Source organism: Ascaphus truei, chromosome 1, assembly GCF_040206685.1.
Source record: "Ascaphus truei isolate aAscTru1 chromosome 1, aAscTru1.hap1, whole genome shotgun sequence".
NCBI classification, from domain to species: Eukaryota; Metazoa; Chordata; class Amphibia; order Anura; family Ascaphidae; genus Ascaphus; species Ascaphus truei.
Genome location: NC_134483.1, coordinates 133,316,668 through 133,388,756, shown reverse-complemented (window position 1 = coordinate 133,388,756; position 72,089 = coordinate 133,316,668). Strand labels below are relative to the sequence as shown.

The following is a 72,089-nucleotide window of genomic DNA, read 5'->3' as shown; positions in this document are numbered from 1 at the left end:
GTTTGGCTGGCCAACCTAACTCTTGAACTTCAACTCTAAGAAGACACTGAGTTGTCAGTATGAACTTAACTGTCATGTCTCCGTAGTATCAAATACTACATTTATTGTGTAATAACCAACGCTACAAACTTTCATGAGCTAAATAGGCAAAGTATTGGCCAACTATGGCTAGCTTGGCTTGCTAGAATGCAGTCTGGTATACAGATAAATACAAAAAAGACACAGCGCACAACGCTCATAGTGCATTAAAGATATTTTTACATAAACAATACATAGGTGAGTAATGTGCGTACATCAATTGCAGTAATAACAAGCAGTTTCGGGATATGTTACCCAACGCCTCCGGAGACCGGATTAGGTGTCCTCACAGGGGTGGAAACGCTGGTCCCACTGGTGCAGGGTCCTATTGGGGTAGGTGCACAACCTCTGCTGGTTCTTGCTCCCTCGAGCACGAGTAGAACGGGAACTGCTGATCCTTGCAGTGCTTCAGCAAAGCGAATCTGGGCATCAGCTGGGCGCTGGCACTATCCTCCGTGTGGAGCACTTCCTGGTTGACGTCACCACGGGGATTCGGCGCCGTTCAGACTCGAACAACTCGCGCAGTAGGGTGCTAATAGAAGGATAGAGCACTTGTCCAGAATGTCCTACGCGTTTCGAAACCGAAGTTCATCAGTCCCTGATGAAGAAACTTCGGTTTCGAAACACGTAGGACATTCTGGACAAGTGCTCTATCCTTCTATTAGCACCCTACTGCGCGAGTTGTTCGAGTCTGAACGGCGCCGAATCCCCGTGGTGACGTCATCAACCAGGAAGTGCTCCACACGGAGGATAGTGCCAGCACCCAGCTGATGCCCAGATTCGCTTTGCTGAAGCACTGCAAGGATCAGCAGTTCCCGTTCTACTCGTGCTCGAGGGAGCAAGAACCAGCAGAGGTTGTGCACCTACCCCAATAGGACCCTGCACCAGTGGGACCAGCGTTTCCACCCCTGTGAGGACACCTAATCCGGTCTCCGGAGGCGTTGGGTAACATATCCCGAAACTGCTTGTTATTACTGCAATTGATGTACGCACATTACTCACCTATGTATTGTTTATGTAAAAATATCTTTAATGCACTATGAGCGTTGTGCGCTGTCTTTTTTGTATTTATCTGTTAGCTTTAGGGGGTCCCTGAGCCCCCCCCTCCATCGCAGCTGCAGACGCTCCATTTAAGTTAAGTTATTCAATTCACTTTTTTGTCACTATCAACCACGTCACGTTATAGTAGCTGCGCACTTTATTTCTTTTCTCACTAGTCTGGTATACAACCTTACCAATAACAGGAAATTAAATTTGTAATACAAACATCTTGGTGTACATGATGACCACAGTCCTAATTAGTGCATTATTTATTGTATTTTTTCCACAGCACATTGAATCTCGAACACTAGCAATTGCCCGGAACATGTCTCTGCAGCTTCAGACCACATGTCTCTCCCTGGTATCCAGCATGCACGGCTTGCCACAGAACATCCAAGACAAAGCTCATAGTATTAGTGCAATGGCTGGAGATATTTACCAAAACTTCCACTCTGCCTCCTCCTTCAGAGAAGTGTCTGGCAGCCTCCTGACCACCAGCAGAGGGCAGCTCCAAAAAATGAAGGCTTCTCTGGATGATGTAATGGATTATCTAGTCAACAACACACCACTAAACTGGCTGGTAGGTCCTTTTTACCCCCAGTTGGCTGGGTCTCCGCATGGTGAGCACAAATGTGAAGGGGCAGAGACAACCAGCCAGGAAGACTGAATTGAACCCTACACACAATCAAATTGTGTTGCATGTAATTTTCTTTTGTCAAGTCACTGTTCAACTTAAACATGAGTCACTGTTTACAACTCTCTTAAAACAGATTAGGTTTTTTTTTTGTAATACTAAATGCCCCTTGCATATGAATTGTAATGTGTGCCTGAAATGTTTCAAAGTACTGTTGCCCTGAAAGGCTCATGTTGGTTTCCATGTGACATTCCTTGAATCCTTATTGCCAATGCTCTGACAGAGCTTTGAGTACTTCATCTAAGCTCTGCTCTATGCTTTGTCGTTTAGAGCAGACCTTTACTGCAGCAATTCCATAAATATTGACGAGCATTCTGACCCTGATGTGATAAGTCACTAAGATTACAAGAATATGATAGTCGTGTCCTTCACCACTTCATTAAATGGTGTCATTAAAGAGCAGTTTAGAGTGTTGGTAGCAGTACAGTATGTTCAAGGCTACCTTGGTTTCCCAAGTCCTTTGAGCAGTTTCATTTTTCACTTGATCAAAGTACTCCAGTGGATACATTTACAGCCCAAGCCCTTTGCTTTGCTCTGACCTAAATGTGAGCACCTCAAAGTACTGCTAAAATATAGCATTAGTTTCCTATTATAATGGAAATATTTCTCATCAGGACTTTCAATGACTGATTTGGGCATTTGTGTATGTATAATATGGGCACATTATGGCTCTTAATGCCCACTGATCCATCTGTAATCAAGCTTTTGTCATTTCTTGTCTGCAATAAATATTTCAGCATTAATTGTCCAACTTGTTTTCATGTGGTTAGACAAAGTGTTGTCTCCGAAGCCTGGCTTGTCCTTGTACTGTATAAAGTACATGCAGAGATCCTACTTTTATTGCCTGGGTTAAGAGCATGTTTCTTCCTTCAAGATCATGCAGTGTTTCATAACAGATGCTTGTATTTGAAATGGTAGGCATGCATACACTTCTCTGCCCCCCGCCCCCCCATGTTGACCATGCATGTCTAATACTGAGGATAGGGTATTGCCAATGGGTACATTTAAATCCCAATTCATGTAATATTTATGGTTATTTAGGATCCAGAAATGGTGGGGTGTGGGTTTTTATCTTAGGGGTTTTTTTTTTTTTTTTTCTCCCCTTCCCTTGGCAAGTGCTTTAGTCATTGTTGCTAGACATTGTCTTGATATATTGCTATGGTATGGGTCCCTATTAGTGCCAAAAGGCTAACTATGTGGGGTTGCAGATTTTCGGTTGGGATTGCCAGAATTGTATACTGAACTAATACTAAAACCTGCATTTGAGGATTAACCCCTTTTATGCCAATGCAGAGATTACACAGAACATGGCAACCATAATATGCAATATTATCAAATGCTGGCTGAATTAGTTGGCCGTTCTCATTCTACAGTATGCATACTGGTTTAACATCTTCCTCTGGTCAAAGTTTCTCAAAATAGATTTTTTTTTTTCTTTAGAATATTGTGCTCAGTTTAAGGCGTCAACAAATTGGAATACATAAAATGTATGCACCGGTGCTATAAAAAAAAATTACAATACCATCCTGCGAGCCAACTTTTATTTTTTATATATATCTATCTCTCCACAATCCCATGTTGGCTGCTTTTTTTTAAAAGTTAATGCTGGTTTATGGTACAATAACATGTTGGGGGTTGGTGAATCTCTTGATCGATTACAAAATGTATCCTAAGATCATGTTAATGACCTTGAGGTTGGCATTGAGAGCAAAGTCTCCATCTTTGCTGATGCTAAATTGTGTAAGGTAGTAGAATCAGAGCAGAGTGTAATTTCTCTCCAGAAGGACTTGGAGAGACTGGAAACTTGGGCAGGTATATGGCAGATGAGGTTTAATACAGATAAATGTAAGGTTATGCATTTTGGGAAGGAAGAATAAACAGGTGACTTACAAATTAAATGGGGATAGATTGGGGGAATCCTTGATGGAGAAAGATTTTACGAGTGCTTGTAGACAGCAGACTTGGCAGTAGTGCCTAAAGTCATGCAGTATCTTGCATTAAACAGGCGATGGAAGGGAAGTAGACAATTATGCCCCTCTTATATAGCATTAGTAAGACCACACCTTGAATATGGAGAACAATTTGTCACCACCCCTTAAATAAATTATGGAACTAGAGTGCAGAGAAGAGCCACCAAATTTTAATAAAGGGAAGGACAATAACTTATGAGGAGAGGCTAGCTAAATTAGATGTATTTACATCAGAAAAGAGGTGTCTAGAGAACTATACAAATATATTCGGGACAATAGAAGGAGCTTCACAAGGATAGTACAAAAAACTTGGGGCATCCCTTTAGATTGGCGGAAAGGGGATTTCACAAGCAACAATGGAAAGGGTCATTTACAGTAAGGACAGTTAAAATGTGGAATTCATTACCCATGGCGACTGATGGCAGATACAATAGATTTGTTAAAGATGGACATTCTTTTAGAAAGGCATATACCAAATAAGTAAACATGGGAAGAATGTTCCAAGGAGTAATCAGATTGCCAATTCTTGGAGTCAGGAAGGAACTTGTTTCCCCTTGATCATTGGATGATGACACTGGGGTTTGTGTTTTTTTTTTTTTTTTTTTTCTCTCTCCCTCTTCTCTCCTTCTCTCCCCTTCCTTTGGATCAAAGTATCTGTCTAATTTTAGCATAGGTTGGACTGTTTATTTATTTATTTTGCCCCCCAACTTCCATCTACTGTAATTGTTTTAAAAAAAAAAAAAAAACCACAAACTCCCCTTCTCGTTCCCTCCCATTTGAGGAATTTTCACATCCATAGCTTGACAAGAACTTTCTTTTACCAGGTGCCTGATTTCACCATCACAGACCTGTCCTCAGATTCTGATGACATCCCAGATATTTTGGCAGTGGAGGATGAGGAAATGCAAGACTTCTCGCACCCAAATGGTCGTGTAATAAACCGGCAAACAGATTAATATGTTCCTTGGAAACGTGGTGTACAGTACATTCTTTCCATTTCTGTATTAAGTTACTTGATTTATTACTTGGAGACATGATCAGCGGTTAAATTAGCCATACATTAAGCAGTGAATGTTCAAATCATGAATGTGCCTTTTACTGTGTTTCAGCTCCATGTGAGAACTTATTCTGTATCTTACTTTTGTTTTTTTTTGTATTGATCTGACACTTGCATGATTAAATACCGGTATGTTAAGTACACAACTGCTGGTATACTTTAAATGCAGTGGACCTACATATCAAAATGCCATTCTATAATTGTGTTTTTGTTTTTAAATATGGGATTTTGACAATGTGTTGGTATAATAAAGTTTGAGTTTGGAAACATGTTTGCTTTCTCTTTCTGCCCCTTACCTATGAATGGATAATATTAATTACAACTTCTGCTCAAAAACAATCCAATTTCCAGATATGATGGTACCTGCAATGCTGAATGTACATTGTTAGCAAGCAACTCTTATCAGTTTCAAGTTAATTCAGTGGAAGGTATCGACACTTTGGAGAAATGTTGCTTAAGGCTTTTGATGGCCTAGTCTACAAAATATACTTTTAGAAGTGCTCTACTGTAGCCAAAGCTGCAATCAACAAATAGTGTACCATTCACTTTATGGACACCATTTTAAGATCACTTGTGAACACTGGGCTACAATTGCCAGGGTTGACTTAAGGCTGTTCTCATTGTGTAGGTTATTTATAAAGATGCAATCAGACAAGTGTCATGCTTTTGCCCAAATTGCAAAAAAATACATAAATAATAATTCCATATTATAAGTTTTCCTGGTGTATGTAGGTTACGTAATTTGCCTTGTGTAAACAATACATGCACATACAGATTCAGTATAATGTTCTGTCATACATGGCATCTTTGGAATTGTGAAGTTCTGGGTCTCTAGTGTACATTCCTACCCATCTGGTATCTTATTGAATCATACATTGTTCTGTAAAACATTCTTTAGAACCCTGGGATGAATGATACTTGTAATTCATACAAATACACTTTTTTTTTTTAAAGAATGTTCAAGGGCTTGTTACTTGCTGATACATGCGCACACATACAGTGGTGGCAGTTCATGTAATTCTACAATCTTAGGCAAAATGTTTGCCGTTGATTACATAGTGACATGTCTGCCTTGGCTACGGTTGAGAACATAATCAGAGGGGATAGTCAGGCGGTGCACAGCTGCCGTCAGAATATGAATCAGGAAATCCACACGCTTTACATCTAAAAGGCTATATTTAATGAGTGCATACACAAAACAGCATACTGCTACAAAAAAACTTCTTGACGCGTTTCGTCCCGCTGAGGACTTTGTCAAAAGAGTAACTGGCATTGACCCCAGTGACGCTTATATAGGGAGACTAGAATGTCTATTGGGTGGATGTAATTGAATAAGATGTGAAACACACCAGATGTATAATGAAGTAATAAGGGTCTAGGTAAAATAACCTCTAATTAACCCCCTCACAGATACTCACTAACCAGACGTCACTCAGGGCCAATCTCATGCAGTAAACATACATAAGTAACAAAAAAACAACCAAAAAAATGTTTAAAAACAATTCTTAACACTGCCGTCTAGATACAAAGATCTATCTTGCACTAAACAATAACCAGTAGTAATGTAGCAGAAACAGCAACATATATCATATAACATATATAGTAATAAGTGGACAAAATCACAATTCATATAAAGCTATTATGTTACACTATGGACTCTATATAGAATATGTAGAGTTATATCTGAAAATAATGTCACCTCTAATCTAATCACACAATAGAATACATTTATATTTAATAATAATAAATCACTCAATTATATAATAGTCTTTATAACACTAAAGATAAAAATCACATAATGATATAAATATACACCACTATAGATCTAATAAAAATTCTAAATATTTTCATATTAGCAACAACACTAACTAAAGATTAATCTATGATCATATATATAAAATTATACAAAAACCTTCAATGTATATCAAACAAAAAAGTGCTTGAGATCCCACTCTACATTAATCCCTGTGGGGTGCAATGTATTCATAGCATGTATCCAATACATCTCCCTTGTATTAAGTTTGTTAATTCTATCCCCCCCTCTAGGGTGGATACCAACGTGTTCAAGAGCTGAGAATGAAAATTTGGAAATATCTCCTAGACTACACATTGAAAAATGTCGAGACACTGGATGTAACAGATCCTTCTTTAGAATATGTCTAATGTGTTCTTGAACCCTTACTCTCACTGGTCTAATGGTGCGGCCAATATATGACATTTTACACCCACACTGTAAATGATAGATCACGTAACTAGAGTGACAATTCATAAATTTACCAATACGGTGGTTACCCTCACATGTGGGAATACTTTTTATAGCTCGAGCATATTTACAAACTGAGCACCGCCCACATGGGAAAAAACCTCTTGGTATGTTACTAAATTGTGATCTTTGTGGATTGGCATTAAATAAGCTTGGTGAGAGGTGAGAACCTAAAGTTTTAGTTTTTTTGTAGATAAACCTTGGTCCTCCCTGTACCAGGGATGCTATGTCCTTGTCTAGAGTAAGTATTTTCCAATGATTGTGAAATATATCTCTGATCGCTTTAGATTGTCTACTGTAGACTGAAATAAAGGATGGACACATGGAATCATTTTCATAATTGTATTGCCTCTTATTCTTATTAAAATTTTTAGATTTAATAATTTCTTCTCTATCAAGAGAGTCTGCATAGTCAAACGCTTTAATGATATCAATATCTTTGTATCCTCTTTCTTTAAAATTATTCGCCATTTCAAGGGAACGAGTCAAAAACATTTCATTATTCGAGCAGTCTTTTTAAACGAATAAACTGAGCCTTTGGTATACTCCTAATCAGAGCTCGAGGGTGACTAGTCGCACATAAAAGAGCGTTTTTGGACATGGGTTTTCGAAAGATATCTGTCTGTATCTTTTTATCACTATCTATAAAAAGTGTTATGTCTAGATAATCTATGTGGTGAATATTTTCTGTGTGTAAATTTTAAATTGTAATCATTAGTGTTAAGTGTATTAATAAACGTAAAGAGTGAGTCAGAATCCCCATTCCACACCAAAATAAGATCATCAATAAAGCGCTTGTAAAAGATGATGTGACTACGAAATAAATTAGAATCGTGATAAATGTGACGTGACTCCCAAAGACCCATAAAAAGATTCGCATAAGATGGCGCAAAAGAAGAACCCATAGCCGTGCCTAATTTTTGTAAATAATAACGTGAATCAAACATAAAATAGTTGTGCATTAGTAAAAAAGTGACTGATTCCAATAAAAAAGTGCTCAAAGTGACTGATAGATCTGATAAACCCAGAAAATGTTGAAGTGCATATATGCCCTGTTCGTGTGAAATGATGGAATACAGGGAAGCCACATCAAGTGTGACCCACCTGTATCCCCGCTTCCATTCCAAGTCCCTTATGGACATAATTAAATCTGAGGTATCTTTAATGTAAGATGGTAATTGATATACCAATGGTTGAAGAAACCTATCCACATACCGCGACAGCCCATCTCCCAAAGATTCAATACTCGCCACAATGGGTGGCATTGACCCCAGTGACGCTTATATAGGGAGACTAGAATGTCTATTGGGTGGATGTAATTGAATAAAATGTGAAACACACCAGATGTATAATGAAGTAATAAGGGTCTAGGTAAAATAACCTCTAATTAACCCCCTCACAGATACTCACTAACAAGACGTCACTCAGGGCCAATCTCTTGCAGTAAACATACATAAGTAACAAACAAACAACCAAAAAAATGTTTAAAAACAATTCTTAACACTGCCGTCTAGATACAAAGATCTATCTTGCACTAAACAATTACCAGTAGTAATGTAGCAGAAACAGCAACATCTATCATATAACATATATAGTAATAAGTGGACAAAATCACAATTCATATAAAGCTATTATGTTACACTATGGACTCTATATAGAATATGTAGAGTTATATCTGAAAATAATGTCACCTCTAATCTAATCACACAATAGAATACATTTATATTTAATAATAATAAATCACTCAATTATATAATAGTCTTTATAACACTAAAGATAAAAATCGCATAATGATATAAATATACACCACTATAGATCTAATAAAAATTCTAAGTTCATGTAATTCTACAATTCTTAGGCAAAATGTTTGCCGTTGATTACATAGTGACATGTCTGCCTTGGCTACGGTTGAGAACATAAGACAGTTTCTGGCAGTCAAGCTAAAATAAACAGTAGCACCTGAAACCATGTTGAGGTATTGGGAAACCACAAATCAAACTCAGTAACCTATTTTTATGATTGGGTGTATTATCTTAAACTACAGAACATCCTGTTTCTTAAAGCACAATCCCCCTTTAAAGTGACAATCCTATTGAGTTTAAAAAAAAAAAAAAAGGGGGGGGGGGTATTTTAGACTTCAGGGCCATGTTATCACTTACACTCAGTATGTAGTGATCCCATAATCCTGACTTGCCTCCTGATGTGAACAAGATAAAGTGTGTGGGCTAAGCATGCGCATTTTAAGTGAAACTTTTGTCTTTTGTCACAGAAATTGTATTTGGAATGGTGATGTATTTTAATTAAAAATCAAAACGCAATTTCAGTTGAAGTTTGACTTAGAACACGTGTTTTAGCTATTGGCACTTCTATATTTATAATAACTGAATTCCGTGTGTGTTAATCTGTGTCTTGCCCCCCTACCCCCCTCTCCTAAATCTCTTCACCCCACGGCTGTGTGTGCAGGTGCCTTCTGCCAGAGGCAGCCTCCCACGGCTGGGGGTGGGTCTGTCTGAGTGCCCTGAAGCACCCCCCACTCTGTCCCCCAGCAGAGCTATGTCCTGCTCGGTGGAGGTACGGGGACACGGGGGTGTTCGGCAGCTCCCGGGGGGAGGGCTGCGGGGACGCGGCACGCTCAACCCCTCGTTTCCCGTTACTGGACCGGAGCAGCACCCCTCCCTCTCTCATCCCCCCCGGCAGAGCAACAGTGCTCCTGGTGGAAGCTGGCAACAATGACGGCCTCTTCTGCTAGGAGTGATGTCACTTCTGTCACCACTGACTTCCGCCTCAATCAACTGCATTCACGCCGCTAAAGAAGTTACACTTCAAAAATACTTCTGTTTCATTTTGAGATTTCAGAGACTTTGAAATAATCCCTAGGCAAAAAGTAATCGTCTGATACTCTATTTCTTACTCTGTTGCATTTAAGTCAAAGTGAGAAATCTGCTTAGGAGAGCCCAAGCGAAAAACAGAGCTTCTAAACTGCATAGAGGACAGCAATTCTATAAAGTGTAGTCGGACACGAGTAAGGCCTCGTTCAGGGTGCTGGCTTCGGAGGGAGGGCGTGCTGCCGTGCGTGCTGCCGTGAGAAACAAAGTATTCAATTTGAATACTGGTTTTCAGGGTAGCAACCGCCCTGTCTCCGAAGCCCGGAGTTGAAGCTGACTACAGTTTCAATAAACGAAAATTTCGTTTTTTGGAGCTGCAGCAGCGTCACAGGGACCAAGGCAGCCAATGAAATCATTCTTCAGAATGATTTCATGACTGCAACTTGGATACTTACCCTGCCGTGTGTAACCCTGCCCCCTCCCCACCCCCTCCCCAACGCTGAAAAGTCTGCTGGGGGATAAACACAGATCGCCCAGCAAACTCCCGCACTGCCTGCCTCCCTCCCTCCCTCCCTCCGAGTCCTGCAGCTGACACCCTGAACGAGGCCTAAAGCAGTCAGTTCATTTGGAGAGATAGATACTGTACATGATTCTCAGTGAGTGGTATTCTTGTAACATCTGATGTGTGCTTCAGTAGAGAGATATAGATACATTGTGACTGTTGGGAAATACAAATCTGATTGAACAATTGCAAGACCTGGTTTGTGTGTATAAAACCTTTTCGTCACAATATCCCCAAGGAAAACAGTCTCTAATATGTCAGCAGTGCGCAAAGTGGGGGTCGCGGCACTGCAGGGGCCCCGCGCTCTTCCCCCCCAAGGCATTTTAATTAAAAGCCGGGGGATTGCGTGAGGCCCCTGCAACTCTAAACTTACCTTCACTCTGACGGTGTCAGGACTCGTGTCCATGGCAACTCTGCGTCGAATGATGCAGCGTGGTCATGTGACATGACGCGTCAAATGACGTTGCGGGTCACGTGATATCACATGACCCCCGCGAGGTGGGGGGGGGGAAGGCGCACCACCGGAGCAGAACAGGCAGAGGGGGAGCAGCAAAAAAAGTTTGCACGCCCCTGTCATAAGTAACCAAACAAACAGCATTCATTTATAAACTTGAAGGCACTCACTGAGTTTTTCTCTTGCAAAATGAACCGTGGTTGGCATGCTACAGCCAGCGGTACACAGATTTATCACAAATATAGACAGTACTAGACATATTTGGAGAACAATAGATGCCACATTACGATTTCGTGTGAGCAGTGAGCATGCGAGCCTCAGGCTACTACTCATCCACTCGTGAGTACCTTATTGAATACGACTTTTGGTTTATTACCATGTTTGCCTTAGTCTAGCCCCAGGGGAGATACATTAGGCCTGTGAGGGAGTCTGAGTGCTCCTCTAACGGGGGACGCGGACATCCCCTCAGGGTGACACTAATTGTGTTATCTTTCCTCAACCTTGGAGCATCTATGATCTGTTACTAGGAACACTCCTTTATCAAGGCTGATATCAATGTCTACAAACCTTCATACCAAGTATTTCTTATGAACACATTGTTCAAATCGCCATTTACAATATGTTATGGATTTTCTGTGTGCACACTCGAGCACTGACACAGGAGGCCAGGTGCTCTGATTTTTTCTGATATCCGTGTATTTGTATACGCAGAGCCAATTGCTTGCACCATACCTACCTTACCATTCTATATATGAATGGTTTTGACTAATATTATACTTAAGTGCTACCACGCCATTGTTCATACTTATACAGTATCTTTGCTGGGGCTAGCGGCTTGATATACTACTGCCACCATAGAGTGTATTTAGGTATACAGCCATGTATACACCTTGTACCTATTGTACTGACTGCATCCAGCGGTACACAGATTTATCACAAATATAGACAGTACTAGATATATTTGGAGAACAATAGATGCCACATTATGAGGTAGCCATATATACCTTCCTACAAGTATTAATTTATGCCTATACCCGGATCTAGGAAGGGGTTCATTCATGCTGGTAATCACCCAATACGGACAATAGTCACGTTTATAAACGTCTACCTCAGTCTCCAAATCCTCATGACAGTCCTCTCAATATAGGGTGCAAGATGTCCCTTGATGCAGGACGGCCGACGCTGAAAGTTAGGCCCGGCCGTAAATGTGGCAACCCCATCCCAATAATCCCCCAAATATGGCAACATTTAAAGCAGCAGTTAAAGCTGACGTCCCCCCCCCCTTTTAATATGTGCATCAATACAATACACACAATGATAAATAATTAGATAAGTTGCCGATCGATCCGTTCTCCTATGATCGATCGGCGAAGATTTGGCTCGGGGTTCACTAAATAGCTGTCAGTGCAGCAGAAGAGGACCCAAGATGCAAAGTTCTGTGGGGAAGATCATGTGACCAGGCTGTCACTAGATACAATTGGTGCACTGCTAGAGAGAGGGCAGGGCTCAAAAAGGGGTGTGCCAGAGCCTGTTTCAAAAGTGGAAGGGGTTGTGACTTGTAAATGGTTGCTATAGAAACAAAAAGTGCTTGTTACATTATAATACATTAAAAATGTCTTTCAGAGTTGTGTAAAACAAAATGCTACAAGTATTTTCTCATAGTACTGTGACGGTGAAGGGGTTAACCAGGCTTATAATAAAGGTCAAGCCCACTTGGCTAACCCTGACCCTGTGTTAGGGTCATAGTGTCAGCTCTGGGATCCAGATGTCAAAAATGTATTACTGCAACTGTATACTGATTTTGCGACATTAAAGAATGATGTGATTTTTACCTTTCACGGTGGGTTTGGCGGGGAAAGTCTTTGCAGAATGTGTCTATGTGGCGGGGTTCCGGAGTCATGGGATACCCCAACAGTTGTATCCAGAGATTGAGTGATATCTTTGGATACAGCTAAGTGCATTACTCCGCCAACCTCGGGCCCTGGAAATGTTCTTACGGCTCACCGCCAGAGTCCCTGCTGCAGCATCATCCAGACAAGGTAAATGGGTATGAAGGGATTATAAGATATCTGCAGGTATACACATAGGCCTTAGTATAGCAGAGGCTCCCCAGTATAGCAGAGGTACCCACATACATGCCCAGGTATACTGAACCCAGTTTAGGGGTTCAAGAGGTGCTCCAGCTAGGTTATAAAGCTGAGCAGGTTTTTAAAGTGTCTAAAAGTTTTAAAGTTATTTTCTCACGTGTGCCAGAAATGAGGTTCGTGATTGTAGGGAATATACACTCACTCCATTCCTGACACCAGAATAACTTTAAGCACACAGAAAACAGGGCACAATATATTTGATTAAATGGGTATAGTTTAATGTGTATATATATTGATAACCTGTATATGAACTGAGGGCTTTCTAAGTCATGGATTCCGTAAAACCCAGCTGGCGACCAAGCTTGGTGTCTCTGTGTCTGTCCGGAGTCCTTACTTGAAAGGCTCAGGGATGCCAATGTGTTAGAACAGGAGGGGCACTGCAGTTATACTTGAGTACCCACATCCTGGCCTGACACAAGGCAAGCAAACACCATTTGCCAAAATCCAGACTCTGTGGAGCCGGAGCAGAGGGTGAGCTCTATATGCAAAGAGGCGGAAGGGCCAAGTTAACCAATGCCCCCTTGTTACCCGAGAAAAGGTGCCTGCCCTGCTTTAAAATACTGGCAAATTGGTGATTGGCTGGCAGAATTCCCACGCTCTGATAAGCTGTTCAGGTTACTGTATGAGGGCCTAAAAGCTTAAGAGGGCCTGCAGCCAAGGGGGAGCACAGATTCCAAGCGCCACACCAACAGCGGCGAAATAACAGATGTCCAGGACTTTTTGTGAGTAACTACCAGTCATTGGAAAGTGCCCTAAAAAGGTGATCTGTAGGAATTTCGTTCCAGAAACAGATTTATTCGTTAGCCCCATCCCCAGTAAGTGTGTTAATCTTGAATTGTGTAACTTTGTGTGTCTGTCTTTTATAAGAAATAAATTACCATTTATTTTACCATCTTGTTTTGCTGAATCAAATGATCCCAGTTATAAAAAGGTGTTGTAGAACCTGGTCTCCCGTGACAAGTACATGTAACCCGGGTCCCTCTGGTCCCCCGTAGACCCCTACCTCCTGGAGCGGTTGCGCTAGGTAGCGGGCAGGTTCTGGTGGCGGCGGGAAGGTTGCGCAGGCGAGCGCATCGCTGGAGGATCCACCAGCTCCCTTTGCAGGGCGCCGCCATGTTGTGATTGGCCGCGCATGTGCAGTATAGGTAGAGCGGCGGCCATTAGTTAGAATAGGCTCCACCAGAGACTACAACCCCCAGAAGCCTCAGTGGCTGCGATCACGTGGGCGCAAACAGCCAATAGGGCTGCAGCAATCCCCTGCTCACGAGATACTTTTCGCGCGTTTTGCTGCCACGTTGGTCGGAGCTGGGACAAGGAAGGGTAGGTTGTGTGTGCAGGGGTCTGTGGCTCCTGCACTAGGCCAGATACCCTCTGTTAGGCCCCAGCTAGGCCCTGACTCCCCTCAGTTTGTGGTTGCTGCTGGGACAGGTCCATAGATAGGGTCACTGCCCCTGTAGTACCAGTGAGAGGGACACAGACAGGACATGGCGGTATCCTGTTCTCAGGTGGTCTGGGACAGACACCTGCTGTCACAGAGACTCTTAAAGGTAGCACAATCCAAGCGGGACCCACCCACCGTAGAGGCGGAGGCGTCGCGGTTCGTCAACGGGTCGTGGACCCCATTTGTATCATCTGAGCTCCCGGGTGTGGACACACCTGGCAGGTATCTATTTCACCAAGTGCACAAACTGGTGGGGGCAGCGCTGTCACACACACGTGGGAGGGTGAATGACTCTATGGACCCCAGGGTGTTGTGTGCTTAGAGGCACCCTAGTACTTGGGAAGGTACACCCGTCGAGGGTGAGAACACAGTGCAAAGTGGGGCACAGTGAAGGGGTACAGCCGTGTGAGGCTTGTATGTTATGGACAGTTAGTATTATTGGACTGAGTAGTAAAACTGTTATATCTATACAGAGGGCAAAGTAAACACGCGGTTTAATGGGTGATATCTTAGACATCGTTTCTTGATTTAATAGACACCTTCCCTATGAGCGGTGGAGAAGATACATATAATTCCCCAATAAATATGATCTAGTCTTGGATAACAATGATAGAAGAAATCGCAGTCCTAATGGTAAGTGATAACTAATCATGTCATCCTATCCTACAGCAACTGTTCAGAGAAGGGCTTTTCTTTTCCGAGTGTACCAACATGGCGTCTGGTACTCATTATATCATTGCCCATGCGTGGAATGACGTCACTGTCAGGCGCGATTAGCGCCGCCGATTCCAATTGGCTGAAGCTCATGTTCCACGCTCCAATATGACGGTGGCCGCGCGGCATCACGATTGGACGGAGCGAACATTCTATTTTGGCGGGTAGTCGGGAGGAGAAGATGGCGGCGTCCGAGGCCCATGACAAATCAAGGCGTTCGAGGATAGAGATAAACGAAGACGCAAACTCTTCGCCCGCAGCCGGGGAGTAAAGGGTTATAAGTCGAGAAAAGACAACACGTCCGGCGCAGAACAGCTTCACCCTCTTACCACCAATCGGACTGGAGAGAACGCGAGCCGGGAAGAAAGGGGGAGCAGAAACTGAGCCACGAATTTGTTTTTAACTTGTCTTCAACCCTTCACCTCTGTTACCCTTAAGCATCGATATATTTATATCCACCCGGTGCCATTTCTCTCCCCTCATCCTCCCCCCGGTCATCCTCTTTCCCTCGCGACCGTTACACTAAGCTCGCGCGGCGGTTACTTTTCAAAAGAGCCGCCGCGTCTTCAACATATACCTGCAGCTGGAGCCAACCACCTGAGCGGGGGACGAGGGGGGAGTTTATGCTCCACTTGGGGGGGGGGGATTGGTCCAGGTTCGCATCACACCCCCCACCCCCTGTATAGTCTGATCTCATCCTGTACAGCCCGCGCGCCGCCAAGATGACACAGAGCGCGTCCCCCCGCGGCTGGCAGAAGGAGCACGTGTGGCTGGCGCTGCAGGGACTCGGGTTCGAGCCCGGGGCGGAGGCGGCTGCGGCCGGCAAGACCCTCTCTCACGTCACCCTGGGAGTGTGAGTACAGTATGCCAGGTACTCGCGAGCTCCGGTGGGATTTCATGCTGCAGTCACGTATTTACTTGGCACCAGCACAGCTCCCAGGTTTCCCACTTTAGCGTACTCTTCACCTGTACCCATTTAAAACCAGATGTGCATGTGGGAGCACTGCCTTTCTGCCACTCATTACTGCAGCTTGACATCAATGACCGATTTTGATAAATGATCAGCAAGTTACAGGGAATTGATCATTTAAGACCCAAAATGCAAGTGCTTTGTGATTTAAAAAAAAAACTTGTTGCGTGTTAAATGTGCCTTTTTATAGGAGGTGCTGACTTGGTTGTAATATCCCTCATTCACAGACTAAAGTCTACAGTACCTATTTTCACGTGCCAGTATCGTTCGTTTAAATATTTGGTGTCATGGGCTTATAGGAAGCCACAAAGGGATGACATCATGGCTTTCGTATTAGTTCGTTGTACTTTTAAACCGGCCATGTGTTGAACCCAGCCAGGGTAGCTACGGACGTAAGTATCTCTGGAAACAGGGAGTCCCTGGAGCTGAAATTAACACGGTTCTGCTTTTGGAGGACCCCTGCTTCAAAACTATTACAAAGTTGCCATGGCTGCCCCTTTAAAATCCGACACTACTGATTTAGAAAGTGAATTGGAAATTGTTTTCCGGTGAGAACTCTAGACCAGGGGGTGCAAACTTTCCCCTGCGCGCCCCCTGTCTGGTCTTCCCATCCTGCTCGCGCCACCCTCCTTACCTTGTCTCCGGCGTCATGATGCCGCATTGCCATGGCGACGCGTCACCGACAGTAAGGAAAGTTGCAGAGCCCCCCCCAGCATTTCATTTAATGCCTTTGGGAAGAGCGCATGGCCTCTAACCGCTGGGCGCCTCCCCTCCCATGAAAATCTTGCACCAGTGCTCTAGACCCTTGCCGTATGAATAAACTTTGTTATGCTGTAGCCCTCACCCACCTCACCACCAGCGTTATGGTAATGACAATGCAGTTACCTCAAGTAATAAACTGTGCAATCTCAATGTGTTCATGTATCACCCCCAGTCAGTTAACTTTCCTATTGTTTTATTGAAATAATTCTAAAAAGCATTGTAATCTAGATTCAGGCAAGATGAGAGCGGTTACAAATTCCCGAGAGAAGAGATGTGTAAGGCTAGGTACTAGCTGCAGGCGGCGCGCGCCTCTCGCCAGCCCCTTACCTCCTCCTTAGCTGTCCCCAGTGGCGCCTCGCTCCCCAGCTCACTGCGCACGGTGACGCATCAGCCAGCAAGGGCAACAACGGGATTGTGTTCCCATGCGGCGACGCGTGGTGTGGCAGGGAGCCAATGCTGGGGGGTGGATCCTTCCTCAACCATGCTCAGCCCTACATGCTGGACACACAGATCAGAAAATGTGCATCATGGCTGCGCTCACCCGACCCGTTTTGGCCATGCCCCGCGCCTAAAAACGACTCCCTACAAATCGCGGTGTAGTGCACGCGCCACCTGGATGCAGTGCGGGCGCATGCAGCGGGGCCTTAGCCTAAAGATAGTGTTTCTGTGGTGGAGCTATTGGTTGTTTGCAATGCGTTGCTGTCTCTGTCACAAATGGGGAATTACTGTATAAACAAAGCCTTTGCATGTTCAGTTCTTCTTGCCTTTACGTCAGACATTTCAGTGACTTTTTTTTTTTTACTTTTTATTTGAACTAGGAACATGTTTGACAAGCCCAATAAGGATGCGTTTTACATGGTTTTCCACTACTTATTTGCAAAGCTGGATAGTACCCGGTGCAAGGAGGTTTTCAGGTAAGTTTGAAGTACCTCCCATAATCACCTTGAAAAGCCCTGCCACAGTCAAACCGGTTTCCCTTATGTTGACAGCATTTTGTTCATTTATGAATTGGCTGCTGTCATTCTTTCTGTCATTGGTTTACTTGTATGATCCTTTATGTAAACTATACTTATGTCTTGCTAGTACTTACAAGTACTGTTTTTTAAAGAATGTTTCACTGTCAAAAACCAGAACATGATCCTACTCATAATCTACAGGAAGATGCTCCTTCTTTGACTGGTAACATTGACTAGTTTACAGCAGAGCGGATGTTTGGATGCCATCTTCAACCTGTGACTACTTTTATCCCTATGTATTGGTAGGTGAGGATGGACTGCTTGTGTAGGAGGCAGCGAACCATTCAATATGTCTTTTGGCGGTGGAGTGGCTTGTAGTGAAGGGCTTGTTCAAGTTGGCGAGCAAGGTAGAACAGTGCATCTCTGACCGTTATTTCAGGAAACCATGCTGCATCGTTCAATTGGTGGCTATGCAGGCATGTTTTATAGACTGGTTTGGTCCTATGAGAATGGACACCATCTTTTAGGGAATGTTTTCATTACATGATTTTCTGTCCAAAGTGTAAAAGTCCTGTAGTACAGTATGTTTGCTGCTTTGTGAGCAGAGTAGTGTTTCTATTCACCTGGGCATGTCTAGAGTGACTGTAACAACCTGAAGATTCCCAAAAGCCTTGGTGTAGGCAAAATATCCAAATACTAAGCGAACTATTGAGTTTAAAAGACTTCAGACCATCTAGGGACACTAGCAGATGTTTCATAAGGCATTTTATGATAGCATTAGGTTTGAGAAACTGATTTCATTCCAGTAGTAGACGGGCATGCCTTTTCTCTCAAGTGTCCAAATAAAAAGCTTATCAGATTAATTGATGCGCTCTAATTACCATTTCACCTTTTATTTCTACTTGGTTGTGATGTATCTCTATTTAAACAAATACATTTATCCACCACTAATCCCATAATTGAATAGAAGGCTCTGCACATGTTGATGGGTAAAAACTGTGCTACTAGTTGAAGATTGTTTAGGAAGTCAGTATCTCTTCTACATGAAAGTAACTGGAAAGGAGAACCCGCATTCAAGTTTCCTTCTCCTCACAGGTGCTTGCATATATGGTTAAGGACTGCAGAAGTTGCATTGCAACCTCCACTTATAAAAGGCATACAAGGGTAATTATAAAACATACAGAACACCTACAAGCTCAAATTGAACCCCCAAAATACCGTATATAAGTTTTTCTGGATGTGCACTGAGCTTTGTCTGTGTTTTATGTTATGTCTCTGGTTTTAAATACAAGGGTAATTGCCTCATACTTCTACAAGAAGATGTATGTATCTCTTTATTTAGTGACCTCCAGGTATACTCTACAAAACAGGTGACGTAATATAAAACAATGGCAATAAGTGCTTCAGACATAGATTTTAATCTCTTTGAGGCAGGGACACTTTCCTATTCTAAGTGGCAAGAAGATACCAGAGTCTGACATTTATTTATTTATAAAATATTTTACCAGGAAGTAATACATTGAGAGTTACCTCTCGTTTTCAAGTATGTCCTGGGCACAGAGTTAAGACAAATAATACATGGTTACAAATACAGTAACATAAATGAACAGAGTATACATTATATACAAGACATTGCATGCACAGTTAAAGAAAATATATATTATGGGCGTATGAAACAGTTACAGACCAGATTAAAATGTGAGACAGCCTTAGATTTGAAAGAATTTAAACTGGTGGTGGGTGTGAGAGTCTCCGGTAGGTTGCCCCAGTTTTGGGGTGCATGGTAAGAGGAGGAGCGGCCGGATACTTTGTTGAGCCGTGGGACCATGAACAGTCTTTTGGAGTCTGATCTCAGGTGATAGGTGCTGCAAGTGGTAGGAGTGAGGAGCTTGTTCAGATAGCTGGGTAGCTTGCCCATAAAGAATTTAAAGGCAAGACAGGAAAGGTGAACTTTGCGCCTAGACTCGAGTGATGACCAATCTAGTTCTTTGAGCATTTCGCAGTTATGTGTGTTGTAGTTGCATTGGAGAACAAAACGACAAATTGAATTGTAGAGGGTGTCAAGTTTGCTAAGGTGGGTTTGAGGTGCCGAGCCATATACTATGTCTCCATAGTCAATAATTGGCATTAGCATATGCTGTGCGATACGCTTTCTGACCAGGAAGCGTAGGGAGGATTTGCTCCTGTAAAGTACCCCTAGTTTGGCATAGGTCTTGGTTGTCAGGGTATCAATGTGCATTCCGAATGTTAAGTGGGAGTCAAACCATAAGCCCAGGTATTTAAAACTAGTGACAGGGGTTAGGGTGGTGTTAGTGTTGGTTCAAATCTGGAGCTTAGTCTTTGGAAGCTTTAAAAATTTAGTCTTGGTCCCGAATACCATTGTTACAGTCTTGTCAGTGTTTAAAAACCGTTTGTTGTGGGAAATCTAGTTTTCGAGTCTCAAAAAGTCAGACTGAAGTATGTGTTGAAGGTCAGAGAGGCTTTGGCTGTGTGCATATAGGATTGTGTCATCTGCATACATGTGTATTGAGGCTTCCTTACAAGCTGTGGGAAGATCATTGATGAACACTGAGAAGAGTAGGGGCCCCAGAACAGAGCCTTGCGGGACACCACTTGTGATATCCAGGGGGTTAGAGTTAGAGCCAGAGATGAACACATGTTGGGATCTACCTGATAGGTAGGACTGAAACCAGTTTAAAGCATGCTTCCCTATTCCAGAGCTCTGGAGTTTGTTAAGCAGGATAACATGATCGACTGTGTCAAAAGCCTTTGCAAAATCTAGGAATACTGCACCAGTGAGTTGTCCCCGTTCCATTCCACACCTGATTTCATTGCAAACTTTTAGCAGGGTAGTTACGGTGGAGTGTTTGGGGCGAAGGCAGATTGGAATTGGTTAGGGAAATTTGTCTTGTTATAGTAATTGCTTAATTGGGAGTGGACACATTTTCCCATGACTTTGGATAGAATTGGGAGAAGAGAGATTGGCCTGTAGTTTGAGAGTGTTTTTGTCCCCACTTTTGAAGATTGGGACCTCTGGCAGTTTTCCAGGTCTTAGGGATATGGCCTGCAGACAGGATAGAGTTGACTATGGAAGCAATTGGTTTGGCAATGGCTGGGGCACCAAGTCGTAGGAACCTAGATTGTAGTAACTCAGGTCCACATTGGCTGCTTAGTTTTAGTTTGAGGAGCGCTCGTGTAATCTCTTCGGATACTGGGCCAAATTGAAAGTTGTGGACAGTGTTGGGAGGGAGTGGGGCTATGTGGGTACTCCCAGGATGAGATTCAGGTTTGTGGTTTGGGCTGCGTTTCGATAAGTTAGTAGCACACCCCACAAAGTAATCATTGAATGCATTTGCAATGTCAGTGGGGTTTGTCAGAGTAATATCCCCCTTAGTGATATTACTTGGTTGTTGATGGTTAGGAGGCTGGAATATATTGTTGATAACCTTCCAGAAGTTAGCTGGGTTTGATGTATTCTGGTGGAGATTGTCAGAGTAATATTGTGCTTTTGCATGCCTTGTTTGCCTTGTGCACATGTTCCGCAGGCATCTGTAGCGATTGAGATCCTTGGTAGTGCCAGTTACTTTGTAGCTTTTCCACAAGGTATCCCTGAACTGGTAGAGTGCTATAAGGTCAGTTATAACCCATGGAAGGTGGGCCCCCGTACCCTTATTTTGCGTAGTGGAGCATGGGTATCGCAGAGTTTTAAGAACTCTGATTGGAAATAGTCGAGCGCAGAATCAGGGTCGGGAATTAAATCAATTCTGTGCCATGGGCAGTTGGTAAGGTCATCCAGAAACTGTTGTGGAAACATTTGCAAAGGAGCAATGTGGGTCACAATTAACCTTTAAATTATTTTTTTTTAAATAGGAATCCTAAAATGTATGCATTACGCTCTGGTGCTATCACTTAGTGGCAGTATTAAACAGTGGTAATTTAGCCCATGTGTTGGATATTGATGTACTAAATATCAAGGTTTATCAGACTCCCAGAAAGAGCAAAATGTCTGGCCTCCCTGTCAGAACAGACCAGGACAGGCAAAGGCACTTAGTATATTTGGACTATTGGATTATGCTCCGTAAACGACATCGCTTTATCTTCTGTAAGATAGGGAGTGATGCGTTGTAGAGGCCAGCGGCAGGATGTTCAATATGTCTTCTAGTGTTTCCACGCTTCGTAATTGTTGTCCTGCCATTGGGTTCTTGCCTATTTTTCCAGTTCTGTCGCCATGGGAACCAACCATCCCCATTTTCCACCCGGGCTTGTGACCGCTATTGGCTTGGCTCACTTAGTATATGGAAGAGGAGGGCAGGACCTGAGCATTGTGAAAGCTGCCAACCGCTAATGGACGTGAAACTTTCGAAGATTTATTTACAACTTAATAAACCTTTGAATTTTTAATCTGACAACCAAGTCTTTCAAAGATTTAACACTTGTGTGCACACTTCCTACACGAGCAGAAAATATTTTCATTGGGTTTAGTCCAGATCATACATCTGTTTAGGTGTTGCTAGAGACAAAATAGTTTTCTGCAGCTCTAAAAGAAGAGCCCTGAAATGTGACGGATCCCACATCACTACGACCTAAAATTGTTGCCCTTAATTTATTTCCCAGCTATTTACTAAAAACTGTGCTGTTTGAGTTCTTTTTGTATGTGCAGCCAGGCTATCACAAGCTAAACACAATTGTGTGCTTTTTATGTACAACAGGTATTGTTGGCCCCCGTTGGACAAGAAGAGAGATGCAGAGTTTAGAAAAGCATGCTGTGAGTGGCTGCGAAAGATTTCAGTAAGTGCTTTATTCTGTTACTCCATTCCACAAATCTTCACACTTTGGCTGCACTACAATTGGTAGGGTAATACAAGGGGAAGACCAGCAAAATACTATGTGTAGTGTAGTGTGTTCTGTTGTATAAATAGCATGTTCTTGTATAGCACTGCTAGTTTTATGCAGCGCTTTACAGAGACATTTTTGCAGGCACAGGTCCCTGCCCCATAGAGCTTACAATTTATTTTTTGGTGCCTGAGGCACAGGGAGGTAAAGTGACTTGCCCAAGGTCACGAGGAGCTGACTCCAGGAATTGAACCAGGTTCGCTTCAAACTCGGTGCCAGTCAGTATCTTCACTCACTGAGCCACTCCTTCTCCCTGTTAATGTATTAAAAATACAATGTTATACGCTTCTCTCAAAAAACCTAGTGAGCTAAAAAAAGCATTGATATGAGAACCTCAGGGCTGCTTCCTGTGACTCGGTGGTGCAGGCTTCATCCGGCATTCTGAGCTTCCTGCTTCAGTCTGTAGTGTTCCCCTTGCCTTCCAGTGAGAGTGGAACACAGTTTCCACCATGTCACCCACCGCTGTTTCCTGACAAGCCAATTTCTTCACTATAGTGTGGATTTGTGGAATTCACTTTTTCAATCTTGGGAGTCTCCGTTTACACTTCTTCTCTCCCCCTCCCCCCCCCCTCCCTTCTTTTTTTTGTTTTTTTTGAGATTTCAATGTCTTCATGGCATAATTTCACTTAAACTTTGTTTTGCTGCAACGTTGCCGACTGGGTTTGAAGAACTGTTGGAAAATAAATAGACCCGGTGCTACCTCCTAAATTGTCTTAAAATGTATTACTGCAGATATACAATTTAAGTCCTTAACAAGTGGTTGAAAGTTTTGACCAATGATTTAGGCCTGCTAACCACATCAAGGTAAATTCCTATTTAGCAGGTACCAACTATGTATGTATATATTTTACATTTTCTTGCCACATTATTTCATTTTTAAAAATTATTTTTTTTGTTTTTAATCTTTCACCAGATCTTTATATGGATCTTGTTGAGCACATACTATTTCCACTGTTGGATAAGTCGAATGTAACTTTTTAGCACACTGACTTTTTTAAAATTTTGTTTCTGTTCTGGTCCTGCCATAGAAAGATTACAAACAATCTCCAATACATCAGCAAAAGCGGTTAAGTTTATAACCGTTAAGTGTAGTATCACTACAAAACGTGTACAGTATATACCTTTTTGTACATGTGTTTTTCCTTTATATATGCTAGGGACATTTGTTGTTGCTTATTCATACTACTTTCCTTAGGATGACTCTCGTATTGGATTTCCTCAAGTGGTGGCTTCCACATTTCTTTCTCCTGGTGGACCGAAGTTTGTGCAGCTGTTGTACCACTTTACAAAATATGTCCTGTTACAACATATTGAAAAAGATTCTGAGCGTAAGTTTTACTGTCTTTTATCTCCCTTTTACATTCTCCAGTGCCATCTTCTAGTGGAGTCCTTCAATCCTTCAATACAGTCATGGCTCTTAGTTTCACCTAGGTGGCACTGTAGGTATTATTGAAAATAAATTGCACAGGGTTTTTTTTTTTCTATAGGCGTCAAACAATTCCTGGTCCATAATTGCACACCGCTTATTGGTTTATTACTCCAATGGTTTTCTATGGATTTCAGGTTTGGAATATTTGGATTTCTTTTCTAATGTCCGTTCTTTAAAAACTTTATTGCTTAGGTGCTACTTACATCTCAGAATCTCTGCGTTTGAAGCCACAGGACCCAATGAAAGCATTGACAAGAAATAAGGTGGCACGTCACCGATACTTACAAATGGTGCAGAGAGAAGACTTTGTAATCCGAGAGTATCAGCGAAAAGCACAGTGAGTGTTCAATCCTGGGAGAAACTTGTAGTGTCAAGCTGGAGTTACCTTGAATCACCATTATTTAGTGACTGATATATAAGGTTAGTTTGTACATGTGGCCTAATTATCAATATACACATGTAGACAGCGTAAAAATACTCTTGGTACAATACTTGTTAGACTCTCTAGGATAGGGATTGTCCACAGGATTTACAATCTATATGTAGATTCTATCCTATTTTATACCCGCTCCTATTCCAGTTTTAGATTCAATTTGGCAGTAATAATGTATCGTGTTTAGAATGAAGATGATATAGGAATAATCCAGACTTGACACTTGTGATGTTACACAATCAATAGCAATATCACACCAATTTTTCAGATTGTTGCTGAATCCAACAATGAAAGTTGGCCTAAAATTGTAGGCTTGAAAAACCATGAACTACATATAAATAATCCATTTTGTTTATAGGATGCTGATAAAACAAATAAGGGACTTGCGATCAGAATGTGCAACGTTGCAGAACCAACACAAGTATGTAAACTCGATCTGGTTTTACTACGTGAATATTATAATTATTTAATCCTAGCCTTTGTAACCTTGGCTTTTCCAGATTTTGGAACAATTTTTTTTTTAAACCAAGTGAGACTGTTGCATTAATGCATATATTTTGTTTTGCATGACACTCCTTACTACTGTGTAAGAAAAGCCATTCAAAACCACAATATATTTTTGCTGTTTCAGAATGGCAGAAAACGTGGACAGGGACCACACTAAGAGAGATGACCTAATTCAGAAGGTGAGCATGTATTGATGGTGACTGTACGTTAATTTCTGTAATGACAGTTTTTATGATGTTTATCAAGTAATCCTTGCTTTGTGTCTGCTTAAAATATACCATATGATAGACTGACACATTAAAAAGTTGTTTTTAAGTCCCTGTGATCAATCCAGTATGTTGATGGGAGGCACAAATGAGTGAATATTACGTTTGGAAGGGCTCACCATTTCTTTGGCTTTAGTTTGTCAGAAGGGAAGACTATATATAATTGGAAAAGGTTGTTTAACAGCCCCTTTTGCAGCTTAACACATGTGGTTGCTAACCGGTTTCTTTTGATCCCTCTGAAGATACGATTGATGTGGAGCACAATGATGCAGATACTGAAGACTATGGAGAGGGAGGTGGAAGTTGTGGATTCTGTGGTTAAAGGTCACGTTGACCAGTACTGTCTTGATGGAACAAATGTTACCTTGAACATTCCAAAGCCTTTGGTCTCCAAAATTGAGAGCGAAATACACAGGGTAGGAGTCATTACTGGCTTTCTAATGTCACTTTGCAAGTGTATACATAAAATGTTTTGGTAAGTTCGTACCAGCCTGGGTAGCTTCAAATCAAAACAGATTCAATTGTCTTTCTAGTACTGCAAAATTTGGGGTGTAGGAAAATCTTGCCTTGATTTTGGGATCTTATTTTCTTCTGTCCTAGGAAAGACTTATGATTTTAACAAGCCTTCCCAGTCCCAATTTATGTAGCTTTGCAGGTTTTTTTTTTTAAAGTAATACCACTCCTTTTATGAACATGTTCCATTCCCACAGTTGCAGATGGAGAACGTGTATGAAGCTGGGAAGGTGAATCTTATAACAATTGTTCAGCTGCTAAATGAATCCCTGAAAATGCTGAGGCAGGAACATTGTCAATACGATTGCAAAGGTATACAGCTAGATCTTCCGTATCTTGCTGGGAAAACAAAGTTTGAGACTGAAGTTCTAACAAGATTGAGGCACATGAGGTGAGGCAAATCACTCCATCTGTTTGCTGTTGTGTTCCCATTAACTGTTTTATTTTTTTGTAACTTAATTGTATAGTGTTGTATGACTAATTTTTGTCTCCTCTGGAGCCTCGTGTGACTGACTGCTACAACACTGTTTCATAAATGCTTGGGCATGCCACCCCTTGAAAAACCTTGTCAAAATAGAGTTAAAAAAAATTAGGATGTGTGTAAATTGATTACATTCAATAACCATAGGTATTTATACACCTTAAGCTTGAGTGAGTATATGTTTGATAGAACAAGCATAAAGCGCTTGTGCATAGTTTTCATACAATTTATCTGAATAGAGTTGGTAGCACTGTATTGACATTTGTTAGGCCTCAATGCTTTCTGAATTTTATGTAAAATCTGCAACATATACATGTTTATCATTGAATTGTTAAACGGCTCAATTGCTGCATTGCTTGTCCCAAACTGCCTAAATTAATGATAAGAGAACCTAATACAGCATACAGAAATAGGTGTTGTCCTCTGTTCATGATGGGAGATTGATACACAGAGAGAAGTGAATTGTTCACTCTGTCACCAAATCTCCCTAGAGTATCATTGCCTTTTGATGACCGGGGCGAACTGAGTGAAATCGTAACGGACAGATACGGGGCAGACATGTCATTATTTCAACAAGACTGGCTTTAAGTCCAAGCCTTGGTGTACTGTGTAGTTTGTGAAGCCTGTTATTTTTTTTTTTTTACTGTTGTAGGCATAAAATCAGGAGGGAAGATTTTGTGTCGCTTAACAAGTCCATTGCTGATAAAGAGCGAGAGTGGGAGGAGAAGTGGGAAACGTTGCTTGGCCAATCTCCTTTCAGTCTCCTTAAAGGCCTGAATCCAGTAAGTATTTTGAATGGGTGGGCTTTACAAGTAGCTGATTAACGCAGACTGTACATATCAGGAAACGTTTCTCTAATCACTGCCCTATTCAGTAGTGACTTAATTTACAGATTACAATTTGTGTGATTATTTCTGTTTAAAACGTGTTAAGTTCATGTGACGCTTGCATGCAATACTGAAAGCAGTTCATCTAGGTTTTGGAGTATATTTAATGTTAAATGAACTTTTTTTTTTTTTTGCTTTGTTTGTGAGGTTCTTGAACTTCAACCTCCAATGGCTCCTTTTTCCTTTGACCCTGCCACAGAAGAAGTCTTAAGAAGCAGTGTGTTTTGCCAGTATCCAGCATCTTTTCCAGGTGAGAACACCTAACTGCTGCTGATGCTTGCTCATCAGAGTAATGTGATGTCGCTCACGTTACATACTAGCGTTTAGGGGGATTTCAGGTATCTTATAAAAGTTTAGGAAGAACTTTGTGTAGAATCATGAAAATGTATTATCCCATCTGTTTTCCTAATGTGCTCTTGGAGCAGCAGAAAGCCATTGTTTACATATGTTACTTTTACCCTTGAGTGCCGGTAGGCTTATTTGAGTGCCACGGCCCCGCTGGCACAGTGCTGTCACTTTCCAGGAAACTGAGGAGCAGGCGTCCTTCCTTTCGGTTTCACTACTGGGCAGATGGCATCCTGCTCTCCATGCGGATGCGATCATTGCAGGAACAAACCTTTTTGGGCATTACTTAGTCCAGAGTGCCCGTCCCAATTTTTAATTTTTCTCCTATCTATCTGGACACAATTGAAATATTATGTCCGTGAGTTTGACATGTAATTTGGAGCCCAGTGTAGTCCAAAGATTACCAGGGTGACCTTGGATGCTAGATGTTTTTTATTTTTTATAAACACATCTTTAAAAAAAAAAAGCAGATGCTGGCAGAAGTTAAACTAATAAGCTATGGGGTGTGGGGTTGATGCTTTTAGGGCGGAACAGTTATCAGAGCTGTAATTTTGTGTATCCTAAATGTTTTCTTTTACGGCTGTATCTGTGGATCTCCTTATCGTGTTGCTATCGCTGCCTCTTTTCTTTAACTGGTGGGTCTTTGTCTGCTCTTCAAAGCCCATTAGTTTTCAGAGCTAATGTTTTTTTTTTTTAAACCTAAGTGAAACCCTGTCTTTAATGGGTATGTTAAATTGAACCTTCTAGGTCAGGTCTGCACAACTCCAGTCCTCGAGGGCCGCAAACAGGCCAGGTTTTTAGGCTATCCCTACTTAAGCACAGCTGGCTCAATTAGTGGCTCAGTATGACTGAGCCACTAATTGAGCCAGCTGTGCTGATTTAGGGATATCCTGAAAACCTGGCCTGTTTGCGGCCCTCGAGGACTGGAGTTGTGCAGGTCTGATCTAGGTCATTGCTATTATGTCTGAATACACCACAACCTGTCTTTAATTGGTATGTTAAATGGAACATCTAGCTAGTGTGTTAATCAGAGGTGTGTTTAGCTTCCTGTGGGTGGACGACATTAGACTGGGCTTATATATTGGGGCTATCTCCTTGGGTGGTATATCCCTGTGGATAAGTGTACTCCTGTTCAAGTCAATGTCCTCTATCAACATTCTAGAGACCTAAACTAGCTCTGCCACTACTGCTATGCCGCCTCCTATTTGTATTTGCTTTAACATCACTTTGTTCCAAAGTACACTTTTCAGTCTACAATCCTCATTATTCCTCTCCATACATATATCTCAATTTTTCCACTCTTCATTCATATGAATTTCTTTCCTATCTGCGCCCTTTAACACTACTCAACAATACACCCTGCACTAAAACACAGTTGTAACCCTACCGATCCCCTGTCAACCTCCATCCCCTCCTTTTCTCCTGTGCCCACGGGAATGCTCGCTCCCTTTACAACATGTTTGGTCTCTGTACATTACTACATTTTCCTCTCACTGCTACTCTTTTCTGTAACTGAGGCTTTAGTCAGTCTGACTGCACTGGAAGCTGCCTTCTTATAGTGGCCTTTCTCCCACACTCCGTGCCCTCGTGGAGGCGTGGAGCTCCTCTCCATCTACCTTCCAATCTATCTTCCTTCCTTCCACACTGTTCAGCTTCTTTTTATATATTTATTTTTTTATTTTTTGTCCTTTCCCTCTCCACATGGTGGTCATCAATTGTCCACCTACCTCTACTTATCCCCCATCTTTCTCTCATGAAATCCTGACTACATTCTGTTCTCCGACTCAATTTCTCTTCCCCTTGGTGGATTTCAACTGCAATATTTGTCCCCCCCTGTCAGAGATGCATATTTGATTATTAAGTATTATTTTGCTTCCTTGAATGCCGACTCGTTCATTAATCCACTAGGGGTATAGTAGAGCTTGTCCAATCCAGTATAAGTAAATGCTCAGCAATAAATGACAAGTAGATTTGCAGCATTGTAGAACTTAATTTGTGTACTTAAAGCAGAGATACAAGCTGGATGGAAACTGCTTCATGTTCACTCTCAAAGTCACTGACCAACATTACATGTTATAGACTGTATACAGACTGATTACTCAATACAGATTAACTACTCCTCTTAATGGCTAACAAAGCTAAACTTGTATTTCTGGTATTTTCTATTCTATATACTGCTTTCCTTCTTCAAGGCTTTCATGTGTTTAGTTTTGTGTGGTTGGCACCCACCTGACATGGCATCCCATTGTTTTAACGGTATCAATCAGGATGAGTCATTACAATTAGCTGTAGTGTCATGAGTCAAAATGCACGGTGTGTGTGTATACCACAACCTAATACTTATTACATTGCATGCTGAATCAATGCACTCCTATCCACACACCCCTCTCCCCTTGGCTTCCCATTTTCTCCCTAATCTCTTCTTTTTTGCCTTCACCAATGGACAGCAGCAGGCAGCACCCACAAGGATAGCCACTACCTGGACATGGTGTTCACACATTTCTTTTCATTTCCCCTTTCCTCTCTGCCATCTTATTTTCTCTGTTCCCTTCTCTACCTCAATATACCCCTCGTTTACTGGAGAGACCTGGGCTCTTTTAATCCACCGGCTCTTGATGCCACTATGCGCTCAGCTACAGACTGATGACCTGGTCATGAACTATAACTCTGCGCACTATCCTGCTGTTCTACATGCACTCCTGGAGGAAATTTCATACAGTCGCAGACTTCCTTCACTGCAAATATATTTATCTTATTCTGTTTCGACACTCCCAGGCTAAACAACCTACTTTTCTTCCATAATCAACACTCTTCTAACACACCACCTCTTCCCTTTTTTTTCTTTCATTTCAACTCAGGACTTTGACTATTTCAAGACACAAGTGGATTTCGTTCACCTAAGACATTCCCTCTGTATCCTCCTTTTTCTATTCTCAGCTCTCCTGCCTGCCTGCCTTTTACTCTTCTCCCTGGCAGAGGACGTGTCATTACTGATCTTTTTTTCCCTTCACCACCTGCCCTCTTGACCCCATTCCCTCCCATCTACTCAAACCTCTTGCTCTTACTCTAATCCCTACAAACATTTTCAACTCCTCCTTACACTGGTACTGTATACCTTTACTCAAACAAGCTTGACCCTACCTGTCTCCATTTTGCCTCAACTCCTTGAACACCTTGTATTCTTTTGCTTGATCCATTTTCTTGCCTCCTATTCTTTCCTAGATTCCCTACAATCTGGCTTCTGCACTGCTCACTCCACCAAAACAGCCCTTACCAAAATAACTAATGACCTCCATGCTGCCAGAGACTAAGGTCATTACAGAAAACACAAAAACACAGCGCACAACGCTCATACTGCATTAAAAGAAATAATATTCCAATCAAACAGTACAGGTAAGTATTGTGTACATCAAGGGAGAAAAAACCCAGCATGTCAGGGGTTAATGTTACCCATGCGCCAACCGGATCTCCAAACAGGATATTGTCTGTTGTTTAAACCGCTTCCAGCCCCTGGGTCTTTCGATCCATAAACGAAGTCAGTATATCCTCGGTAGTCCTGCTATTGGAGGTGGAAGTCCCAGCAGACTCGTTATTAACGAGGATGGTAATTCCGTTGGTTAGGTTGGTTTCTCACGGTGGCTTGGTGCACACTCGCAACCCCCCCGAGTGTGCACCAAGCCACCGTGAGAGACCAGCCTAACCAACGGAATTACCATCCTCGTTAATAACGAGTCTGCTGGGACTTCCACCTCCAATAGCAGGACTACCGAGGATATACTGACTTCGTTTAAGGATCGAAAGACCCAGAGGCTGGAAGCTGCTTAAACAACAGACGATATCCTGTTTGGAGATCCGGTTGGCGAATGGGTAACATTAACCCCTGACATGTTGGTTTTTTTCTCCCTTGATGTACGCATAATACTTGCCTGTACTGTTTGATTGGAATAATATTTCTTTTAATGCACTATGAGCGTTGTGCGCTGTGTTTTTGTGTTTTCTGTCTAGCTTTAGGGGGTGTTTTGAGCCACCCCTGGTTCCACGGCTGCAGACGCTCCCCTATCAGTGTCCACCAGGTCATGTAATTTTTTTTAATATATATATATATATCTTTGATTTTATTAGGTGTTTTGGTGCATACATTATAACACAATCCATTAGCATTTGTAACTTCACCATTTCTTTGTTTCCAAACACTAAACGTGACACACGTGACAGACTTAACAAACCAACGAACATGACGGCAGGGTAACGGGATGAGGGGATGGGCGGGAAGGGGTCCAGAACGTGACCTTGATCACTGCTGGGCGGATACAGCTCTTTTCACTTTCCTCTCTATCGGTATCTTGTTGGTATTAGCGTGCCGGGTCAACGGCTCAGCCTATCGGAGTGGCCCTACTTCCTTGAGCTCCCCGATACCTCGCGTTTTCCTAGTCACTGTGTGGTCGAGAATCCATTTGGTCAGAGCAGAACGCATTTATGGTCATCATTGCAAAATTGTGGTGGCATCTACTCCCAGGATGTCTGTTTGTGCCAACCAGGCCGACCACACTTTTAGAAAATTTGTGCCGGAGTCATTGACCAAACTCGTCAATTGTTCCATCCGGCACACAAACCAAATTCTGTTCCTAATTTTGGGTAAAATTGGTACCTCCGGTTGCTTCCACAATGCTGCGATCTCACATCTGGTGGCTGTTGCTAAGTGTGATATCAATTTATGAGTGGCATTCGATAGCCCCCGGATCCGCCTGCCCACAAGGAACAGCCATGGGTCCAGGGGGATCTCCACTCCGATCAATCTTTGAAGCCAATCTCTAATTTCCGCCCAAATCGGAGCCACCTTCGTGCAAGACTACAGCATATGGCGTAAGTCAGCTCGTTCTCCGCATTGCTTCGGACAAAGCGGGGAGTAACCTCTGACAAATTTGGCTAATTTTGTTGGGGTGTAATACCACCGCATTAGGACTTTATATGCGTTCTCCTTTAATGTGGTACAGATAGAGCTTTTGGCTGCTGCCTGTAGGATCCTGTCCTCGTCCTCTAACGTCTCCCCTAAGTCGGCTTCCCATTGTCTCATATAACTAAGTCGGGGTTCGTCTTTTGTCTCTGGACAGATCACTTCCCTGTACATTCTAGAGGTTAGTCCCCTTGTGTCCGTACCTCTAGAACACAGCTGCTCGAAGTTTGTTCTCCTAGGCCGAATTGGGGTTTTGTTGTAAAATGCCCTGATCTGGAGGTATCTAAAAAATTCTGTATTGGGCATGTTTTTCTCTTCTTTGATATGATCAAAAGTTTTGATATGCTGTCTTCCCTCCAGATCATTTAGTCTAATATACCCCGATTGAAACCATTTTGCGAAAAGTGAACGATCTATCCCTGGAGCAAAGTCCGGATTACCCCAAATGGGCGTCATCAAGGAGTTTAGTGTTGTGAGAGAACATTTAAATTTGGTAGCCTCCCAAACCTTCAAGGAGTTTGATATAGCCTGTAGCGGAGTCTGAATTCCCGACCAACACTTTTTAGGTAACCATATAAGGTTCTGCAGCTCAATGGGCGCACAGCAATCTTTTTGTAGGGCCACCCATCTCCGGAGATCCGGGTCCGTGTGCCACTGTATGATTTGGCTCAGTTGGGCTGCCTCGTAGTAGGCAAACGGGCAAGGCACTCCCAACCCCCCTCTCGAGGTCGGCCTCCTCAAGATATCTTTTTTTTTTATCCGTGGGCTTTTTTTATTCCAGATAAACTTTATTATTCTAGACTGCAGCGAGAGGATGTCATCTTTCAACAGGGGGGTAGGGAGGGCCTGAAAGAGATATAGCACCTTAGGTAGAAGACTCATTTTAACGCTATGAATTCTTCCAATCCAAGAAATGCCATGCTCCTCCCATCTTCTGAGATCCTCCCTCAGTGTCTTGAACAACCTGGGATAATTTGCCTTGTATAATGCTTTGACATCTCGTCCTATATATACCCCTAGATATTTGATCATGGAGGGTTGCCAGTTAAAATTAAAGTTTAATCCAATTAGCTTTTCCGTTGGTTTGGGTAGATTTATATTGAGGGCTTCTGATTTGGCCTGATTAATTTTGAACCCCGATATTTGTTCAAACTGCCCCAATATTGCGAACACATTGGGCAGGGAGGTGAGAGGTCTGGATAATGTCAGTATCACATCATCCGCGTACAGCGCCACTTTGTGCGTCTGCTCTTTTACTGTTATTCCTGACACATCTGGGCATAATCTCAGGTGTGCCGCCAAGGGTTCGATAGAGAGGGCAAACAGCAAGGGGGACAGCGGGCAACCCTGCCTCGTGCCACTACGGATTTGAAATTGTCCTGAAGGGAACCCCTGATGTCTCACCCTTGCTGCCGGGCCTTCATACAGGGCCATAATGACTCCCAAAAGGCGTCCCTCGAAGCCGAATGCCTCCAGTGTCCCTCTTAGGGCCAATCAATCCTATCGAAGGCTTTTTCTGCATCCAGACTAAGTACCATAGATGGGATATTATGTTTTTGGGCCAAATCAATAAGATCAATTACTCGTCTGGTATTGTCTGCCGCTTGCCTTCCTCCTATGAACCCCACCTGATCTGGGTGAATCAACCTAGGAAGGACGTTTTGAGAATGTTTTTATGTCCGTATTGATCAAAGAGATGGGCCGGTAGCTCTTGCAGTCTGCCGGGTCCTTACCTGGTTTATCGATCAGGGAGATGGAAGCCTGGAGCATCTGTGCTGGGAACGAGGCCCCTTGCAGAACCGAATTAAAGAGTTTTAACATATATGGTGCTAATATTTTCATATATTTCATATATTTTTTTGTAGTATAGGTTTGAAAAGCCATCTGGTCCTGGTGCCTTGGCTGGCTTGAGCGACTTTACAACTGCCGTCAACTCTTCTAAAGAGAAGTCTGTCTGTAGGGCCTCCCTCTCCACCCTGCTCAAACTTTGGCAACTTTGCCCCCATTAAGAATTCCCGCAGATTGTCCCTCGTTTTCTGATTGTGTGTGACCTTACCTCCATCATAGAGCGCCTCATAGTAGGATTTGAATTCCTCTACGATTTGCCTAGGGTTGAAGGTAAGCTCCCCCCCCCCCCCTTGTGTACGAATAGATTGGATGTGGTAATTTGGTGTTTTATTTCTTGGCATGTTTGCTAAAAGGGTGTCCGGCTTGTTCGCCTTCTCAAAGAACTTACGTTTAGTCCAACTCAACTCCTTTTCCGCCTGGTAGGTTAATCGAATGTTTAATTGGTGTTTGATATCCGAGATCTCTTTTAAAATAGCGTCCTGCTTTAAGGACTTGTGTTACAGTGAGTGATGCCAATTTCTTCTGTAATTCCTGAATCTGGCGATTCTGCTCCCTCCGGCGCCGAGCCGCCAGAGACATCAGAGATCCCCTGAGGGTGGCTTTATGTGCCTCCCACAACGTGGAGTGTGATGTCACGCTACCCTCGTTCTCTACAAAATACTCTGTGATTTTGTCTCCTATCTCCTTCATAGTGGCTGGAATTTTGGGTAGCAGCTCATTAAGTCTCCAGTTTGCTCCAGGTCTGTCTAGTGAATTTAACGTGCACCGCAGCTCTATTGGTGCGTGGTCTGACCAAGAAATATCGTGTATCCCCGTATGGGAGACCACCGGGACCAGTCTTTTGGATACAAGGAAATAATCTATCCAGCTGTATCTGTTATGTGGGGGGGAGTAAAACGTAAAGTCCTTGTCCTGCTGATGTTGTTCTCTCCAAATATCTACTAATTGACAGTCTCGAAGTCCTTGGGTAATGTTTAGTATGTTCTGTCTAGGTGGCAGGTTAGTAGTTGTACACCTATCTAGGACGGGGTTTAATGTCCTGTTGAGGTCTCCCGCTACAATTATATTTCCCTGAACTACTTTGTGAAGTTTCTGGAATAAAAGGGGAAAAAATGCCGGCGCTGGCTCACATGGGGCGTAAACAGAGGCCAACGTGATGGGCTGACCCTGTGTGGACCCCACGAGGATGAGGTATCGTCCTTCTCTATCCGCTATCGTTTTGTCTACTTGAAACGTTAATCTGTTGTGGAATGCGATAGCCACCCCCCTTTTTTTTTTTCGGTCGCTGAGGCTATGTGTACCGATCTAAATTCCTTATCCATAAATTTAGGGAAACTGCTCTTAGAAAAGTGGGTCTCCTGGAGAAAAATAATGTCAGCCATACGGCGTTTATACTCTTTGAAGGCCAACTTACGTTTTGCTGGGCTGTTAAAACCTTTAACGTTGTGTGAAATAAACCTAATTTCTTCATCATACTTTATGGAGTTTCTGACTCTCGAACTTTGTGCAGTGGCTGGATCGTCGAATTCCACCTGCTTCCGGTGACCAGTGCCGATTCTGCCGTTGTTCTCTCTCTTCCTGGACGATGGCGGTGGGGATGGGATTAGGCTGGGCATGACACACCAGGGAAATACAAGAGGGGAAACACTGGGGAAAACATAACATACACTCAATAACGGTAACAATTTGTCGTCGGCTGCGGGGCCTCCCCGTCCCACAGCCAAGTCCAGCGCCTTTGGGGTGGCAACCCTTGTGGTCTCACGGCTACTACTCTCCCTTGCCCCCCAAAGGACTTTATCGGCGTCCAGTGGGTCCCTCCACCCCTGGGCCCGATTGAGACCCATGCTAACGCCAGGGTATGTGGCTCCTCCCGCACCCCGTGTCCGCACGCTTTCTTCACCCCTAGAACCTTGGATGGTAAACTTTTTGTCTGCCTTAACATGCCTGTTTGAACTCTGGGAAGGCTAGCTGCTTCATAACCGCCTTGTGCTGGCAACTTAGTTAACCCCTACTCTCTTTTCTTCTTCACTTCCTTCCAACTGCACTCTTTTCTATACTTTAAAACCCAACGAGCTTCTACCCTTCCTCTCCTTCTCCTACTTCCTCTATTCCCCCACCTAATCGTATCCTCTCTTTCTGCCTCTCCTGTTGGTTCCCTCTAATAGCCGGGTCTCGCCTCTTGCTAACGTGTCTAAACTTTCCCTCCTGACCCGGCCACCTGTGGCTTCCTTTCGACTTCCCGTTCCCCTCTCTAGGGTCTCTTCTGTGGTGCACTCCGTCCCCATCGACGCTTCCGGCACCCGTAGGGACACTCCTGAGGGGCCTTCCGTCACTCTCCGTTGCTCTCTGCCGCTTCACTATCTGGTGATGCTCCTAGCTGCCTCCTCCAAGATGGCGTCCTCTCGTCCGGGCCCTACCTATGACTGTTTCCGGTGGCCGCCATTTTGAGGGTGATCTTGCTGCGTGGAGGTTGGAGCGCGCGCTCTCCTCCCGCCCTTTCCACTCTTCCGGGTCCTGCGGCTCAAGCTGGCTGGGGCGAGGCGCCATCATGTCCGCCATCTTCCCCCCTCACCTTGGATGCAGCTCGGAGGTAATTTTTTATCTTTTTTTCAAAGGAGCTTCCATCGCTTGTTAGGTCTGGTCCCGCGGGGGGTTATATTGCGATTCCTCCGGCGGATGTTCGTCTTTTACCTTCTTGTGTCAGGGCAGTATCGTCTCTTAGGTTTTATTGCTCAGCAAAAGTCCAGGAAAATCAGGCGAGGCAACAAATAACTGAATAACTTTTTATTAACTTGCACACATCTGCAGTCTTTATGTTGGGCTCTCACTTCCTCCCTCCTTTAGCCTTGGATGTACCTGCTCCCCCGCTCCATTCTGGCTCCAGCGTCTCTTCACTCTCCACTTCTTCTGTGGGGGCTCTCTTCAGCCCCAACCTGGCCAGGAACGCCGGGCCCTCTGCTGGATCCTTCATAGTAATGGGCCTCCCGTTCCTCGCCACCATCAATCCGAACGGGAAGGTCCATTTATATCTAATATTTTGGTTCCGTAGGACCTTCGTGACGGGTAGGAGGCTGCGGCGTCTCTGCAAGGTGACCGGGGACAGATCTTGAAAGATCATGAGTTTGTGGGCTTCAAACTCCACAGATGTTGCTGCCCTGGTTTGGCGCAGTACTGCCTCCCTGGTGGTATAGTAATGTAGCCGGAGTATGATGTCCCGGGGCTGTTCCGATTGTATTGGCCGGGAACGAAGGGTTCTGTGACAGCGGTCCATGGCTCTTGTCTCCGGTGGGCACTCCGGGAGCAGGGACTCCAACCTGCGTGAAACATATTCCTCGCAGTCACCGGCGTCTTCGGGGACCCCCCTTATGCGGATATTGTTCCTCCGCTCCCTATTTTCCGCGTCTTCCTGGCGGTCCTTTAGTTTGTCGATCTGCCGCTGGAGTTCTCCCGATTTTTTGTCGTTTTTTTTAACGGCCTTGATGGTTTGATCCACCTTCGTTTCTAGAGTGTCCGTCCGGGCCCCCAGTTTGCCGACCTCCTTCACCTCTCTAATCTCCGCTTGCAGGAGAGACTTTAAGTCATTATAAAGCCTCTCAAAATCACGTCTTCTGACTGGCAGAAGAGCTTGGTTACAGACCCCTTCCTCTTCTCCCTCCTGCTCCATATCGGTGTCCGGGTTTGAAACCGGCGCCATTTCCTCCGCCGTGCTGCCCGATGCAGCCCCGCTAAAGTAATCTCACATCGGCGAGTTTGGGCTTCTTTTGTCCCGCAGGTTTTTTCGGAGCCATCTTTGTTTATTCAGTCACTGCTGTTCAGCTTTTTTATTCAGATTTGGGTGCTTTTTGGGGTGTTTTACACTTTTACTGAGTGCGCGGTATGGAGCTAAGTACCTAGACTTCCATACCCATAGCCGTCGCGCATGCGCCTCCTGGTCATGTAATTTTTATCATCACTTTATTATCACTCCACCCACGTGGTTGATTGTAGCTGCGCACTTCATCCACTTTGTTTCACGTAAGGTCATTACACTCTGCTCATAATACTCAAACTCTCTGTAGACTTTCATCCTGTAGGCCACCCTCTCTTCACATTCTCCATACTCTTGGTGTCCTGGGACCTCTTCTCTCTCTCTCTCCTTCTTTTTTTTGCTCTTTTGTTTACACATTTTCTAAGTGACGTTATCACCTCTATACTGATGACACACACTTGCCTTTCAACCTCATACCTTACACCTGCTGTACAGACCAGAATCTCAATGTGTCTGCTATATCTTCGTAGATGGTCTTCCGCTGACTCAAACGTAACATGTCAATGACTGAGCTCCTCCTTCCTCCCAAGCCTGCCCCTTTTACATTACTTTTGGTAGTACCATCATACACCCAGTATCACAAGCACACTGTTTGGGTGTCGCATTTGACTCATCCTCACATTCGCCTCTCATTCTCATTGTAGCCAAAAAACTGGTTTGTTCCCGTAACATTGGAAAGATGCACCTTTTCTTCTATTACTCTACTGCTAAAACTTCACACAGGCCCTCATTCTTTCCTGTCTCGACTAGTGTAACCTAATGTCCAGTCTTCATGCTTCACCCCTCTCCATCCTACAATCTATCCTAAATGCTGCTGCTATGATCACTTTATGCTCTCCTTAATCTCTCAGCATCTCTCCTGTTGAAATTCCTCTCCTGGCTTCTGATCAAATCTCGTATTGCTTAAAAATAAATAAATAATAATAATCGTTCTCTGGCTATACACTACTGCTCCTCTTCTTCATCTCAGCCATAATTTCTTGCTATACAGCTGCCCAACTCTTGCATTCTGCTCAAGGATGTCTTCTCTACCCCTTTTTTGTATCTAAAGCTCTCTCCAACCAAATACCTCTCACTCACTAACCCACACCTCTGGAATGCCCTTCCTCCACTCAATATCCGACTAGCACACTTAAGATAATCTAGCTCCGCTGGCTGTTACTGTTCAACAACTTTAACCCCTTGCAGATGCACATACCAGAACACCCTCTTACTGTCTCCAAGTTCTCCCTTCTTGCCACTTGGATTGTAAGCTTTTTGGCAGGTCTCTTTTCCTAGTGCTACTTTTGTCTGAGGCGGTTATTCCCATTATGTTACATTATGTCATGTGATAATACAGAGAACAAAGTCCTTGGCGCACTATCAAGTGCATAAACCTGATACAATGTTCCCGGTTCTATTTTTGAAAGGAACAGTTCGTAGATCTTCACAGGTGATCCTCTTGATTTTCTTATAATGGTAAGTGCATATCTGGAATCAGAGAAGACAAAAAGACCATTGTGCAGTACCCTCTGATAGTGGAGATCTCATCCACACAGCTGCTAGCTACTTACATCTAAGTAGATAAAGACAGGCCTTGAAAGGTAGCTTTAGCTGGAGGTCTGGAACACTCAAAAGGTTGGATTATGGGTCTTCAGGTGTTATACGCCCTCTCCACACGGATCAACCACAGTGCCAGATTACATATAGAATAATAAAAATGCCAATGGTGTAGTACAGTACAATTTAATAAAACAATAAAAGATCAAAACAGCCAGTGCACTCACATGCTAGATGACCTTACTACACGGATTACAACGTGCCGTCCGCAGGCTTGAGGAGCTGTTGCGTGGTGTGTATGGAGGCTGGATCCCGCGTGTGTCTCTTCCATGCGGCCACAACTCAGAGCGCCAGGTCCACCTCGGATGACGTCACCATCCACTGCACCCTCCCCAGCCGGTTCGTGTGCAATCTAAGCTCCACCCTACGCGTGTTTCGTGACTACTGACGTCACTTCCTCAGGGGTAATCCAACCTTTTGAGTGTTCCAGACCTCCAGCTAAAGATACCTTTCAAGGCCTGTCTTTATCTACTTAGATGTAAGTAGCTAGCAGCTGTGTGGATGAGATCTCCACTATCAGAGGGTACTGCGCAATGGTCTTTTTGTCTTCTCTGATTCCAGATATGCACTTACCATTATAAGAAAATCAAGAGGATCACCTGTGAAGATCTATGAACTGTTCCTTTCAAACATAGAACCGGGAACATTGTATCAGGTTTATGCACTTGATAGTGCGCCAAGGACTTTGTTCTCTGTATTATCAATTTGTCTATAGCTATATGGAAAGGCTTGATATTTGGTCCTAGGCAGCCTCCTTCTTCCCCTCATACCCTCCCTTATCTTGGTGGTTGTGGGGCTTTGTTATTGGTTATCCTTGCACAGTTTGGGTACATCATTTTTTCACATTTGTAAATTGATTACAATTAATTATTGTAAACATCACATTATAATAGGTTGAGCGCTTGTTTTGTAGTTTAAATTCTCTTTATATCACATTATGCCATGTGTATTACTGCTGCGTAGTGCTATGTATATGGATAACGCTATATAAATAAAGATATACATACGTAATACTTTGCCTTCACCTCTTATTTGTGACCTCAGAATCTCCACTCCAGTTATCCTCTAGCAAAAGTATTTTTATGTACAGAGTAGAGCGTATACCTTTTCTATACTTTTAAATATGTATTGGTTTATTTATAAAGGTATAAGCTCTCTCCTATTGCAAAAGTATTTTACCTTATTTTAACATTGCCGTGTAATATTTAATAAACTTAATGAGTGTTCCCTTTGCATAATGGCAAGTATAAATTCAATAATGTTCCTGGTCGACAGACACTTCATAAAACAGGTACTCATCTGATGAAGTGTCGCTGACTGGAAATGTTATGAGATTTATAATTATCATTGTGTTGCGTGAGTAACGGTTATGCCCTTCCTCTTCTGTTGAAAGTTCATCGTAGCAAAGTGGACTTTTAACCATACCTACTAATGATTCAATGATTTGCTCTTGCTATTTGTGCTGAACTTTGTCTTTATATATAAATGAGTGTTCCTGGTTTGCATGCTATATTTTTGTTTTAAACAGTTAACACTTCAGATTAAGAATGCTACTTTTTTTTTAATCAATACAGTATTTTATATATCTAAATATTATCATTTGACTAGATTCGGCCAAAAAAGATGTGCGTTTAAAGGATTTGGACAGAGATTACAGTGGGTCATTATTAAGAAGCTTGTTGGATTTCACCTCCACTGGGAGGTATGTTTTTTTTATTTTATTTATTTTTTTACAACAATTCTCTTAAAGCTGCTGTTCAAGCAATATCCTACATGTGTTTTTTTTTTTTTGTTTTTTTTTTAAATCAGTTCTGTACTATGAGAAAATACTTGCATTTAAAAAACAATTTTTTTAAGACTTTTTTTTAATGTATTCTGATGTAACAAGCATTTTTGTTTCTATAGCAACCATTTTCAAAGTCACATCCCCTTCCTCTTAGACAGGCTCAGGCACACCCCTTTTGCCCCCTCGAGCAGTGCACCAATTGTATCTAGTGCCTGCCTGGTCACATGATCTCCCCCACAGAACTTTGCATCTTGGGTACTCTTCTGTAGCACTGGCTGATTTACTGAACCCCCTAGCCAAATCTTTGCCAATCGATCACAGTAGAATGAATTGATCTGCAACTTGGCTAATCACTTGTCACTGTGCAGATTGTGTTAATGCACATATATTTTTTTTTTTTTAAACGGCAACTTTAACTGCAGCTTTAAGATACATAATGTATTGCTTCCCCTTAAAGTTCAATGATATTACCAAACTTTCTTATTAGTTGAGGCATTCCCACCTTTTTTACTTGATTATCTCCTGAATAAGAGGGATTCCAGCTTAGTAAGTCATGGTCCATAGATTTGACATTAGTTTTAATTCCTTTAATAAAAATCAAATTCGGTGCATGGCATGACTATGCAGTCTTTATCTTAAAGCAGCATTTTCCACTTGTGTTTTTTTGCCCTATGTGGAAAGATTTGAACTGTTTCAGAATATATTGTTCCAAAAATTGTAGTGTTAATTTGGACTCACAAGTTGGTGTTCCGCAATGATGCCCCCTTGTACAGTTATAGAGCTGACCCTGCATGTTTCACAATGGGAGATTGATACACAGATAGAGACGTGACGTGCTCTGTTTGTCACCAAATTTCCCTAAAGTATACTGCCTTCTGATGACCGGGGCGAACTGAGAGAAATCGTAACGGACAGATACGGGGCAGACAAGTTTCAAGCTTTTCCTAGTGATTCGATAACTGCTTGTGACATTATTTTCTGATGCATTAAGAGCGAGTCTGGCACAACCTACTGTAAAGCAATACATGTCCATGTCATGACTATTCAGTCTTTAGCTTAAAGTGATATTACTGCCTGGGGTGTTCTTCCAAAAAAACAAAATGTAATCCTATGCTTGGGAAGCAGAGGGTCTGCAGAGTTCAAATTAAAACTGCAGGTATCGGGACCCTCTACATACCTCTGAAGGTGCTGCTGATGGCAGCCCCGGCCTGTTACACAATATGGCTGTTTAAAGGTCCTGCGACACACGGACAAATAGGAAACTGTGACCTCATCTGTTGCGACTTCCTTTTGGCCTACGTATTGCAGGATGGGGGGGAGGGGGAGGAATGCTTCTTTAGCTTGATTAAGTGATATTAGAACAAATGTATTTTTTTATACATGAGACCTAGACTTACAGCTTATTAATACAAGCACAATACTTTAAAGGTGGTCTCTTTATATATAAGTACCATATAAACCCAAGCAAGATCTTACAAAAAAGTACTTGTATAATAACTTGTGATGTTTTTTTTTTGAAGGAACTCTTTGTCATTAACCGGCATGACTCCTGCCAAACGCAGAATGTCTCTAAATGAGAAGGTAAGCCTTGTGCTAAACATTTAAATGTACTTAAGTGTACAAACATAGTTGTACTAGACATGTGTTGGGCAGAGTGTTGGATATATCCATCTCCTCCATCCTTATATTAAATTGATTTATGCAGGGCTGGAACGGCTAATATGCAATAACTGGGTTGAGTTTTGAGTCTTGGCCCAAGTTTAGGGCGTTGTAATTGGAATTGATCTTTCCTTTCCTCCCTATTTTCCATGGTTTTCGCAATGTGCTACTGACCAGAAGCTATTCTCTTGCCTATCCTCACTGTGAAATAACCCTAGGCACCTCCCGAGGGTTATGGGCACCAGTTAAACTGCCAAGATTGAGAAGAATGTTTGACTTCCATGATGTACTTGTTGACATTTCTGTGCATTACTGTCCCTTATGCATTGCCCCATGTTCATGTCAAACAGCCTTTTTTTTATGCTTTTTAAATTGATGCCTTTTATATTATCCTGTCCTTTTTTTTTTTTTTTTTTTTTTTTTTTTTAATGGGCATTAATTTCCTTTAAGTTGCTATAATAGAAAGGGGATGAATGAGAATCTGTGATTTTAATACTAGTTTTTGTAACCTATTTATTGGGAAACATTACATTTTCAAGTAAATCTACCTGAGCTTGGCACAGTGGAATATTGGATGCTGACATCCTGGAGATAGACTAGTAGAATAATAGGTAGAGATAGATCTGTCTCTGAATTCCCAAAATATACCAAATTGGGAGTAGGCCTGTCTCTAATTTTCTGTCTTTTGCGTTTCCTTAAAAAGGAATTAAGATCATTTACCCCGAATATGAAAGAACGAAGTTTTTCGCAGACAACCCCAAACTTTGGAGTACAGAAGAGGCGATCCGATGAAACATGGAAAAGAGCTGAAGGTTCTATGCCGCAATACACGCCAACACCAAGTAAACAAGATCCAATGAGAATGGCACGTCAGCAACTGGCACAACAGGTTGGCATTGGGAATACTCCCATAACTCCTAATGTTTATTGGCATAGCCTGTGCAGAGATCCTCTGTCGGGCCTGCACAACTCCAGTCCTCGAGGGCCGCAAACAGGCCAGGTTTTCAGGATATCCCTACTTCAGCACAGCTGGCTCAATTAGTGCCTCAGTCATACTGAGCCAGCTGCGCTGAAGTAGGGATATCCTGAAAACCTGGCCTGTTTGCGGCCCTTGAGGACTGGAGCCGCCTCTGTGTGGTTAAGAATGGGAGATTGATATACAAATAGACGTGACGTGCTCTGTTTGTCACCAAATCTCCCTAAAGTATACTGCCTTCTGATGACCGGGGCGAACTGAGAGAAATCGTAACGGACAGATACAGGGCAGACAAGTGTCAAGCTTTTCCTAGTGGTTAGATAATGCATTAGAAAATAATTCACCAGCAGTTAACGGAGTCTGGCACCACCTGCTGTAAAACAATAAATGTACTTTTTCAGGAGTGCTTGGGACTAAATTAAGTAGCTTCCAAATATTTTTATTAAGCTTTTTTTCCTAGTTCTACTCTGACACTTGCAGCAATAAGTCGTTTTTATATTTCTCCAGGTTGCTGATGACATTGTTTCTGAATCACCAAGATGCTCGGGAGGAAGAGAAATGGAGCTAGATGATTTAATTGGCATGCTAGCTTCTAATCCTTTCTTAACCAAGAAGCAGATACCACGAACTCCAGAAAATTTAAGTAGGTTACTTTGGAGATGTCTGTAAACTGTACTTATTCAGCATATAAAACTATTTAAATTTTTTTTTATTTGTTATTTATTTTAAGCATTGTATGTCTGAATCAGATCAGTGTATATTATATCAACATACTGGCCACTATAACCACTTCAAACTAAATTTAAAATTTGACACTTAACAGATGCAACAAGCTAAGTATACTAGTCTCCTTGAAAATGAGATAAATTGGCAGATTTTGAACTGCCAGTGTGATGTAATTGTACAGTGCTCACCACCTGTATTCTGACAGTTCATCATAACTTAGAGGTTTTGAACTTTTCCATCCTGCAACGTTTGTATGGTATTCAGTTACTCCTAAAATATACACTTCTGACTAAGCTCATGATCAAGTCAGGTGAGTTGCTTGTTCTTCAAAAAGTGCAGGGAGTTTCCATGATGAACCAACAGGAACCAGGAAACCAGAAAAGCACCGCGACAAAAAGCAGGGACCAACTACTAATGTGCCGTGAAATCAAGGATTATTTAATCAAAATTGGATACACAGAGACATATAGGTGGGCTAGAGTGGTTCTCTAACGCGTTTCGTGCTCTTGCAGCGCTTTATCTTTGATAAATATATATATTTATCAGTGTGTGTGTGTGTATATATTTATATATTTAAGGTTTTCTGTAAATGTCTCAATAATACAAAATCAACCTAATTTAAGAGGACACTTTTATTAAAATAAAAGTTAAAATTGTAGAAGAAAAAAAAAAAAGTTGCTCGATTACAAAATATGTACAGAAGAAAAACATCCCAGAACTATATCCATGTTCAAACTCTGCGGAACCAGAAGGTTTGGCGGTAGATGTTTGTAAATGATACTGTAATTATATGGTCTAATTATTTTTTGTTTAATACACTTTTTTTTTTGAGGTCTGTTTAAGTGGTTTATTTGATATTTAGTGGGCGATGGTTACCACCAGATTAAAATACCATAAGTATGTCTCTGCAACTGGTTCATTTTGATTTTACAAGGAGCTGCGTTTTGAATTCTTTCATTCCTAGTTTCAGATATCAGAACCTCATGGAGAAAAGCCATTCAGGTTGACGAATCTGCAGATGTTGTGGCAAGCCCATTGGAGGCTCCGTCCATGGAATCCCCTGCGGAACTTAAGTCTGCTCACAGTAGCCAGATAGACTTGAGCATGGCCTGCTTGCTATCTGCTTCTCATGTTTCAGACACCAATGAATCATCAGAAGGAAGAACCTCTGCTAATACTGGTAGATCTCTACCGCATGAGCCTACAGTCTCTTGTCACAACACAACTGTCCTGTCAAGTTACACTTGCCTTTTGGGACAAGAAGGATTCTCTGTTCCAATGAAGGAAAGTGAGACCACAGAAACACTGGTACCTACATTGTTGGATAAGAACGAAACGTATGTTTTAGACATCCAGCCATCTAGTAAATTAATGGATAACACCATGCTTATCTCTGTATTGAGCCAAGAAAATAATTCCACACATACGCCTGTGTCATGGGATTCCTCAAACATGGTTGAAAGGAATAAAGATTCCGCCAGGCATGAAGTGATCCAGTGTGGCATTCTGAGTGAGACCCTTCCAGACGTCATGGGTGACATAAGTCTCAACAGCTCAAAGAGCATAGAAGATGATGAAGGGATACAGAAGAGTAAACTAGCGGAAGGTAACAGCCTCTTCTCAGACAAAGCAAAGGGAGGTTGGACGACTACGGAGCGCAGGATGGACATACATTCTATTCGCAGTCGGTATGAAGCCCTAAAAAGGACTTTTCTTTCATCTAGGACAGATCGTGAGGATGAAGGCACCCCCAGGAGATTTTCCAAGCAAAAATCTGAATCTAATCTTTCTCTTGATGCATGTAATGTGTTTAGCCCTTTGGAAACAAGTTTAACATTGGACTTGGACTATTTAATGACTCCTTCAACCAGGGACCGAAAGCTCTCTCTCCCACAGCTGCTGGTTTTTTCCCCGGTTGAGGAAGACATCCATGCAAAGATGCAGGAAAATATAGTAGACCTTTTGGATTACCAGGGTAAGTAATGTTTAATTAAGATCTTTATTTTTCCACGCTTGCATTAAAAGGAGAGCACAAACGTACCAGAGACTCCAGACTCCTATGCCTCTGATTCAAAGTCTGGAAAACTATTCCAATTAAGCCAAGAAATAAAGTAGCACACTAATCAATGTTTAGAATCTTGAAGATGTATTACCAAAGTCATTTTTGATACTTTTTGGTCCCAGTGGGGCCAATAATTGGCAAAAACAACTTATATAATCATTTGAATTCTCCACTTGCAGACAGGTGTTAGTTTTTTGTTTCTGACAATGTGAAACATCTTTTTTGACATTTACAGTACTTGCACATTAAAGCAAACATGCTGTATTGCATATAGCTCAAATAGGTGATTTGAATCATGTTGCTGCATGATGGCAATTATTTTGTTGTTTTTTTTTTTCCTCCCCCCAGAAGCTGGAGACCAGAGTAAAACATTTGATTTTAAGCAGCCTGCTTCTGACCTACAGAAATGCACTGATTAAGGGCCGGGACACCTAACTGTATTGTAAAACTATGAAATTGTATTCATGGTAGTCTCTAGTACATTGTATATTTGAACTCTGAATTTGTAAATAAATCAAACCAATGTCTCATGAGTTGACATACCATAATTTTTGTTTGATTTGCGTTATAGAAAATAATTTAACTGCACTAAATTTCAAACTGTAACAATTATTTTTTTCCCTTTGTTACTCGTAACTCATGATTACCTCCTGTCTCTAGTTATTTGTTTTAACCTCACTAATTCACCTTTAAATAAAGAAATGTGGAAGAAAAAGAATTTATCCACTAACAATTAGTATTGTAGCCCTATTTCTATATGAATTTTCTTTTACAAAAGAGAACCAGTTCACTGGATTTGTTGTACGACATTCATGGGTATTATTATTATGAAACTGGTTGGTAACCCTTTTGTGTATACATCCAGGTTCTACTTTATTACCCACACTCGCTATACCAGCTGCCAAAGGGTCGGATAAGAATGTTTCTGCACTGGTCTTAACGTTGCCTTTTATACTTTGGAGGCTTCCTTTTGATTTTTCCTTGGGCATTTACCTGCTAGGAGCATCTATAGAAGCTGCATTCGACTGTGAAACCTGAAGTACCAGCTTACGGTTTGTTTAAATGGTTTTAGGATTTTTGGCAGACTAATTTCAAGTGGTATCATCCACCACATGACATACAAATTGCCCTGCGTTTGCACTTTGGTACATGATAATATGCAGTGGGTTTTTTGTCTTTTATAGTGGGGTTTTTTAAACACTTGCCGTCAAAAATATTTCTGTGAATATTTATTATAAAACAATGAAATATTACAGGAAAGTGTAAAAGTATATCTTGAAAAGTATAGCAATCTTAGAGGATACATTACTATCCCTTCTGTTACAATGCTAGATTAAGTGGCAGAATGAACAGACAGTATAACACTTTATGCACACATTTTCTGTAAATTTTACCCACGTGGTTATTTATCAAAGCATCGTGGCTAAAACGTGAAGGAAAAACCTTCCCCAGATTTATCCAGGGAAAAACCTTCACAATGAAAGTAATTGGAATTTAATTGTTCATATTCGTGCCTTGTCAACATACCTGCTAAGGGAAGGTGACAAAGGAGATTAAAGCATCAATACTCATAAATGTCACAATTTTACCAAATTTAACTCAAACATGTTTATAAATATATTTGCACTGATTACCCATAAGCTATTGATTACATATCTTTAAAAAAAAAATGGTATCTTTTAATCATCACTTCATGTTTGTTCTATAAAGGGCTGCAATTTCAGTGCTTCTCTGGCCTCTGACATTAGCAGTACACCGTGCAAAATATAAAAGTGTGGTGAATACTGTCACAACCCCCCTTTGTATAGTGTAAGTCTAAGAGTTATCATATATGCACCTTGCATTGTCTCATGCAGTTTGTATTCTTGAATGCTAAAATATTGAATGACCGTGTTTATTTTCACAATGGGTAAATAAACATGATCATTTTAAGGGATTCAAAATGTTAAATGTTTCTGCAAATATATTGTTTCGCAATAGCAGAAAAACATTTACTATGGGATGTACAAAAGGTAGATTGAGTGTACATTTTAGTCCTGATAAGGACCTTTTGTCAAGGCAGGAAGGGGGAGTGGACCCCAGACCAAACAAATACCCCTGACCCAATACCACTTTCTGCATGCAGGGTAGCAGAATGCCATCTTCCCTACACCCCCTTCTCTTGGCCCTTTCTTCTGGCATGTAGCAATAACTTCCAAAATACATTATGAATAGGCTGCTGTAACCACAGGAAAAGGTGCACAATGGCAGGATCAGTCTGTGCCGACTGAGAAGGCAGGTCTTGTGTTCCAAAAGAAAACATCAAATTGATGTCCATGTGTGGGATATGAGAGAATATTCACACAATATAATGTATATAAACAAGAGAAATACAGTACACAAACCATAAAAAGGCCTTTATGGAGAGAAATAAACATGCCAAATGATACACAGGTAGAAAAATCTTAATGGTTTAAAAACCGCAAATCAAAACCTCTGATCTGTAAACCTATACATTAACAAGGGGCAGAAATGTTAGTGAATTAAGTGCAAACTTTGCTATCTGAGAGGACGTGGCTTATGGTCCAACATTGGCCTCTAGAGCAGTGTTTATCAACCAGAGTGACCTGCCAAGGGGAAAAAAAAAAACTTGGCTGCTCAGCAGGCACCTCCTGTGCTGCATGGAGTTCTGCCTCTTCTCTCAGCCCGGCACAGTAGAGAAACACCTCATTCTCCAAACCATACAAGATGCGTACGCTGAGCAACCGATATGGTTGAAGTGGGAGAAAAGAGGGGGAGGTGTGTGGTGAATATGGTGTTTGCTGTGAAAGGGGGCTAAATATGGAGTGTGTGTGTGTTGAGTAAAAAGGGGAGTATGTGTGAGGGTGAAGGTGTGTAAGTGAGGAGGGGAGTGAGGTCCCTTGCTCAAAAAAAATTGAGAACCACTGATCTAGGGCAGTGGTTTCCAACCTCTTCTTTTTTTTTTTTTTTGGTTATGGAACCCCAAGTGAAATTCTGAGGAACCCCTAACCATCTCTAATAGCATGTCTGTGATCAGATGCATTCAGATGCAAAGCGGTGGGGCGGGGGGTGGTTTGGGGAAGGTGAGATTTTTCGTGGCGGTGGGGGGAGAGGGTGTAGTGCACGTCAGTTGCAGAGGCATTTAAATTAAATGCTGGGAAATCACGTGAGGCCGCTGCAACATCGTCTTGCCTTGACTCTGCTGAAAAAATAAATAAAGTGCTTATTGAATATTCATAAAACTTGGTATTATAGTATGTAATCAAGAGATGACTGTGGGCACATAAACATTGCAAGTAATATTTTATGTGGGAGCTAATTCACCACTGCAAGATCAAAAACAATAGATGAGCATCAATCAAGTAGTCTGAGTAGCATTATGGGGGGGTCTTTTCCACATGAAGCTGTGCAATTGCCAACACAATTTCAATACCCTAGGAGGGGCCTACATCAAGTTATAGGAAGCAATAAACCCTTGTAATGAGTATGGAATTGGCATAAGTGATCCTCTGCTTTATTGATACTTAGTGTAGTGTACCTTACTATATCTGTAGAAGTGAAAAAGGAGGTTACATTTTAATAATAGTTGGTGTAAGTGAAACCTATGTCTTTTATTTTTACCTTTTATTTTGAATTAAAAATAAGTGTATGAACCACCCCCACCCCCCCAAAACAAACAAAAAACAAACAGGTTAACCCTTAGACTGCACTATGTTCTCGGGACCATTTTACCCTCCCAGACACTTGATATTTCAAACTATTTTATTTCCTGAACGCTGCATGACATTTTACAAATAAAAAATAGCAAAAGAAAGGGCAAGAAAAGATTGATGAAGGGGAAGGAGGGGGGGGGGGGTGTCTGTGTCTGTGTCTGTCTGTGTGTGTCTGTCGAAACGCGTAGGCGTGTGATGTCAGCACGTGGTGACGCGTGAATCACAGGCGGAGCTGGGCCAGCTAGGAACTTCGGTGTGTGATTACAGAAAGCTCTGCAGACTCATCTACCCCCTCCTGTTCCTTGTGGCACCGCCATTGGCGTGAGGTACACAGATTTGCAGTACTTACCAACTAGCTACCGGGGACGTGGGGAGGATCATCCTTCCATCAGAGGAGGACGCTGCACGCTATGGTTTGGAGTGTCCCATGATTCGTGTTATTACAATCTCTACATATGAGGGTTCTGCAGACTGTTCTTCCCTTACACTGACTGCAATATCCACTGTTCCTGGCCACCTGTGCAATACATCTCCGCTGATCCGCTGCTGTTACAGATTGTCTCAAATGATTGTATTTTCCTCCACAATTTGAGTACAGGTCCTGGGGACTACTCACAATTTTATTAAAGATTCCTATATTTTACAGTTATGCTATCGAGTTGGCGCTTCTCTTTGTTTTTATATATATGCAAATGGCGATTATTGCTGCTTCAACCCTCTCAGTGGGCCGGATGTTTGGGAGCGCAGGTATATGAAGTAAAAAAAAACATACAACAATAGTGCAATATGTTTCAAGAAAAACCTAGACCCACTTCCTCTTCTTTTTGGGACTGTCAGAAACAGACATGGCCCAAGGGACAATTGGATACCAAATTGGGAGAGATCCAAATTGAGATTGGAACCACAGCAAAATTGGGGACAGTACCAACGAGAAGGGGGTGGCCGGGGAGGCAAGTCTCTTGCAAAGAGGAGATTTTACCATTAGATAGTAGAGGAGTTTTCAATTTGTGATCCTTTACCTTCACCCCATTACAATTGCAAGTTTTAAATCAGGGCTTATCTTTTGCTCCCACATCAGGCCCACTGGTTTCCAACTGTTTATTGATTTTCATAAATTTTTGAGGAATGTAACTTTAAAGATAGTCTGCATCTAGTTCAATAGGTGAGGGAATTTTTGGTGATTCAGATTTAGACACAATTAATTCTCAGGTACAGAATATTTCTATGATTCTACTGTGTATACTATTCAGCATACTACCTTTAGGTCTCCCTCTAAATTTTATCCAGTAGGCTCGAAGGGTAACTTTATAGAAACCTTTTTTCATATTGTATTGTATGTCTTTATTTATATAGCGCCATAAATGTACATAGCGCTTCACAGTAGTAATACATATCATATAAATAACAAATAATATAAATAACAGGTCATGGGAATAAGTGCTTCAGACATAAAAGTAACATTAAGGAAGAGGAGTCCCTGCTCCGAGGAGCTTACAATCTAATTGGTAGGTAGGGAGAACGTACAGAGACAGTAGGAGGGAATTCTAGTAAGTGCGTCTGCAGGGGGCCAAGCTTTATGTTTCATGTGTCCAGGATTATCCAGTGCTATTCATATGTTTCTTTAAGCAGATGTGTCTTAAGGTGGGTCTTAAATGTGGATAGAGAGGGTGCTAGTCGGGTATTGAGGGGAAGGGCATTCCAGAGGTGCGGGGCAGAAAGTGAGAAAGGTTTAAGGCGGGAGAGAGCTTTAGATACAAAGGGGGTAGAAAGAAGACATCCTTGAGAAGAACGCAAGAGTCTGGATGGTGCATAACGAGAAATTAGGGCTGAGATGTAAGGAGGGTCAGAAGAATGTAAAGCTTTAAAAGTGAGGAGGAGAATTGAGTGAGATACGGGATTTGATCGGAAGCCAGGAGAGGGATTTCAGGAGGGGAGATGCGGAGACAAATTTAGGAAAGAGTAGAGTTGTTCTGGCAGCAGCATTTAGGATAGATTGTAGGGGAGACAGATGAGAGTCTGGAAGGCCGGACAGCAGGAGGTTGCAGTAATCGAGACGTGAGAGAATGAGGGCCTGAGTCAGAGTTTTAGCAGTCGAGTAACCGAGGAAAGGGTGTATCTTTCTGATATTGCAGAGGAAAAAGCAACAAGTTTTAGAAACGTTTTGAATATGAGGAGAATGAGAGAGAGGAATCAAGTGTAACCCCTAGGCAGCATGCTTGGGCTACTGGGTGAATTATCGTATTTCCAATAGTAATGTGGAAGGAGGTAGTAGGGCCAGGTTTGGGAAGTATAAGGAGCTCTGTTTTTGCCATGTTAAGTTTCAGTCGGCGGATGGCCATCCGGGATAATATTCCAGAGAGGCATTCAGAAACTTTGGTCTGTATAGCAGGTGTAAGGTCATGGGTTTAAAGGTAAATGTGTGTGTAGTCAGCAAAGAGGTGATATTTAAACCCAAAAGATGTGATTAGGTCACCTAGAGAGAGTGTGTAAAGAGAAAAGAGAAGGGATCCAGGACAGAGCCCTGGGGTATCCCCACAGGGAGATTGATAGAGGAGGAGGTGTTAGCAAAAGAGACACTGAAAGTACGATGGGAGAGGTAAGAGGAGATCCAGGATAGAGCTTTATTCCGAATACCAAGAGTATGGAGAATGTGAAGGAGAAGAGGGTGGTCCACGGTGTCGAATGCTGCAGAGAGGTCGAGTAATATGAGCAGAGTGTAATGACCTCTGTCTTTGGCAGCATGGAGGTCGTCAGTTATTTTAGTGAGGGCTGTTTCAGTAGAGTGAGCAGTGCGGAAGCTAGATTGTAGAGGGTCTAGAAGAGAATAGGTGTTGAGAAAGTAGCAATCGAGAGAATACAAGACGTTCAAGGAGTTTGGAGGCAAAAGGCAGGAGGGAGACAGGTCGATAGTTAGAAAGACAGGTAGGGTCAAGCTTGCTGTTTTTGGGTAATGGTATAACAGTTGCATGCTTGAAGGAGGATGGAAAGGTACCAGAGTAGAGGGAAGAATTAAAGATCTGTGTGAGCATAGGGATTACAGAAGGATCAAGAGGTTTTTTGGAGATGGGAGGGAATGGGATCAAGAGGGCAAGTGGTAGAGGGAGAAGAAGAGATCAGCAGTGACACATCCTCCTCCGAGATAGCAGAAAAAGTGTCAAGAAAGGCAGGAGGAGAGTTGGGAAGCAGTGTGGGATGGGAGGAGGCAACAGATGGGATGTTCTGACGTATGGATTCCACCTTTTCCTTAAAAAAAAAGTCAGCAAAGTCCTGAGGTGAGATGGAGGAAGAAGAGGAGGCAGCCGAGGGGGGTCTGAGTAGAGAGTCAAAGACAGAAAAGAGTCGGCGTGGGTTAGACTTGTGTGTGTTGATTAGGGATGAAAAGTAGGTTTGTTTAGCCTGAGTTGTGTAGAAAGCCAGTGCATCAGAAAAAACAAGTCCTGTTTGCATAATAAACTGAGGTTTAGGATAAACTCCTTCAATGTAAGCATATAGCATAACAAAGCCCTAATAGGGTTAGGGGACTAGTACCTAATGCCAGCGGCACCATAAATAAATAGTACAGACCAACGTCCCATATATCAGAAAAAAAAGGGGTACAGCGACCCACAAAGTGAACTTACTCAGTTTCTCCTGGAGTATCCAATCTCAGAATCTTCATAGGCGTGCAATCTCCCAGGTGATGGCAGGAACAAGTAGAAAAATAAGGCAGTACACTGTCCAAAGTAACAGAAGGAGGCTCACGGTTTTAAGCATTTTTGCCTGAAACTAGTTGGTGGACCCCTGCTGTGGCCTAGGGGGACCCTTTTGTTCACTTCTTATGTAATAAATCTATTTTCTGTTGCTTAAAACCGTGAGCCTCCTTCTGTTACTTTGGGCAGTGCACTGCCTTATTTTTCTACTTGTTTAGCCTGAGAGAGGGCAGAGTTGAAACAGGACAGCATAAATTTGTAGTGAATGAAGTCTGCGAGTGTATGAGATTTTCTTCAGTGGAACGAGTGGAGGAACGCAACATGCGTGTGTGGGAGTTTAGCCAGGGTCTGGGGTTAGAAGGGCGAGGACGGCAGAGTGAAAGCGGGGCCTGAAGATCAAGAGAGGAAGATAAGGCAGAGTTGTAGTTCCTGACCAGGTTGTCAGGGTCTGAAGCAGAACTGAGAGAGGAGAGGGAGGAGCGTAAAGTGGAATCAAGAGCTGGTAGGTTAATAGAGCGCAGGTTTCTGCAAAAACGAGGGCGAGAAGGAGATGGAGAGAAGCGAGAGAGGGAAAATGAGATGAGGTGATTGTCAGAGAGGTGGAAATTGAGAAATCGGAGAGAGAAGTTTTTAGTGAAAACCAGGTCTAGGTAGTGTCCATCCTTGTGGGTGCTGGCTTCAGTCCACTGTTGAAGGCCAAAAGAAGAGGTTAGAGAGAGAAAGCGGGAAGCCCAAGGGAGAGAGGGGTCATCAATGTGGCAGTTGAAGTCCCCAAGGAGAAGAACGGGAGTCTGAGGAGAGAAAGAAAGAGAGCCAGGATTCAAAGTGAGAGAAAGGCAGAAGGGGGATGAGTAGAGGACGTGGGCGATAGATGACTGCCACATGGACGGAGAGGAGAGAAGATCTGGACTGTGTGAACCTCAAAGGAGGGGAAAGCAAGAGAGGGAGGAGAAGGAACGGTTCGGTAGCGGCAGAGAGAGGAGAGCAGGAGCCCCACGCCTCCACCCCTGCTATCAGGGCGTGGAGTGTGGGAGAAGGAAAGGCCACCATAAGAGAGGGCAGCTTCCAGAGTAGAGTCAGACTGAGTGAGCCAGGTCTCAGTTATAGCAAATAGGAGCAGAGAGTGAGAGAGAAAGAAGTCATGCACAGAGAGGAACTTGTTAGAAAGGGAGCGAGCATTCCAAAGGGCAAAGGAGAAAGGGAGAGAGGAGGGAGGGTGGCAGGGGATGGGTATGAGGTTGGAGGGGTTTACACAAGAAGGAGTAGAAGTTGCATGTGGAAGGCGAGGACGAGAGCAAGTAGAAATAAGGCAGGGACCAGGATTGGGAGAGATATCCCCAGAAGCGAGGTGGAGAAGCCTGGATAGAAAGAGAATCTGTGAGGATGATTTGTAGGGGTGTGTTTTAGTGAAGGGGGTATAGCTGTAGCTTGTCAGTGGGCGCAGGTAAGAAAGGAGTTCATGTGAACTGAGAAGTGGTGAAGGAAGGAGAGATGAAGATATATGAATAGAGTTAGAGACATAATGAGGCTGGTGGAAGGAAGTACATCATTTGAAAAGAAGTGAGGTCACAGCAAATATAAAAAATAAAGGTGGCATCACAGCAATCATTAAGTGCTGAGATGTGCAGTCTGGGATAGATGATATCCTCCTTTCCAGCGTAGTTGAAATGCAGGAATCAGAAGCAGAAGGTGTTGTCCACTTTTCCACTTCTTTTTGAACTTCCTTTTTAAACTTCCTCACTACTTTAAACATTTTTACTTATACACATTTCTGCTTAGGAGCATTGGCTGCAGGTCAATAAGGATTTTTCTGAATTGGTAAAATCCAACAATAAACATAAGAAATTCAATTTGTCTAAACTAGAAAATGAGACTCAAATGTCTACAATCTAATAAAGAAATAATAATCAGAGAGGCTGATCAGGGGGGGGGAGTGGTGGGGGTGAAGAGATACAGAACAGACTATGAAAAAGGCTTTACGGCTGCTTTCTGATTCTGTATCCTACCAGATGCTTAAAAAAGACCCCACGAAAGAATATGTTCAGTCTTTCAAAGAATTGTTAGATAAAGCATTTGGAAAGTGGTGTATTTACCAAAATGGAATTCAATTTCTTATTTGATACCAGCCCAAAAATACCTATTATGTACCATTTACCGAAAATTCATAAAAAATTGGACAATCCCCCAGGACGTCCCATCTGAGATTGGGTCTTTAACTTCAAACACCTCCCAATATATAGACTCTTTTTTGCAGAAACGTGTGAATTAATTACCCTCTTTTGTTAAGGATTCTAATTCTATTCTTAACATCTTCAAGGATTTTAAATGGGAACCTGAATTTAGATGGGTCACGTGCGATGTTCAATCGCTCTACACCTGCATCCCCCACACCAGGGGTACAGAATTGGTGGAACAGTTTATGGTTCAAGATACTACACTTCACTCTTCCAAAATTACCTTTATTATTGACTGCAATCGGTTTATTTTATCACACAATTATTTTTTTTGTTTCAGAACCAATTTTATTTACAGGTCTGTGGTACAGCGATGGGCTCACACTTTGCCCCCAGTTACGCAAATTTGTATATGGGGGCATGGGAACATCGCTGAATCTGGCATAACAATCCTTTTTCACATCACATTATTATTTGGAAGCGCTTCATTGTGATGTGCTCCTGGTGTGGATGGGTGATGAGGGGACTCTCAATTCCTTTCTTAATATATCAATTCGAATGACTGTAATTTAGTCTTTACCTCTATTAACCATACATGTAAAATTGATTTTCTTGATATTCATTTGGAGGCCTTGAGTGATGGGTCTGTTATTTCTAGTACACATTTCAAGGAGGTAGATTCCAACAGTTTCCAATTAGCTACAAGCAATCACAACAAACAATGGATTAGGAACATACCTCTAGGACAGTTCATTAGATTGAGGTGAAATTGTAGTAGAGACAGAAACAGGCTAGTGATTTATGCCTGAAATTCTTAGAGAGAGGTTATGGTTCAGATTTAATTCTCAAGGCATGAGAAGAGGCAGTGTCTATGAATAGGGAACAATTACTGACACCCAAGATAAAGCCTCAACCAAAATTTGGTCTTTTGGAAACAGGTTTAATATCTGTTCCTTTTGTTACAACGTTTAATTGTAAGAGTGTAGACATTCAAAAAATTATACAGAAAAACTAGAAGATTTTGGAGAATGATCCCATTGGGGGTTGTAGATTGCCAGTAAAACCTTGTGTGATCTTTAGGAAAAGCCAAAATCTTAAAAATTCACTTGCTTTGATATCAGTGCGAAAAGCACCAATGCTAATACTAACATGTGGTTACCTTCTAAACCTACAGGTAATTGTACATGTGGGTAACGTTTAGCTTGCAAGCATATTCATAACAATCGCAAGAGTTTTTCTGTTTATAAATTCAGATAAAATCTATAGAATCAAAGATTGCATGTCATGTACACATGTGGTGTACCGCCTTGAGTGTCCCTGCGGTCTCCTGTATGTGGGTAGGAGGCGCATCTGGGAACACATTCGCAATATTAAAATTGGATTTCTACAACATAGTGTCTCTAGAAATTTTAAGACCCATCACTCTCAGGACCCTACATATCTTAAATCTAAAGGTATTCAGGCTATACCCACTGACAGGAGGGGTGGAGACAGGATATAAAGGTACTCTCTAGACAAGAGAACTACTGGATATTCCAATTGAACACCATGATCCCTATGGGGTAAAATGAAGAGCTTGATATTATATCACTCCTATAATTTCTTTCACGTGTATCTATAACAGCCTATCTATAAGAAGAATTTATCTTTTATTTCTATATATTCGTTTATACCTGCCGTTGATATTTTGGACCATAATAATTTTTATTAATTTTGTATAAGTCCAAATAATAACATCAATATTGGTTCTTTTAGTTCTAAGTAATCCATTTGACTCTAATGCTGACTTTTGTCATTCCAGACTCCCAAGGTTACAATATCTATTTGCTATGGAATCTTTCAAGTTATGTATAGTTAGAATTTTCAGCCAAATGTATAATTTCTGTGAGTAGTTCTTTATGTGATTTTTGTAGGATGTGATCTTGCATGTTCACTCTGAAGTAATTACATCTGTTTGTTTAATTGCTTAATAGATCCACCAATGTGCTATGTGGTGGCTTAATTGTCTTGAAATTCTACGCCCATTTTCAAGTTGCATTTGGGTTTAAATAGCACACATTTCCAGTATCAATTAATCCCTGATGAAGTATCTTTTATGATACGAAACGCGTTGGATAGGAAATAGATTGTGTGCTTTTTATTCCATTTTTACTCTACATATATATCTTGTTATTTAGTACTTTTTATAATAAATTCCCCTTTTTGGTGCTTTTTTGCACTTATTCATTCAAAAATTGGGCGGAGCAGTGCAGTGTTTTATGTCTGCAGCTTCATTGTGAGTCTGTGAATCTTTCCTTGGTGGCCACGTGACCACTGGAAACATTATACTGAGTGGGTGCCTTCCCTGACCGGTACAAGTTGAGGGCAGTTAGCCGGGAGTGGGTGCATTCCCTATCCGGTGGTGAGTGGAGCCAGACGTGAGGTGGATCAGCTGGTCTACACTGCAAACTACTGTCCGTGAACTGCCTGCACTGACGAGCATGGAGTGGTTGCTTTCCCTATCAGCATTGCCTGAACCACAGTACTGCTACTTTTGTTGCCCTTGCTAACTGCTACATTCACAACGCACAAGAAGCCTCTGGTAACTTCACTGCCTGCACTGACGAGCTTGATAGTGGGTGTTTTCCCTATCAGCATTGCCTTAACCACATGATTGCTACTTTTTGTTGCCTTTGCTAACAGCTGCATTCACAATGCACAAGGAGCCTCTGGTAACTTTGTATCGTTTTAATCTTATGTTTGTTTAACCAATTTAGTGGGGTTTTTTTATAGCACTCATTTGTGTTTCTTTTATTTCTATATAAAATATTTTTCTATTTTGGAACATGTTTTTTGGGCTGGTATCTTTCTTTTTCTCACTGTGCCATTAAAGGGAATTCTTTTTCCAGAGAAGGGAGAAAGATTGAGGAATAAATGATCAAAGTCGACCCTCTTTGAATTGTGGCCTTGCAGCACAGTGTCTCGAAAAATGTCAAGGGTGGAGCTAGACTTTCACCTTGAACAAAACCCTGGATCTGAAGGTACTTAACCACTTGGGAGATCATACCGGTCCCTGAGGGTGGCGAAAGAAAGGACTTTGGACTTGTCCATGTCCATCACATTATGTATTCTCCTCGATCTCCATGCTTCAAAAATTGAACCAACCACACCCGGGGAAAACTCTGGGTTAAAAAATAGTGGTGTCACCCCTGTTTGATCGAGAGTGAGCATAGTTTTTTTATTTTTGTTACACACTCAAATTGTGAGATATCGAGGGTAAACAGCCACTTGCTTTCTTTTTGGAGATCTTAGGGGACCACAAAATTGATCTTAGTTCCAGGGGGGCCAGCAAGTCCGCCTCCAGTTCCACCCATCTCTTACCTCCCTATATCTAAGTGCCAGCCTAAAATCTATCGAATAAACTGCAGACAGCTCAGTCAATTTGCTCCACTAATCTTCAAACACCACGTGAGTTTTGAGCAATATTCTGAGTGGTCCAAACAAGTCAACTATGATGGCTCGAGGGGGAAGAAGACGATTCCCATAAATTTGAACAAAGCCATTATAGATGAACTGAAGAAGTAGTTTAAACTCATGGCTGCACAATTTAAGACCATCAAAACCCAATCAATGCACTTTTATAGCATCAGAAGACTGTGGACTGGAGTCTTCCGAGTGAAGACTAATTTATAAACGGAATACATTTTTTTTTAAAAAAGCATTTAATCTAATATATATTTTTTAATTAAGTACATTAAATTAAATGTTTTTAGTGAAGTACTTTATTGTAGTCATTGTTTAATTCTTGTTTACAGTCTTGTTTGGCAGGCTGATAAGCATCAACACCATGTACATGCAGTTAACACACCCAGTGATTACTGTCAAGTAATGTTATGTAATTAATTAAAAAAAAAGAAATCTGTCAATATCCATACTGCGCGTGCGTTCAATACAGTTCTTACATACTGTACTCTTCATATGCGCAGAAATTCAATGACACACCTATGCATGTCAACCAGGTTCAATATAAACATGCATGCCCTGTAATTGAATGACAAGCATATGCATTCCAACCAGGTTCCATAGAAACACGCATGTGCATACAAGTTTATTGGAAGTACACGTAGCACACAATGTAATTCATGCATCTATTTCTTCTCGATTATTAATATAACATTCTAATTTTACAGTTGAAAGTGTCCAAGAGCCAGCCCGAAGAAGATGCCGGTCGAAGAAGATTGTACATTTGGAAGAGGATCGAAGAAAATAGTATTATTGTATTTTCACAAAGTCTTTTGTGCATTATCTCTAAACTGTCATTTACAGGAATCTAATTAAAAAAATTATATTAAAAAAAATTGCGAATTCATCTGAAGTTTTTAGGGAATAAGTGGTGGGTTACATTTAAATATATGGGATATCAAATCATATAATATGAAATTAATGGGAACAAGGGACAGCTTACATTACATTTAGATTTGAAAACATAGCACCACCTATCATTACTGTGGTGTATTGCAACCAATGCTAAAACTCAAATTTTCCCGGTCGTGGCATGTCTACTGCAAGCAGCCGTCAAAACATGGGGTGATCCGACGCATTCCGCGAGACCCCAGCAAAAGTAAATGACTGTGTGTGTGTGTGTGTGTGTGTGTGTGTGTTTTGAAGAGCACTGGGATACTAGCTATAAATGGAAACATTTCATATATAGTTATATATGATATATTGTGCACATAATGATACTTATTTATGGTGCATAATGTGTTGATCTTTATTACCAGAAAACTGGAGAATCCAACTGTAATGTGTATAGAAACACCAACTATGGATGAACTTCACCTGTAAAACAGATATTAGAGGTGTACTCAAACTATTGAGGGCACAGAGAAGGATATTCAGCGCTCGTGCTGCAGATGTGAAGATAGGAAAATCCCTTTGCTGCACGTGCATGGAGCGTCTCCCCAAATGCTCCCACTTCAAAGGTGATCCCCCCTAAAAAGGGGGGAGGACACCCTGAGAAACAGAAAAGAAAAAATGCACAGATGCGCACCAGGGATTAGATTAATGTTATTTATTATTAAAAAATACACATAAACAGCTGAGAGGATCCAACCCCTCCTCAGCTAAATGGGTTAAACTGCCCAGTTATATAAACCATTTTTTCTTTTCAAACTATTGAGGGTTCCTGTGATTTGATTAATCCTTGGAAGTAAAAGGGAAAATAATGAGATGTAAAACTGGACAAAAATTAGAGCGATAAAATAACTGAATAATACAAATTTCAATTATAGGGTGGTCTAAATATTAGGGACCAGAATTATGAGGATTACACAAACGAACAAATAATTATTTGTTTGGCTGATGATTGTGGAGATGGATAGAGAGAGACAACATTTAGATGGAATGTATAAATCTTCCTAGGCATCCGATTACCAGAGAAACAATTTAAGTCAAAGAGAAAATAGTTTCAGATCTTACTGTAATTTTCTTTTCTTGGAGTCAATCCATGGTGGTGCGCACCAATGGGTTAAACTGAGATAGAACAGAAAAAGTTCCACCCGTGGGAGGACCAAAAATATCCCCACCTTTCCTGCCCAGGTAGTCTTATGATACAAAAGCCGAAATACATCATGTAGACATGTAAATAAATGAATAAACAAATATTATTGGGTGGGAATTAGTGCAAACTGCCACGGATGAACTCTCCATGAAAATTATTTCTTTAACAATCTATAACAATTTTCTTTTTTCCTGGTTCTCCCCATGGCACCATCACCAATGAGACTTGCCAAAGCAGTACCCGCAAGAAAAGGTAGGGTTCCAGATAATTACCGCCGAAACCATATAACAGTAAATCAAAGTTTATTTATTGAGCAGAGATAATAGACTGAAGGACTTTCCTGCTAAAGCATGCATTTGCCGAGGCATGTACATCTACCCGATAGTATTTTTAGAAAAGTGGGAAGAGAAGTCCAAACTGCTGCCCTGCATAATTCTGCAGGAGAAGCCTCAGCCTTTGCCTCCCAGGATGTGGCCATTGCCCTTGTAGAATGTGCTATGACCAGTTTTGGAGCTAGTTTCTTCTGGATGTTGTATGCTTTTTTTGATAGCCGTTACGATCCAATGGCTTATTGGCCTTTGTGACCTCTTTCCCCCTTCTTTCTCCCACCAGGGGCACAAATAATCTGATTTCCTGAAAAGATACTTTTGACACCTTACTACATCCAGTGTTTGCAATACCCGTTCCTTATCATTTGAAGGATTTGGACAATATGAAGGGAAACTCAATTCTTGATTAAGATTGAAGGCTGATATGGGACCCGCTACCCCCCCCCCCCCCCCCTCCACGGGCTCGGGCTGCAGCAGGGAGCTGCTGCGGGCTGCTCTAGTTGTGTGATCGGCTGGGCTTGTACAGACAGCACTGGGAGAGGGACACTGTATCCGGCTGCAGCAGGAGACTAACTCACACGCTGACACTCATGCACTCACACACACACACTCATGCACACACACACACACGCAGGCACACACATACACAAACACAGACAGGCACACACAGGCAGGCACACACATACACCAACACAGACAGGCACACACATACACCAACACAGACAGGCACACACATACACACACACACACAGGCACACACACAGGCACAGACAGGCACTCACGCTGCTTTCCCTCCACACTCTCCTCCCCGCTCCCCGAAGCCTCCCCTCCTCCCGAAGCCTCCCCTCCTCATTGGCTCACAGCCACACCATGTGACGCGTCGACGCTAGGGATTACAATTATCTTGAATCCCCTAACGGCTGACGCGTCACAGCGTGTAGTGAGCTGTGCCGTGAGGGGGGACCGGGACCGGCTCGGGAGGATTCCCCTGCTGGTGGGGAAAGCTCGTGCAGCCGCCCGCGCCGCCGGGCGCAGCGGGTCCCAGGCCTAAGGCCTGGGACATGGTGCAGGGAGGAGCGCTGGGCAGCGCTGACTCATGCTCTGCTGCTCAAGCAGGAGATTTTTCTTGTCCCTGCATGAGCGCCAGCGAATGCGCTTGTGTGCCGGGTGGGAGGCGGAGCGGGAGGCGGGACAGCGCGTCACGGCGCTGACGTCACGGACTGCCATTGGCTTCTGGCAGTCACGTGACCGGCCCTACGCTTCCCTCAGAAATGCGGTGATAAGTAGCTTATCACCGTTGCCTCGGTAATTTTTTTTTATGAGCAATTTTTTTTGGAGCGATTCAGTCTTTTATCACCCACATATCACCGCTTACTGAATAGCAGTAGGCATTTTGGGTGATAAGTGCTTGATAAGTGGCTTATGAACGCTTACAGCATAGGCCCACTTCTTTCCACATCTCATACTCATGCATTGCCTGGCTGGCAGATGATCACTAAATCTGGTTGTCATGATCTTTTTGTTAGGTTTTCTCTTTTTTTACCTCCAAGAGTATCGAATTGTACACCCAAATATCTAAAAAATTTCGAAGTTTACTAACCAACCATGGATTAACAAGAAATCTAGCACTCTTGTCAAATGTTGGATCAATTGGGACTTGTCTTGTGCCTTTATTAAAATGTCTTACAGATAATGGTATGTAGCCCTCTTTCCTTATGACTATACGGGTCTACTGATGCTGTATATACCTGCGGCTCACAGAGATCTGAGCCTCCGCTAACTGGGAGCCTGGGGCAACAATAAGTAAGTTGGCAGCGCCTCCACTTGCCCAGGATCCCCGATATGTGAGATTCCCCTGGACAAGAATAACAATAACAATCCACAACTCTGTAACCTTTTACTATATACGTGTGGGCATGGATACACATGTATTACATATAACAGTGAGCAGTATATAATATATATATATATATATATATATATATATATATATATATATATATATAATCATATGTGGCTGATCAATAACCTTGGCAGTATTAGAATAGCATACATACATATATGGCAAATACAACTATGAAGAACATATACACATATACAATTGATATGACTATATATCAGTAGTCCAGGATACACACCACTGTGCAAGTGTCCCTCTCCCACCACCGTGTAAACCCTCACACTGTGTCCAACACCATGAATCAGTTCCTTGGTCACTCAACCCCTCAGTGTCCCCAAAGAACCCACCCCCAAGGCGGGATCAGCACCTGCAGGTACCGGTGATGGTGCACTTATAATAATACCTGCCGGGCGCTCCAGCACCCAGTCGCTGATACTTCGAAAAGGATCCGCAGATCCAGCGTCGTCTCTCACGAGTAGTCCCTCACGATCAGGGAGATCTCTCACGAGTTGACTCTGCACTGTAGTCTGATCCCAAACTATCGATCACCATGTACCTCAGGAAGATACTGTGTCCCTTACTGCTACTATAAATAAGTGAGTAAATTCCCTATCTAGGGCTGTTCCCTGCAGTACTACAAGCTGGTAGTGACTCAGGGCCTATACTGGGGCCTAGGGGAATATCCTGGCATACGCAGTGGGTCACTAACCCCCTGCGCTACGCACCTCCTCTCCCCTTGCTCTCCCAGGACTCACTGGCTAGCGTGGTCTCCGCTGCACGCTTTCCTGTCTGCAGCAACTCTCTAGCCACAGTTAAACATAGGTCAGCTAAAGAACATTATTTCTCTATCCTCTCCTTCACAACTTCAGTTAAAATCCTTTGTTCAGGTTCTGAATCGGAATACTGCAAAGACACAGTTAATACATTATCCTATAATAAGGTGGCTCTAAGCCTCTGCTATTGAGATGTAGAATGGAAGTTGTTTTTGCATATAATTAGCTTTGAGGTTATACACTAACCTCAGTGAAACATAAAGTCTGTTATTTTACTGAGGTTTATGGATCTATCCCGCGGTATCTGCATAATTTTAACAAATTGTGCATTGTAAATTGAGAGCTTTTTGCTTTCCTTTTTGCTTTCCTTCTGATTCATATCCACTAGGTGGCAAAGCACACCCACGTTTTTATAGCAGATTGTAATTTATTAAACAATGTTAGATAAAAGGCTAAATTAGTGGGATTGAGTCTGTTAACCCAATGAGCTGTGTTACTGCACTTACTGGTAGTATATTAGAGAAGTATTTTATACTCCCAAAATCTCCAACATTCTAACCAGTAGTTAAAGTATGTGTTAGTAGGTGGTATCAATGATCTGTATTTGTATTAGTCTATATTTAATCTTCTTTTTATATATGCTATTATATATCCTCTTTTTATGAGTTTTATCACATATACATTTTCTTATTACAAGATAAAAGATTAAAATGTATGCCCTGAGCTAGATGCATGCATACAGCATTTCTAATTTAAAATGTTTCACGTGTGACAATGGTTTAGTTCCCTCTGGGAACTACTATTGTTATTAAAAGGTTAACAGCCTTAGGGGGTTAACTGTGTGGGCTCATGCAGATTAATGCCCCTCCCCATCACATGGTATAGGGTGATTTAGCAGGAAAGAAGCCACTCCCGTTGTATGTACGGTGAATACATATAACACAAACGGGGTGTGACATGACCTCTCTCTCTTCTCTCTTCTTCTCTCTCATATTTTGGACCAAATAATGCACTTTTATGCGATAATCTCTTGTGCTGTGCCGGTATATTGGATCTCTAGGGATCCTCACAGACACACACACAGACACACACACACATATATATATATATATATATATAATAATAAAAAAATAAATAGATGATACCGTTCTGTGGCTAACGAAATGCTTTTATTTGTGCGAGCTTTCGAGATACACTGATCTCTTCTTCCGGCGATGTTATAATGAATGAAGCAAGCAAAAGCTATACTATAAACAGTGTCTATTGGAATGTTATCTGTGCTGGTCCTTCCCTGGTGTGGATGTGTTTTATGGCTAGAGGTGTCAAAAGGTTCCTGAAAGCAAGTGATGAAAGAGTGTGTATGTGTATCAGTGTGAATTAACATGAATGGAGAGCCCACAGTATATACAATGCTTTACAAAAGGTGTGTGTGGAGTGGGAGCGGATATAAATGGTGTGGGTGGGTGTGGAAATGTGAGAGTTAGTAGCATAACTAAAAGTGTGTGTGGATACTATGTGGTCCCTATTGGTGTATAGGGATGGAAAAACAAGGCGTATAAGTATGTGTGAGAGACAGCTGTGTGTGCATACATATAGCACAGTATGTACAGACATGGCCTATAGCGCTCATGGGAAGAGAGTTCACTTGTGTCAGTAATGACTCATAAAATTTCGATCTCTGTTTAGGCCACTGCTAAGTGTCCCGAACAGTTGCATAAATTTGTATTCATGCAACCGTCTCTCTTTCGGTGTTTTAAGATTACCTTTGAGTATGGCAACTGTAGACCAGCAAATTCACAAAGCCACCAGAATACCAAGAATTGATCTCCTTGAATACAAACAGAAGGAGACAAGCGACAGGGTACCTTTGGTGGTCACATATAACCCACACCTAGGAGCCCTACGCAAGATTGCCAGGAAACTACAACCCATCCTCCAGGAAGATACAAGACTGCAACAGGTCTTCCCTGAAGCACCCTTATTATCATACAGACAACCCCATAATCTCAAGAATATTATGGTGAGGAGTAAAGTATTCAGCAGTACAACTGAATACGGGACAAAACCATGCCAGGACCCAAGATGCAAAACCTGCGCAATGCTCTACACAGCGGACACAATACAAATACCACACAGGAATCGGGAATACAAAATCAGAGGAAGGTTCACCTGTTCCTCCAGCAATGTCGTGTACCTCATCATGTGCATGAAATGCCCAGGGGGCTGCTACTACATAGGTGAGACAGGGCAGGGGCTAAACAAGAGAATGAACCTGCACCGCCACAGCATCACACGCGGAACAATAGACAGTCCTGTTGGCGAACATTTCTTTGACTCTGGCCATAAGATGAACGATCTGAGGGTTGCCATACTCAAAGGTAATCTTAAAACACCGAAAGAGAGACGGTTGCATGAATACAAATTTATGCAACTGTTCGGGACACTTAGCAGTGGCCTAAACAGAGATCGAAATTTTATGAGTCATTACTGACACAAGTGAACTCTCTTCCCATGAGCGCTATAGGCCATGTCTGTACATACTGTGCTATATGTATGCACACACAGCTGTCTCTCACACATACTTATACGCCTTGTTTTTCCATCCCTATACACCAATAGGGACCACATAGTATCCACACACACTTTTAGTTATGCTACTAACTCTCACATTTCCACACCGACCCACACCATTTATATCCGCTCCCACTCCACACACACCTTTTGTAAAGCATTGTATATACTGTGGGCTCTCCATTCATGTTAATTCACACTGATACACATACACACTCTTTCATCACTTGCTTTCAGGAACCTTTTGACACCTCCAGCCTTAAAACACATCCACACCGGGGGAAGGACCAGCACAGATAACATTCTAATAGACACTGTTTATAGTATAGCTTTTGCTTGCTTCATTCATTGTAACATCGCCAGAAGAAGAGATCAGTGTATCTCGAAAGCTCGCACAAATAAAAGCATTTCGTTAGCCACAGAACGGTATCATCTATTTATTTTTTGATTATTGAAGCTCGGCTAACACGGTACTGATACCTCTACATATATATATATATATATATATATATATATATATATATATATATATATATATATATATATATATCTCAAAAGAACCAAAGAAAAATGAAGTAGCGCCTCTAATATATCCTAAACAAAGCTATAAATTAATTAACCCAACTGTAAGTGCATCCAGTGGGGTGGTAAGATGATAGCAAAATAAAACTGTAGACCAGTAATTTCAAAGAAATTAAAATAATAATATATATGTGATGTTATTGAAACACCAACCTAATAGTTTAATAAAATAACAAAGATAACAATTCAAATGATAATAACAAAAAAAAAATATATTAAAACGTTAAATGAAAAAACCTTTAGAAATAACCTCTGAAAAAACAAAGTCCCGTTCCAAAAGTAATGACATCCAGGTATTTGGCAGCCCATTTCAAAAGGGTTCACTACTCCCTGATTATACCTATGAAAAAAGAAGAAAAGAAAACAGGCGCACACCTAGTGCCTTAACGTAATAACAAGTGTTTATAGAACATTAAAATCAAGCAAATACCCACTCACAAGAGTACTGAAAATATAAGTAGATATGAGATAGGCTCTCATGTGCCAGCAACGCCGTCCGATTTAGGCAATGGCGTCCTCTCGTGTCTCTCCTTCGTGCAGCCAGATGGCCGGAAGTGACGTCCCTCCAACTCGGTGCCCAGCATAAGCAGTCCTTCCGGGAACCAGCAACTCCAAAGTCTCAGTACCGGCAACGATGTACCGGGAGAACAGGAACCAGCGTCTCTCATTCAGCAGTAACAGAGTTCATGGGCAAGTGACGGCTTTTGTCTAACCACGCCCTACGCGTTTCGTCATCTATGATGACTTCATCAGGAGTTGTATATATATATATACACAGCTTAACCCCGTTATAGCGCGCCCCTATATAACGCAAATCCGCTTATAACGCGGTTTTCACGTGGCTCCCGTTTAAAAAATAAATACAAATTTACATTTTTTTAAAAACTTTTTTTGCACACACTTTCACTGCACACACTTTCACTGCACACACTCTCACTGCACACACTGCACACTGCACCCACTCTCACTGCACCCACTCTCACTGCACACACTCACTGCACACACTGCCAGCACTCACTGCACACATTCTCACTGCACACACTCCCAGCACTCACTGCACACACTCCCAGCACTCACTGCACACACTCCCAGCACACACTCCCAGCACTCACTGCACACACTCTCACTGCACACACTCTCAGCACTCACTGCACACACTCCCAGCACTCACTGCACACTGCACACAGCTCTCACAGCACTCTCTCACAGCACTCACAGCACACTATCACAGCACTCACAGCACACTACACTGCACAGCACAGCACACTCACACCTCCCACTCCCTCTCCCTTCCTTTGGTGTCGGCTGCTGAGATCGGAGCGGAGCTGGAATCAGGAGGAGGGGGTTTGTCAGGAGGAGGGGGGTGTCGGGAGGAGGGGGGGATGTCGGGAGGAGGGGGGGGGGGGGGTGTCAGGAGGAGGAGGGGGGGGGTGGTGTGGATGCCGGTAGGGGGGGTGAGTGAGGAGCAGGCTGGGACTCGGAGGGCCGCGTGGGCTAGGCCCAAAACGGATTATGCCGCGGAGGGCCGGTAGGTGTGGGGGCCTCAGGGGGGGATAGGAAGTGGATGCCGATGGTGGGAGGTAAGGAGCAGGTTGCGGCTGGACTCGGAGGGCCACTGCTGGGGGACGTGTAGGGCTTCCGGCCACCTCTTCCTTCCTTCCCTCCCGATCGGGCACGCGGCGACCATTTAAAAAAAAAATTAGCGCGACCCCGGTTCTAGCGCAGTCGGATCGGGTGGCCCCCGAGGTCCGCACTATAACGGGGTTGAGCTATATATATATATATATATATATATATATATATATATATATATATATATACAAAAAACAAACAGAAGCGCAAGCTCCATAGCATGTAACTGTTTAAACAAATGTGCTATGGAGCTTGCGCTTCTGTTTGTTTTTTATTCTTAGATTCCTAGTGGTCGGCTATACCACTTATATCTGAAGCTGCATACACTCCCTGGATCTTCTTTGGGACTCTTACCTCTCTGGATTTTTTCAACAAGTGGAACATTCTTTTTGGACTTATCCTTTATCACTATCACATTATGGTTGTTGTAGTATTTAGTTAAGTCAAATATTTACTATTTTTAATTAAGTAATTATATTAGTTATAATATATTATATTTTTATTATAACTTCCACCTGAGCGCTACATATTTTTGTGTTGTTCTTTTTGTTTATATATATATATATATATATATATACACACATACATACAGTACAACAAAGAAGAGCGCAAATATTCCAAAAGCAATGTAAAATATAAACAGATTTATTAAAAAAGACAAATAAGGCCCCCAAGTTGATGACAAAGAGATAATTATGAAAACATATGTGTCTCTTGGAGAAATATTATATCACCACCAGATTTTTTTAATTCTTGAAAGGCTAATCGTCTTTTCCTATTTGTCTGTAGGCCTTTTACATTCAGTGATGTTATTTTGATTGAATTTGAGTTAGCCATACTCTTTGATAGTCATGTAGTATTCTGGGACTTCTCCTTTCCCACTGGAGAGGTCTTTATATTCTTTTCCAGTTTTGTCCTGGACTTTAACAACGACCTTTAGGTTGGCTCCTATATTAAGTTCAACCTGTCGGCTTGGGTCCGAGGGAACGGATAATGGGGGGGGGGGGGGGGGGGGAGGGTGGGGTGGTGAAGAAAGGAAGAGTGGGAAAAAAGAGAAATGCCTGCTGGGACATGACCAGCAGGTAGAAAAGAGAGTAAAGGGGGTCCCAATTGGACCCTAGAACTAAGGGACCAGTCATACTATTGACTGGAGTCTGGGCTTAAGGCCCTTGGGGGTAATTCCGGTCCCGGGCTGTGTCGACAAATAAGGAAAAAGGACCCTCTATCTAATAGTTCTAGACGAATATCTCCTCTTTATTTATTTTTAGTAGGCATTCTAACTTCAGAGGGGGAGGGGGGGAACAACGTCGAGAGGAGGGAAAGGAAATCTGATTCTGAACTTTTTGAAGTGAAACTTCTTTAGTGGCACCTAGTCAATTTTGATGGAACAAAACTCCTTCATGGAGACAAAAATGTGAAATGGAAATGACTTCACGCTCCTAATGGCCGCCGCTCCCCCCACACGCCCGCTGTCAGATGCCGCACATGCGCAGTAGTGATGGTGCCGCTGACGGACGCCACGCATGTGCTGAAGCGGCTGGCATTGCTCTGGCGCGCATCGGCCGGAGCACGCAGGACACCATCGCAGCAGGAGATTCAGCTTTTCATCAGCTCTACGGCTGATCTCACAGACAGCCAGCTGAAGCCTACAGCACTTCGTTTATTTATTTATTTATAAAATATTTTACCAGGAAGTAATACATTGAGAGTTACCTCTCGTTTTCAAGTATGTCCTGGGCACTGAGTAAAACAAATAATACATGGTTATTTGACATGGGAGCTCGGTAAGGGCAGCAGTCTCTGATTTATTTGGATCATTACTCGGCAGCATGTAGAAGTATGTGTAGCCTTGTTCTTTCCATCAGTCACTGCAATCTAGCCCCCACCCCGGTTTAGTCTATATACGAGTGCTTATTTACTTTATTATCCATTTACTATTGCTGCAGTGCTGTGTCCACCTTCGTTTCCACTTCACAGGATTTCAAGGCTCTGACTGTTTTATAGCAAATTTGGAGCATCTGGATATTCACCTTTCTTGATAATTTACATCTAAATGCTCATCGACACATTGAAAGAACATT

The 72,089-nt window shown here is 42.3% G+C and overlaps 2 protein-coding genes and 3 non-coding genes across 8 annotated transcripts in view; all 5 read left to right on the top strand.

Moving 5' to 3' along the window:
- Nucleotides 1-5,109, top strand: part of LOC142492356 (perilipin-2-like) — an 11,304-nt gene extending 6,195 nt beyond the window's left edge. Inside the window, exons 8-9 of the mRNA XM_075595003.1 lie at nucleotides 1,409-1,699; nucleotides 4,608-5,109. Of these exons, the coding sequence (XP_075451118.1) occupies nucleotides 1,409-1,699; nucleotides 4,608-4,739 (423 nt within the window). The 3' untranslated portion in view covers nucleotides 4,740-5,109. The remainder of the gene's footprint in view (nucleotides 1-1,408; nucleotides 1,700-4,607) is intronic.
- Nucleotides 5,110-15,385: 10,276 nt separating this feature from the next.
- Nucleotides 15,386-47,639, top strand: HAUS6 (HAUS augmin like complex subunit 6). 4 transcript variants are annotated; one of them, XM_075594955.1, is made up of 18 exons: nucleotides 15,386-16,099; nucleotides 17,797-17,892; nucleotides 19,030-19,098; nucleotides 22,644-22,722; nucleotides 24,023-24,155; nucleotides 24,449-24,593; nucleotides 25,048-25,110; nucleotides 25,321-25,375; nucleotides 25,705-25,878; nucleotides 26,173-26,366; nucleotides 27,109-27,238; nucleotides 27,491-27,593; nucleotides 41,506-41,599; nucleotides 43,204-43,264; nucleotides 44,046-44,231; nucleotides 44,826-44,961; nucleotides 46,009-47,019; nucleotides 47,455-47,639. In XM_075594955.1, exons 1-18 carry the CDS (start codon nucleotides 15,969-15,971, stop codon nucleotides 47,523-47,525), a joined length of 2,931 nt encoding a protein of 976 aa, XP_075451070.1. In that variant the 5' UTR covers nucleotides 15,386-15,968; the 3' UTR covers nucleotides 47,526-47,639. The 4 variants fall into 4 exon arrangements, with proteins under 4 accessions (XP_075451070.1, XP_075451077.1, XP_075451083.1 ...); XM_075594968.1 differs by having other exon boundaries at nucleotides 15,985-16,117; XM_075594962.1 differs by lacking the exon at nucleotides 19,030-19,098 and having other exon boundaries at nucleotides 15,387-16,099.
- LOC142473319 (small Cajal body-specific RNA 8) lies at nucleotides 26,890-27,018 on the top strand. The gene has a single exon (XR_012790033.1).
- Nucleotides 42,486-42,615, top strand: LOC142473317 (small Cajal body-specific RNA 8). The gene has a single exon (XR_012790032.1).
- LOC142473312 (small Cajal body-specific RNA 8) lies at nucleotides 44,488-44,615 on the top strand. Its single transcript, XR_012790030.1, has one exon.
- Nucleotides 47,640-72,089: the final 24,450 nt, after the last annotated feature.

Excerpts from the sequence above, each read along its gene's own strand:
- HAUS6 (XM_075594955.1), top strand. The coding sequence starts at position 15,969 with ATGACACAGAGCGCGTCCCCCCGCGGCTGGCAGAAGGAGCACGTGTGG. Across the intron at positions 41,600-43,203 it reads GATTTCACCTCCACTGGGAG|GAACTCTTTGTCATTAACCG; the intron begins GTATGTTTTTTT and ends TTTTTTTTGAAG. Across the intron at positions 44,962-46,008 it reads ACGAACTCCAGAAAATTTAA|TTTCAGATATCAGAACCTCA; the intron begins GTAGGTTACTTT and ends TTTCATTCCTAG.